Consider the following 72,089-nt stretch of genomic DNA (forward strand, 5'->3'; position numbering starts at 1 on the left):
TTTATTTATTATATTACTTTATTAAATTATATATTATTTTAAAAAAATATTTAATAATATTCTATTATAACACTAGTCTATGAGTTGTAAAAATCTATTTAACACTGGAAAAATTTATATGATGTTTGACGTGATTTATTTTATATTAGTCAAATAACTTATAGACATATAATGAAAGTATGCCTAAATCTCTTACCGCATATTAACTATAATAGGAAAAAGTCTAACAATCAAGAGAAGAGATTGCACGTAATAAATAAAAAGTCGTATTATTTACCTATGTATGTTGTAGTCTTTTACCTATGTAGTATTCTTGTAGAAGTTAGAAAAGAAGTCAACTTTGTTGTTATTAAAACGAAGAAAAAAAAAAGCTACAAAATAAAAATTGAAGATTAAATTAATAAACAAGTATAAGATTGTAAAAGTTGAAGAACAAACATAACCTTATTAAATAACATTAAAACAAGTAATATTGATATTTTAAAAATACAAAAAAAAAACATTACTTATTTGCATAGTTATTAGTTATGTTGTAGATGTGAAAAGTATATAACTTCTTTTTTTTTTTTTTTTTTGTTATTTGAGACTTAATGTTGAAAAAAATTAGAGAGAAAGTTGGAAATAGAAGTTAAGAAAGTTCAATAAAGATGAAAAGTGAAAGAGTGAATAATGTGAAGATTAAGAGTTTTTATTTAGAGAAAACACTTATTATAAATAAATGAAATGATGTGAGAATAATGATAAAATAATTAATATATTTATTTAACGATGGTTATAACTTGTGAAATTTGAAAAGTCTTTATCAATATATATATATATATATATATATATATATATATATATATATATATATATATATTCGGGTATCGAGTTTGGGTATCGGGTACCATTTTTCACTCCCCGACTCCGAACCCGATCATTGGTACCCATGGGTATACAGGTACCCATTGTCATCCTTAGTTATGCCAGAATTCATCGTTAGTTGTTGGGAAGTGTGGATAGAGATAGTAAGTTCGGTTGGTCTGATTCGTTGGGCTCCTATCCCATTTATCTTTTGGTGGACCATTTGGCTTGAAATGAACTGTAGAACGTTTAGTGATCGTTATCGAGCGTTTAATTCATAATTCTATTATCATAATAATCGAGGATGTTTCATTGGGTAATGATGCGGTGCGAGTTGAAGAGGCGTTTATGCGAAAGTTGCAGCATCCGAAAATATCTCGCAAGTGTCAGATTTCGACGATTGCCTAGTGTTTTTCGGGCGGAAACGTTTAGGGGCTTAAAATCGCATTTTTTATTAGTTTTGGGTGTTTTTTGCAATTTATTAAAAGTTGTTTATTTCTTTTGCAAGCTAGGGTTTGAGTATTTAAAGGATCTTAAAACACTTTGTTAGGGGAAGATTATTAATTAGAAAACGAGGTTTCCTCAATATCTATCAACTTTCGGTATTCGTAAGAATCAACGAATCTTGATAAAGGTTCATCCTAGCCACGCACGCTGCATCAGTTGGTATCAGTTTCCAGTCGACCCTGAGGTATGCCGCCCCGAAGACAGCCGCGCAACCCTACCCCTGGTGCTGATGATGGTGACCTTGCTGAGTTGCGACGTGAAAACGCTGAGTTTCGCCGTGATAACGACGATTTGAGGCGGCAGGTTGAATGGTTGACGCAACGGATGGATGCATCTATGCACATGCACCACCCTGAAGATGATGTTACGATGACAGATGAAAACCCTCTCGGTGGTCTTCGGAATCGATCCCCTGAACGCCCAATCATCGCTGGGAGCAGGCTTTCAGGGTGGACATCCCTAAGTTCGATGGTAGTCTATCACCGGAAGAGTTTATTGATTGGCTTTCTCAGGTTGAAGAGATTCTGGATTTCAAGGAAGTTCCTGCAGATCGTCGTGTACCCCTTGTTACGATCCGCTTACATGGTCGTGCACAAGCATGGTGGCAGCAGTTGAAACAGACACGTGTTTGTCATGGTAAGGCAAAGCTCACGAATTGGGACAAATTCAGGAAGCATATTAGGGCTGCGTTTCTACCATATAATTACGAACGTAACCTGTACCAGCGGTTCCAGAATCTTCGTCAGGGTTCTCGTTCCGTGGATGACTATTCCACTGAGTTTTACACCTTTGTGGCTCGTGTTGACCTGTCTGAGTCCCCTCTCCAGTTGGTTTCTCGCTATATTGGTGGCCTTCGCCTCCAGTTGCAGGATATTTTGAATATGTTTGATCCCTTGACTGTTTCTGAGGCACATCAGCGTGCTTCACAGGCTGAGAAACAGCTAGCCAGGCGCGGTTCGGGTAGCTTTGGAAAACAGGTTGTCCCCACTAGTGGCATTGGTTCTTCTTCCCAGTCGGCCCATCCCACCCCAGCCCCCCCTCGCGGCACTACAGCCCCCCCGCAGGGACGTCCCGGTGGCTTGCGTTGTTTCAATTGTGGTGAAGTTGGCCATCGCCAAGCAGAGTGTCGCAACCCAAAGTCCACCAATCGTGGTCTTTTTACTGAGGTGGATGATCCTGACTCTGCTCTTCCTTCAGATTCAGCCCCAGTGTATGATGTTTATGATGATGAGGCAGCGGAGGAGTATGTTTCTGGTGATGTTGGCCCCCTTTTGGTGATTCGTCGATCATGTTTAACCCCTCGTGCTCCTGACAACGAGTGGTTACGCAATAATCTGTTCCATTCCACTTGTACCATCGGTGGCAAAGTTTGCACCTTCATCATTGATGCTGGGAGTTGTGAGAATGTGATTTCTGAGGTTGCAGTTTCGAAGCTGGGTCTGTCCACTGAACCTCGTCCCAAGCCTTATCGCTTGTCCTGGCTGAGTCAAGGTACGGATGTTACAGTTTCGAAGCGCGTACTTGTTAATTTTTCCATTGGTTCCCATTATCGTGATGCTGTATATTGTGATGTGGTTCCTATGGATGCTTGTCACCTTTTACTTGGTCGCCCTTGGCAGTTTGATCATTCTGTTATACATGATGGGCGTGCTAATACCTACACGTTCTTATTTCATGGTACCAAGATTGTGTTGATGCCAAATCAGCCCAAGAAGGGTGCTGCCCCCACTCATCATGTGTCCCCCCCTGCCACCTTGTTGTCTCGGGGTCCTTTTCAAACCGCCATGGTCGAATCAGGCATGGTGTTTGCTCTATTTTGTTCGCTGATTACCTGTGGTGCTAGTTCTGAGGTGCCTATTCCAGTGCAGCCGCTGTTACAGGAGTTTGCAGATGTTTTTCCTGAGAATCTGCCTTGTGCCTTGCCTCCTTTGCGTGATATCCAGCATCACATTGACTTGGTTCCAGGTGCTGCCCTACCCAACCGTCCTCATTACCGCATGAGTCCCAAAGAACATGAAGAGTTGCGTAGACAGGTGGAGGACTTGCTGGCTAAGGGACACATTCGAGAGAGCCTTAGTCCCTGTGCTGTCCCGGCCCTTCTTACCCCAAAAAAGGATGGGTCTTGGCGTATGTGCATTGATAGTCGTGCTATCAACAAGATTACAGTGCGTTATCGGTTTCCTATTCCCCGGTTGGATGACTTGTTGGATCAGTTGGGTGGTGCTTCTGTGTTTAGCAAACTGGATCTCAAGAGTGGATACCATCAGATTCGTATTCGCATGGGTGATGAGTGGAAGACTGACTTTAAGACTCGTGAGGGCTTATATGAGTGGCTGGTTATGCCGTTTGGTCTGTCGAATGCTCCTAGCACCTTTATGCGTGTGATGAACCAGGCTCTTCGCCCTTTCATTGGGAAGTTTGTAGTCGTTTACTTCGACGACATCTTGATTTACAGTGACAGCGAGGTAGCACACCTCTCCCATCTTCGTGAGGTGTTATCTGTTCTCCGGCGTGACAAGTTCTATGCTGCTTCCTCGAAGTGCACATTTCTTACTGATTCTACCCAGTTCCTCGGTTATGTGGTGTCTCGGGAGGGCCTGAAAGTGGACCCGAGTAAGGTACTGGCTGTCAATCAGTGGCCCCGCCCCTCTTCGATCACTGAAGTTCGCAGTTTTCATGGCTTGGCTTCCTTCTATCGGCGTTTTATTCCTCACTTCAGTAGTGTTACGACTCCTATCACTGATTGTATGAAGGGGGTTAAGTTCTTCTGGACGGATGATGCCGAGGCTGCCTTTGTTGAGATCAAGCACCGACTCACTTCAGCCCCTATTTTGGTTCTTCCTGATTTTTCCCAGCCATTTGAACTACATTGTGATGCTTCGAAATTGGGTATTGGGGCTGTACTTAGCCAATCTGGGCGTCCTGTTGCTTATTTTAGTGAGAAACTGTCTAGCGCTAAACTTCGTTTCAGTACCTATGATATTGAGTTCTATGCTATTGTCCAGGCAGTCAAACACTGGCGTCATTATTTATTTCAGCGGGAGTTTGTCTTATATACAGATCATGATTCCCTCAAGCATCTTGGTGGTCAGGACAAGATTTCTCATCGTCATGCTTCGTGGGTCTCTTATTTACAGCAGTTTACTTTTGTGATTAAACACAAGGCTGGTGTGTCTAATCACGTGGCTGATGCTTTGAGTCGTCGTCATGGGCTGTTGGCGGAGATGCGTGTCCATGTACCCGGCTTTGATTCGTTTGTGGACCTCTATCGTGATGATCCTTTCTTTTCTCAGGTCCTCATTCGCATCCAACAGGGGGATTCGAGGGACTTTGTCTTGGAGGATGGGTTCCTTTTCCGCGGTGTGCAGCTGTGCATTCCAGATTGCAGCCTGCGTTTGAGGATGATTCAGGAACTCCACAAAGAAGGCCATGTTGGGCGTGATCGTACCTTCCAGCTTCTTGCAGCTTCTTATTTCTGGCCTTCGATGCGCAAAGAGGTGGGGCGTTTTGTTGCTCGTTGTCGTGTTTGTCAGTTGGCTAAGGGCGCTTCGACTAATGCCGGGTTATACTTGCCTCTGCCTATTCCCACTCAACCATGGTCTGATGTCAGTATGGATTTTGTCCTTGGGCTGCCACGTACCCAGCGTGGTTCTGATTCGATTTTTGTGGTGGTTGACCGATTCTCGAAGATGGTTCATTTCATTCCCTGCAAGAAAACCTCTGATGCTGTGGCTGTTGCACAGCTTTATTTCAGGGATGTGTATCGCCTTCATGGACTTCCTGCCTCCATAGTTTCTGATCGGGACACTCGCTTTGTGAGTCACTTTTGGAGGAGTCTTTGGCGTTTGGTTAATACTCAGCTGAATTTTAGCAGTGCCTATCACCCGCAAACTGATGGCCAAACTGAAGTTGTTAATAGGTCTTTGGGGAACCTTCTGCGCAGTTTAATTGGGGATCATCCTAAGGCTTGGGATCTGAAGCTGCCTCAGGCCGAGTTTGCTCACAATCATGCTGTTAATCGTTCCACTGGTTTCAGTCCTTTCCATGTGATTTACGGGCTGTCTCCGCGTGCTCCTCTTGATTTGTTAGCGCTGCCCAGCAAGGTGCGTCCTCATTCCACTGCTGCGGATTTTGTTGGTCAGTTGGCTCAGGTTCATCAGACCACTCATGACCGCTTGGTTGCTGCTACTGCCAAGTACAAGGAGAAGGCTGATTCGAGAAGGCGTGCTGTTGATTTTGAAGTTGGTGACTTTGTGTGGGCTATTCTGACTAAGGATCGTTTTCCAGCTCATGAATATAGCAAGCTTGCTGCTAAGAAGATTGGTCCTGTTGAGATTGTGGAGAAGATCAACCCCAATGCTTATCGTTTACGCCTTCCCAGCCATGTGCGTACCTCTGATGTGTTCAATGTGAAGCATCTTGTTCCTTTTGTGGGTGAGTCTTCTTCTGATGAGGATGATGCGGTTCCAGATTCGAGGACGAATCTTTTCTACCCTGGGGGGAATGATGCGGTGCGAGTTGAAGAGGCGTTTATGCGAAAGTTGCAGCATCCGAAAATATCTCGCAAGTGTCAGATTTCGACGATTGCCTAGTGTTTTTCGGGCGGAAACGTTTAGGGGCTTAAAATCGCATTTTTTATTAGTTTTGGGTGTTTTTTGCAATTTATTAAAAGTTGTTTATTTCTTTTGCAAGCTAGGGTTTGAGTATTTAAAGGATCTTAAAACACTTTGTTAGGGGAAGATTATTAATTAGAAAACGAGGTTTCCTCAATATCTATCAACTTTCGGTATTCGTAAGAATCAACGAATCTTGATAAAGGTTCATCCTAGCCACGCACGCTGCATCAGGTAAACTAGTTGAGGTTCTTAGGGAAACTCATTGATCTTATTCAAAATCTCTGTGCTCATTAAAACTTGTTGTTTTTGTTTGATCATTGGTGAATTATTATTTTGTGTTGTGCTTTTCTTTAATATTTTTCTTTCAATTTTTGTGGTTAAAACTTAAACGACTCTCATTTGTATTTGTATCATTTTACATGAATGATCATAAATATTATTTAATTATTCTTTATTTTATACCATGAGGATTAATTAAGTAATTAAGTATCTATTTACAGGGAGTGCCTTCAATGTAGAACCCTCTATAGTATGATGTAAAAGGAGCCTTAGACCAATCTACAGTTCCAGCCCATGATACATTCCAAACTGTCGCCTCCACATGCAAAGGCCTCGATTTGTAATTCACGGGGTAATTGAATGTCCTTACCGTCTTATAATCCACCTTGAACCTGTCATTTGACATCAATTAAAGATCAATTATTTTTTCAATAATGTTTAAGGGTAATTAATTAAAGAACTTTCAAGATTTACTTAGTATTCCAATTAATTTCATAAGTGTGAAAGTCTGCAGAGGGTTTACACCCAAGATTAACAAACTCCTCTCTATGTAGTAAAAGAATCAATATTATCATTTTGCTACTATTGCCCTTTGAAATAATGCTGGTTTTAAATGATTTTATGATGTTAGTTATTTTTTTTAAAATTAAAAAAATGAAAATAGTCTTAAAGGTTACAAAGTTGGACTTCTTTGCCATGATCAGTGACATTCAAATGATCAAATCCCCAAAAGGGCTGATAATATTTGTCAAATACTTCATGCTCATGTTAGTGTTTGATTTTAATGTCTTATATATCAATGATACTCGATTTTAACTAGCTTTTGGTTTTGAAACAATTCGACAAACCATACAAAATGAGTAGTTTATATCAATCATCTTAACTATGGCCTAAACAAGATCATCAATATTATGTTCATCTTAACTATGGCCTAAAGAAGAATTTGTGTAATTCCTTAGTTACAGATTTATAGCATATTTCAAGTTCATAAACTTGACCAAATCAGAATCTTCAGCCTTCCGATAACAGCCTTGTGAATTCAGTCCTTCGGACTTGTATTTCACGTCTGGCTTTACTTAGGGCATCGACCATCCTCGCCGCCTCTTCCAAAAGTATGTTATTATCCCAACTCTCTAAGACCATCTCATATTCCTTGTCCATTTGTGTAATCATCGTCTTTCTTGCCTTTGTAACCTCACCCAATTCCACCACAGCCGGGATTAGAGCTGCCTCAGCCTCAACCAACTGTTGCTCCAATCTCGATACCTTTTTCTTCTCCAATTCAATCTCCTCCTGCAGCAGCTCCTTTTTCTGCTTCTCCGAGTTCTTCTTCTTCCGCCCCTTCTTTGAAACATCCTCCAATAACTTCTGCTCTGCCTCGGATTCTATTAGCTTTGATGCCGATATTTCTGCTTTAATCTCTTCCTTCACCATCTCAAGACCTTTCACAGTTTTCTCAGCCTTACCCAATTCATCGTTCATTGATGACAATTCTAAATCCCTCCTTCTCAACCTGATTTCTGTGAAATATCTTAATATCTGAATCTTCTCATGTATACTCAATGTTGTGTTTGTGGAGGGATGCTTTCTTATCGCTTCTGCCAACTTCTTGCTTGCCCATCTTATGCTTTCAATCGACTTTTGCGAACCAGCAATAATCGCATCCCTTGTTTCCTCAGAAACAACAGAATCATCAAGAATATTCAAACTATTAAGCTCAAGATTCAAGAAATCACCATCATCATTGTCAACCTTAAGATTCAAATCATCAGTCAAGTTAATAGCTCGATTCAAATTCAAATCAGCGATGAGAATACACTGAAGTGCAGTTATTCTATTCATATTGGGCCTATATTTTTGCAAAATATAAAACATAAAGTGCATATTGAACTCCACTACCGATTCAAGATCCTTAAACGGGTGAGGTCGATCTTGATCTTGTTCATCCGATTCATCAACGTCGTCGTCTTTTCCGGCTAAAAAATTGGAAGAATTAAGAACAATGCTACTCAAACAGTCAGCCTCACCAACACAATACCCTCTTTCAATTAACCCATTTAAGGCGGCATCTTCATCATATCCCTCGCCAATAAGCCTAGCCAGAGCTTCAAAATAAATATTCTCCAATTTCTTCCTGATAATTGTCTCCACCTGTTCTTCTTCGGTACATTTTGTCCAGTCGAGGTTAGGGTTAGAGCTGCCTGGGTCATTCTTGAATCCAAAATTTGACGGTCTCCTATTTTTGCGCGGCTTTCCTTTCTTTGGCATTGCTTTGTGAGAATGTGGAATACAATCAAAATCCAGTAATGAAAAAACAGAGTAATGAAAAAACAGAGCAATGAAAAGATAGAGAAGATGGTCAATTTATACATAGCCAACTGACATCTCAACAAACCTAATTATTTTATAATTGCAATAAATTTATTTTAGAACAATTATTTATTGATTAATATAAAATAGATTACTTTTATGTCAATTTGGACAAGTTATTAGATTATGTAAGAACAAAGTATTGTTCAATAAAGTATCAAGAACCGTTAATTAAAATTCTTTAAATTCTTGCTTGACTTTTCTATTCTTCTTAACAATTTTATTATAAAACTGATATAAAGAGTATCACACTATAATCTATATATATATAATTATAATGATGCTTAATTTTTAAAGTGATGCGGTGCGAGTCGAAGAGGCGTTTATGCGAAAGTTGCAGCATCCGAAAATATCTCGCAAGTGTCAGATTTCGACGATTGCCTAGTGTTTTTCGGGCGGAAACGTTTAGGGGCTCAAAATCGCATTTTTATTAGTTTCGGGTGTTTTTTGCAATTTATTAAAAGTTGTTTATTTCTTTTGCAAGCTAGGGTTTGAGTATTTAAATAATCTTAAAACACTTTGTTAGGGGAAGATTATTAATCAGAAAACGAGGTTTCCTCAATATCTATCAACTTTCGGTATTCGTAAGAATCAACGAATCTTGATAAAGGTTCATCCTAGCCACGCACGCTGCATCAGTTGGTATCAGTTTCCAGTCGACCCTGAGGTATGCCGCCCCGAAGACAGCCGCGCAACCCTACCCCTGGTGCTGATGATGGTGACCTTGCTGAGTTGCGACGTGAAAACGCTGAGTTTCGCCGTGATAACGACGATTTGAGGCGGCAGGTTGAATGGTTTACGCAACGGATGGATGCATCTATGCACATGCACCACCCTGAAGATGATGTTACGATGACAGATGAAAACCCTCTCGGTGGTCTTCGGAATCGATCCCCTGAACGCCCCAATCATCGCTGGGAGCAGGCTTTCAGGGTGGACATCCCTAAGTTCGATGGTAGTCTATCACCGGAAGAGTTTATTGATTGGCTTTCTCAGGTTGAAGAGATTCTGGATTTCAAGGAAGTTCCTGCAGATCGTCGTGTACCTACATGGTCGTGCACAAGCATGGTGGCAGCAGTTGAAACAGACACGTGTTCGTCATGGTAAGGCAAAGCTCACGAATTGGGACAAATTCAGGAAGCATATTAGGGCTGCGTTTCTACCATATAATTACGAACGTAACCTGTACCAGCGGTTCCAGAATCTTCGTCAGGGTTCTCGTTCCGTGGATGACTATTCCACTGAGTTTTACACCTTTGTGGCTCGTGTTGACCTGTCTGAGTCCCCTCTCCAATTGGTTTCTCGCTATATTGGTGGCCTTCGCCTCCAGTTGCAGGATATTTTGAATATGTTTGATCCCTTGACTGTTTCTGAGGCACATCAGCGTGCTTCACAGGCTGAGAAACAGCTAGCCAGGCGCGGTTCGGGTAGCTTTGGAAAACAGGTTGTCCCCACTAGTGGCATTGGTTCTTCTTCCCAGCCGGCCCATCCCACCCCAGCCCCCCCTCACAGCACTACAGCCCCCCCGCAGGGACGTCCCGGTGGCTTGCGTTGTTTCAATTGTGGTGAAGTTGGCCATCGCCAAGCAGAGTGTCGCAACCCAAAGTCCACCAATCGTGGTCTTTTTACTGAGGTGGATGATCCTGACTCTGCTCTTCCTTCAGATTCAGCCCCAGTGTATGATGTTTATGATGATGAGGCAGCGGAGGAGTATGTTTCTGGTGATGTTGGCCCCCTTTTGGTGATTCGTCGATCATGTTTAACCCCTCGTGCTCCTGACAACGAGTGGTTACGCAATAATCTGTTCCATTCCACTTGTACCATCGGTGGCAAAGTTTGCACCTTCATCATTGATGCTGGGAGTTGTGAGAATGTGATTTCTGAGGTTGCAGTTTCGAAGCTGGGTCTGTCCACTGAACCTCACCCCAAGCCTTATCGCCTGTCCTGGCTGAGTCAAGGTACGGATGTTACAGTTTCCAAGCGCGTACTTGTTAATTTTTCCATTGGTTCCCATTATCGTGATGCTGTATATTGTGATGTGGTTCCTATGGATGCTTGTCACCTTTTACTTGGTCGCCCTTGGCAGTTTGATCATTCCGTTATACATGATGGGCGTGCTAATACCTACACGTTCTTATTTCATGGTACCAAGATTGTGTTGATGCCAAATCAGCCCAAGAAGGGTGCTGCCCCCACTCATCATGCATCCCCCCCTACCACCTTGTTGTCTCGGGGTCCTTTTCAGACCGCCATGGTCGAATAGGGCATGGTGTTTGCTCTATTTTGTTCGCTGATTACCTGTGGTGCTAGTTCTGAGGTGCCTATTCCAGTGCAGCCGCTGTTACAGGAGTTTGCAGATGTTTTTCCTGAGAATCTGCCTTGTGCCTTGCCTCCTTTGCGTGATATCCAGCATCACATTAACTTGGTTCCAGGTGCTGCCCTACCCAACCATCCTCATTACCGCATGAGTCCCAAAGAACATGAAGAGTTGCGTAGACAGGTGGAGGACTTGCTGGCTAAGGGACACATTCGAGAGAGCCTTAGTCCCTGTGCTGTCCCGGCCCTTCTTACCCCAAAAAAGGATGGGTCTTGGCGTATGTGCATTGATAGTCGTGCTATCAACAAGATTACAGTGCGTTATCGGTTTCCTATTCCCCGGTTGGATGACTTGTTGGATCAGTTGGGTGGTGCTTCTGTGTTTAGCAAACTGGATCTCAAGAGTGGATACCATCAGATTCGTATTCGCATGGGTGATGAGTGGAAGACTGACTTTAAGACTCGTGAGGGCTTATATGAGTGGCTGGTTATGCCGTGTGGTCTGTCGAATGCTCCTAGCACCTTTATGCGTATGATGAACCAGGCTCTTCGCCCTTTCATTGGGAAGTTTGCTCACAATCATGCTGTTAATCGCTCCACTGGTTTCAGTCCTTTCCATGTGATTTACGGACTGTCTCCGCGTGCTCCTCTTGATTTGTTAGCGCTGCCCAGCAAGGTGCGTCCTCATTCCACTGCTGCGGATTTTGTTGGTCAGTTGGCTCAGGTTCATCAGACCACTCATGACCGCTTGGTTGCTGCTACTGCCAAGTACAAGGAGAATGCTGATTCGAGAAGGCGTGTTGTTGATTTTGAAGTTGGTGACTTTGTGTGGGCTATTCTGACTAAGGATCGTTTTCCAGCTCATGAATATAGCAAGCTTGCTGCTAAGAAGATTGGTCCTGTTGAGATTGTGGAGAAGATCAACCCCAATGCTTATCGTTTACGCCTTCCCAGCCATGTGCGTACCTCTGATGTGTTCAATGTGAAGTCTTGTTCCTTTTGTGGGTGAGTCTTCTTCTGATGAGGATGATGCGGTTCCAGATTCGAGGACGAATCTTTTCTACCCTAGGGGGAATGATGCGGTGCGAGTCGAAGAGGCGTTTATGCGAAAGTTGCAGCATCCGAAAATATCTCGCAAGTGTCAGATTTCGACGATTGCCTAGTGTTTTTCGGGCGGAAACGTTTAGGGGCTCAAAATCGCATTTTTATTAGTTTCGGGTGTTTTTTGCAATTTATTAAAAGTTGTTTATTTCTTTTGCAAGCTAGGGTTTGAGTAATTAAAGAATCTTAAAACACTTTGTTAGGGGAAGATTATTAATCAGAAAACGAGGTTTCCTCAATATCTATCAACTTTCGGTATTCGTAAGAATCAACGAATCTTGATAAAGGTTCATCCTAGCCACGCACGCTGCATCATAAAGTGTCCGGATTGCCGGGTCGAGATTGTGGGTTGACCCGTTTTTAAATTTAAAACGTATGTTTCGAACTTACAACCTAACAAAACAAGTACAACTCTTTAACCAACTAGGCTACAAAGACTTTATATTTTAAATTCAACACCAAATTTGATAAATGCGGGACATTTTAATATTAATATAAGTTCAACTTTTTAACTAATTAATATATAATGATGTTGAGTAAATAGATAATTGGGCCGGATTGTGAGTTGACCCACCCATAAACTTAAAACGGTTAAAAATAAAATTAAAAATATTATCCGTAATTTTTTTTCACTGTTTTTTATATTATTACTCGTGCAAATGCACGGGCTAAATGCTAGTTTTAATAATAAAATTTAAAATAATTACCAAAGAGAATCTTAATTATATTTTCTTTGCTTTGTCATTGTGTCTCGATTTTATTGTTGAGTTAATATTAGTTCAATAATGTTAACTAGAATAGTTGTATTGCTTTGCAAAAATTAATCAAATTAATTACGAAACATTGATATGTTATATTATAATTTAAAAAATGTATTTTCAATTTAAAATTAATAATTAAGATCACATGTTTAAAAAAATATTTAATAACTATTTAATTAAATTAACAAATATTATATAATAAAATTGATAATAAAACAGAAAAATAAATCACAAAATTGAATAATTATAGTATATAAATAAATATTTTATCTTATTTTAGATTAATTTATAATATTAATTTTTTAATATTCTAAGTAACCATTTAAACATCATACTTGAATTGGTCATTTTTTTTATACAATGCTCAAGTTTTGGTTGTTGATTCTTTGAAAATCTTGTTATTGTAATGTTTAAGTCCCTGAATCTCTTTAACTTATTGATATTGTTCTTTTAAGGTTCTTGGTATAAAAAAAGATTGATTAGATTCAAATCTTACTTTATTAAGATGGTACCGTTTAATCGAAGAATTTATTAGGAATCTTATAAGATTCATTCGTCCTTTTTCTCTAACTCCCCAAAAAGACATTATATAAACTGGGTTACCAATTATCCTAAAATTTAGATTCATTTCTTGTCGCAAATATTTTTTAACACTAATATTTTGAGTTTTGATACATTGCTAGCATTCCAACAACAAAATTTATATAGTGTGAGCCTATATCAAATTTCCAACAATAATAACATAAGGAATGAGTTCCATTTCATTGTGTTTTCAACTCATTCTAGCACAATGATTAAGACTAAATTTATTATCTTTTATATGTATTAAGAAAACACAGGCAATGCATTTTTCCATCCTAAATTTCTATAGAATTTGTTTGTTTGGCTTGTACAACAGAACTAAGAGTTTATAATCTACATTAAAAAAAAATAAACTAAATTCATAATAGTTTGATCCGATTTTATTTTTTTTATGGATGTCACCTTTTATTTTAGTCAATTTGTTCTAAATTCACTACATTACTCATGACAGTTAATCCAGATGTGGGTGACAGAAACATAAACACTAACTTATTCATCATACATTTTTTTTTTAAAATGAAATTCGTTTATGCACAATGAAACAAAACATAACATTAGAAAAATAAAAATTAAAAGAAAAGAAAACATAGTAAGACTTGACATAGAACAAAGTAAATAATCTCTCCAACACACCCTACATGCTTTTAAGAACGAATTCCGATGAGTACAATAGTTGAATACGCCATGAATATTCAGTTTTCAAATTTCTTTCCAGTTTAATCTTGGGTTTGATTGTATAGATGGTTCATGTTAGTGTTTGATATTCAAGTTCAATGCTACACTAAGATTTTAACTAGTTTTGAAACCTTATTTAATTCAACCAAGATACAAAATGAGTAGTTTGAATATTATGTTGATCCAACTTTAGCCAAAACAAAAGCAAAGGTAGAATTTACAATATCAATCTTACTCAGATCGTTCATGAATAGATTTGTCTAATTCCTTAATCGAATTGTCTAATTCCGCATCTGACTCTTGTTTCCAATTATCTAGGCAAGCTATGGCCATGAGATAATCCTTGTCAATTTCTGTAATGGTAGCCTTCCTTTTCTTTGTAAACTCATCCAATTCAACCTCGGCCTGGATTATAGCTGCCTCATTCTCAGCCAATTGTTGCTCTAACACCTCCCATTTCGATATCATCTTCTTCTTCAATTCCATCTCCTCTAGCAGCTTCACTGTCTCTTTCTCCATGTTCGTCATCCGCCACTTCTTTGAACCTTTCAAACATTTCTGCTTTGTCTCCGATTCTATTAACTTTAATGCCGATATTTCTGCTTCAATCTTTTCCTTCTCAATCTCAAGACTTTTTATAGCTTTCTCCGCATTAGCCAATCCATTGGCTAAAGATAATAATTCAGATTGCTTCTTCAAAAACATGTCTTTTGTGAATTGTCGAAATAGCTGAAAATCATTCGTTTTGGAGGAGGTTTGTTTTCTTTTCGCTTCTCCCGCCTTCTTAACTGCCCATCTTATCCTTTCTTCAAGCAGCGGCTTAAGATCATCAATGGGCTTCTGCAAATTAGCAATCATTGCATCCTTCATATCCTCAGAAACAGAGTCATCAAGAACATTCAAATTATCAAGCATTTCTCTGATTTCAAGAGCCAAGAACCCATCTTTATCACCATCTTCATCGTCAAGATTCAAACCATTAAGCATTTCTCCTATGTCAAAAGTCCCATCATAGATATCCATCATAATGGCTCGATTCAAATCCAAATCAGTCGTAAGAATACGCCGACGGATAGATATTCTATTCATATTAGGCCTATATTTTTGCAAAATATACACCATAAACTGCAGATTGAACTCCACTAGAAATTTAAGATTCTGGAACGGTTGAGGTCGATCTTGTTCTTCCGATTCAACAGCATCTTTGCCGGTTAAAAATTGCAAAGAATTTTGAACAACATTAGTCAAACAGTCATCGTGATCACCGACACAATATCCCCTTTCCAATAACCCATTCAAAGCGACATCTTCATCGTATCCCTCGCGAATAAGCCTAGCCAGAGCTTGAAGATAAAGATCGTACAATATCTTCCGGAGTAGTTTCTCTAACCGTTCTTCTTCGGTACATGTTTTCCAGTCGAGGGATTCGACGTTAGGGTTAGAAGTTGAGTTCTTGCCTGAAGAATTTGACGCTCCAAGTTTGATCGGCCCGGAATCCACCGCCGCGAGTTGGACTGATGGTCTTCTATTTTTATGCCTTCCTTTTTTTGCCATTATTATTATGATAGGTTGTGCAAAGACTATGATAATATAATATCTTATAGTAAATATAATAATTAAATTTATCGAATATATTGTTTTAATGAATAAAGTTAGAGATCCAATTTAGGCCATCAAAATAGAGAGAAAGGTCATAACATAGGCTATTATTATTATTTTCGGATTGGTATAGATTACATGAGGACATTAATTAAAAAAAAACTACTTTTTTTAAATATTCATATAAATTATAATTATAAAATTTGTTTCAACACAAAACAAATTGATATAAAAAAATACAACAACGTTATTTAATAGGTTATAGAGTGTGTAAGTCCTCGAAAAGAACGATTAACTCTCCCGACCGACTCTACCGTTTTTTCGGAACGAATCTATAAATCGTTATAATAATAATATTATGAATGTGTTACGACTTAATCTGTAACTCGGGTTAGAGTTCTTGACTCAAGGATCGAATGTGAAATCTTTGATCAAAGTGCAGCAGAAGAGTTATGAAAAGAAGATTTCAAGATTATAGGAGAAGAAGAATCAAAGATGAGAAAATTATATTGTTGGTATATACATAACCGTTCAAGACAAATAGTCAAATTAGAAAATACAATTGAGATTAAGAACCTTCACAAACATTTTCCATATATTCATGCCCCACTGGGAGAGTGGGTTCAACATATACATAGCAGCTGAATTCCCTTAGAATATTCAGTTACAACGGTTATAACAACTATTAGAGAATTAACTAAAATTGATTTTGTGAATAATAGAAAAGTGAATCAAAACAGAATTTTAGAACTGGAAACAGAAATCTCACAATAGCCAAGTGCTCTATTGGACCTTAGAGGGTGTTAGGTATGTTCGGAGACCGTAACAGAATTATACGTATCGAACGATTATAATCATTGAAAATTCGACGATTTTTCTCAAACCAGACTGTCTACCAGAAAATGATTGGGATGGTAACCAAATATGTAAGAATGTAATATCAACATAATCAATCCAAACTCTCCATCAACTATCCAAAGACTCGGACATCACCTAATGATTCTAGTAATACTTCACAAAAAATTTCAGATATTAGTCTCCCCTCGACAATACAAAAATAAGTGAGTTAACGATTCAACCTCTTCGTGACACATACGACAACGATTTGTCGTAATCCAATTTTTTTCCATTAATATATATCATCCGTAAAAATTCCACATTGAATAACGCTTCATCCAAAAAACGAGATTTTTGATGGAATCTTTGACTCTCAAAGTTTCTCCCAACAAAAATCATATGTAATCATCTTAACGAACAAATGGTAGCAATGTCCTAAATGAAAACCATCAATCTCTTGTCAACACATAACATCTTGTTCAAACGAAAACACTTTTTTGCATCCTATCAAAAATAAACTCTATTATGGGAAGAACTCTCCCTAATGTTTAATCTACTTTTAGAATCTAGTTAAGAAAATCACTAGACCGATGATCAGACATATATGTAACTGTGACATTTCTACATATAACAATGAAAGCAACCTCATTATACGTCACATCTAAAATTATGACACTACACCAAATAACGTTTCAAAAACTGATCGAAGATTAATCACCACAATGAATATGGACTGATCACGAAAACTTTTTACATAAAATAATTTTTTTCAAATGTTATACCCGCTGAATCATTAAACATTTTTGTGAATCAACCAAATCATCATATTTAAATTTGATAATCGATGTTCAAAGACTATTCAGTTATGTTGTAAATCTACTATATCATTTCAATAGAAGAGTCTTATTAAATGAAACAAGATATCGACATTTAATTTATCTCAATTATCTAAATGAAAAAAAATGAATTAGAAGATCTTTAAACCTAATTTTTTAATAATTACAAACTTTTAAACAAATTATGTTTATATTATCTATTAACTAATATAAAATGGATTAATTCTATCAATGATACTCATTTTAACTAGCTTTTGATTTTGACACCTGAGAGTAATTTGACAAACCATACAAAATGAGTAGTTTATAACTATCATCTTTAACTTTGGCCTAAACAAAATCATCAATATTATGTTCATCTTAACTTTGGCCTAAAGAAGAACTTGTGTAATTCCTTAGTCACATTTTTATAGCATTTCCAGTTTATAAACTTGACCAAATCAGAATTTTGAGTCTTTAGATAACATCCTTATGAATTCAGTCCTTGTGTCTTGTACTTCATATCTGGCTTTAATTAGGGCATATGTCAACCTCCCCACCTGTTCCAGAAGCATATCATTATCCCAACTTTCTAAGACCAGCTCATGTTCCTTGTCCACTTGTGCAATGATCGCTTTTCTTGTCTCTATTACCTCTCCCAATTTCACCACAGCTGGGATTAGAGCTGCCTCTGTCTCAACCAAATCTTGGTTCCATTTCGATATCTTTTTCTTCTCCAATTCAATCTCCTCCTGCAACTCCTCTTTCTGTTTCTCCGAGTTCTTCTTCTTCCCCTTCTTTGAAACTTCCAATAACTTCTGCCTTGCCTCCGATACTAATAGCTTTGATGCCGATATTTCTGCTTTAATCTCTTCCTTCTCCATCTCAAGAAGTTTAACAGTTTTCTCAGCATCAGTCAATTCATTGTTTACTGATGCTAATTCAGAATCCCTCTTTGTTACCTTGCTGTCTTTGAGAATTTTTAATAGCTCAATCTCCTCCACTAGAGTCATTCTTGTGGAGGGTTGTTTTCTTCTCGCTTCTGCCACCTTCTTACTTGCCCATCTTATCCTTTCTTCAAGCTGCGGCTTAAGATCATCAATCGGCTTTTGCAAACCAGCAATCATCGCATCCTTCATATCCTCAGAAATAGATTCATCAAGAAAATTCAAATTATTAAACAGTTCTCTGATTTCAAGATCCAAGAACCTATCTTTCTCTCTATTATCACCATCGTCACCCTCAAGATTCAAATCATCACCAGCCTTGTCTTTTATTTCAAAAGGGGTATCGCTGATTTTCATGATAATGGCTCGATTCAAATTCAAATCAGTCATAAGAATACATCGAAGTATAGACATCCTATTCAAATTGGGCCTATACTTTTGCAAAATATACAACATAAAGAATAGATTGAACTCCACTAGCAATTCAAGATTCTGGAACGGTTTAGGTTGATCTTGTTGTTCCGATTCAACGTCATCTTTTCCTGTTAAAAATTCCAAACAATTTTGAACAACGTTACTCAAACAGTCTGCCTCACCGACACAATACCCTCTTTCCAATAACCCTTTTAAGGCGACATCTTCATCATATCCCTTGCCAACAAGCCTAGAAAGAGCTTCGCCAAAAAGATGGTCCAATTTCTTCCGGATAATTATCTCTAACTGTTCTTCTTTGGTACATGTTTCCCAGTCGTTAGGATTAGAGGTTGTTCCAAGTTTTATCGGCCCGGAATCCGCCGCGACTTGGACTGTCGGTCTTCTATTTTTGTGCTTTCCTTTTTTTGGCATTGATTTGTGAGAGAAGAAGAAATGTGGAAGACAATCAAAATGGAGTTGCAGAGTATGTGATGAATTGAAAGTTTAGCAATGAAAAGATAGAGAAGAGGTTATTTATACATAATAAAATAGAAGCCAACTGACATCTCAAATGCAATAAATTTATTTTAGAACAATTAGTATAATGATTATTTATTTATTGATTAATATAAAATATATTAATTTTATGTCAATTAAAAAAAATCATTAGATTATGTAAGAACAAAGTAATTGTTCAATAAAAGTAATTGTTCAATAAAGGTATAATTCCATTGCTTAAAATTAATTTTCCTTCTTATAATAGTTTTTTTAAACAAATCATGTGAGACTTTAAATTCATGCTAAGACTATAATTTTAATAATAAAATTTAAATTAATTTGATGAGAATATAAAAAAAATCTTGGACCAAAGAAAATCGTAATTCCATTCTATTTTTGTCGTGTGTCTCGCTCGATTATGGATGACAACGGCTACAATATCCGTCGGTAGTGAAATACCTGTTTCTGTTCTCGAATCCAATTTTTATTTTACTACACGACACCGAACCCAACAAATATATCTATTTCTATTCCCTAATTTGTCAAGTACCCGATCCCCAACCAGTACCGATTAAAGTATGAATTTATATATTTTATTGAAAATAAGTTGTGAATTTATATATTTTATTGAAAATAAGTTACAAAATAAATATCGAAGAATAACTAAATAATAATCAACTTTGAAACTAGTAATATCGAAATTTAAAAACAAAACTAAAAACAACACTTATCTTATATAAATGAATGTTCAAAAGAAAAGAAAATTAAGGATGGAAGATGAAGAGTGATTAAAGATAAATAATATTTTGTTAGTTGAAGATAAAGAGGGAAGAAGAAGAAATAACTTTTTTAAGTATAGAAAAAAAAGTTGGTTTGAAGTATGAAGTATGAAGTATGGGTAAAGATTGAAATAAATGATGCAATTATTATGATGAATGCACTAATGATGATGTGAAATGTCGAATTAATATTTAACAAAATATATATATATATATATACTTTTTAGTATTAGTTTATTCGGGTATCAGAGTTCGGGTTTGAGTTTTTCATACTCATCATCCTCGAACCCGGTTCAGTATCTTTTTCATTATTTATCTTTGACTCCGACCCAAAACCTGATTTAAAATACTCGAATCCGATCATCGAGTACCCACTAATATTGGGCATACGAGTATCCATTATCATATATATAATCTCAATTTAGGTTTCGTCTTCCAACATTTATTTCTACAGAGGTTATGCTTGAGTAAGTATTATTTCAATCATATTAATTGAGTGGTTTGAAATAATGTCATTTTTATTAGAAATTTTATAAATAAATATTAATTAGTTTAAACTTCATAATTGTTTTATTTTAGGCAGCAAACTAGCATAACCATATCGTAATATTTTCTTCATTTAAGACCTTTTAAGTTAGAATCGAACTATATATATTATATCTTAATTTTATAAATAATTTAAACATTCATAAATGATATTTACTAATACCTTTAACATGCTTTTAAATCAATATTTAATATCCATGTATATATAATGAGTTACAACATTATTCAACTATTAGAAACAAATAGAGTACATTAATGATCATAGACATATTTTAATTATTCTTTATTTCTTATTCTTGGGATTAAATAGATTAATTAATTATCTATTTACAGGGAGTGCCTTCAATGTAGAACCCTCGATATGATGATGTAAAAGGAGCCTTAGACCAATCTACAGTTCCAGCCCATGATACATTCCAAACTGTCGCCTCCACATGCATAGGCCTCGTAATGTAATTCACGGGGTACTTGAATGTCCTTACCGTTTTATTATCCACTTTGAACCTGTAATTTGACGACATCAATACAAGATCAATTATATTTTCAATAAAGTTTAAGGGCGCGCAATTAAACAACTTACAAGATTTGCTTAGGATTCCAATTAAGTTCATAAGTGTGAAAATCTGCAGAAGGATTAAACCCTAGTTTAACAAACTCCTCTCTATGACCTTCATCATTCGCGAACACATTTGTTTGCAATGTCCCGTTTGTCCCTAGGAATTCGAAATCAATCTCGTCGTGTTTTGGGTTAGCCCAGTTGCTAGAAATCAGCTGAATATAATTATCATCACAACAAAAGTATTAAAAATGTGACAAAGAAGAGAAACTCAAATATTTTAAAATAAATAAATATGACATGAATTACATAAAAAGATGTAATAACTCCTCCAGTTAACTTCTCCGATATCTTTATTTGCATTCTAAATATCCCAGAACAATATTCTTGTTTAGATTTAAATCCACTGCCTACAAATCCATCACAACAAATATAAAAAGTCAATAATTTGATATATTTTTGTTCAAACTCAATTCCAACTCCGATATGGGTATTTCCAAACAAAGTCGATCTCCTAAATTTGAAGTTAGTTTAAAAAAATAGTTAAGAAATAAAAGAATCAATATTATCAGTTTGCTACTATTGCCCTTTGAAATAATGTTGGTTTTAAATGATTTCATTTATTTTTAAAAAATGAAAATAATCTTAATTAAAATTATTTTATACCAGAAGAGGTATCAATACGAAGTTGGACTTCTTTGCCTTGATCAGTGATATTCAAATGATCAAATCCCCATAAGGGCTGATAATATTTGTCAAATAATTCATCGCTCATAACCACAACTGCACCCAAAAACATAATAATCAGACTTTCTCTTATTATACCCATCTTGAGTTCTTGATCACTTGTTTGTATTCTTAATTTGTTGGTTTATTAATTGTAGAAATATTACATATTTATACATATTTTTATATCCATAATTACTTGAGATATTAATGCATATTTATTTATTTATTCAGTAAAAGAAAATTATGGGTTTAAATTATAAAAGTATATTGATATTTTTTCTTTTAGATTAATTTGATGCCTTACTTTTAAAATTAATTAAGATTTACTATTTATATGTAGGTTACACAATCTTTTGTTAAGTTGTTAATTAAGTTTAAATTCTGGCTTGTTTTTTTTTAAAAAAAAAGAATGCAACAATTAAAATATTTGGTCTACAAGACAATTGACTCTTGACATTTGAAGTATTTTAATGGGTTTTTGGAAAAAAAAATTATTTTTTACAAATTTATAATCTCACTGACTAAATATAATAACTACATCCTAATCTCTTTTAGTTTGGATGCATTTTAAATATCTGATTGGATTCTCTATGGAAGTTGTAATTATATATATATGCTAATCTTTTTTAATTTAGTACATTGTCATAAAAACTAAGAAAAAGGAAAAAAAATGTGGAACTTTTTAAGCCAAGCGAATCTATTGTCACAAATACAAATAAAATGAGAAACACACTAAAAATTAATCAAAGTCTTTAGCTAACCTCTAATAGAGAATTGCTACTATATATGATATGACATGTACCCAATTTACTCAAATACACCTAGCTAGACATGATATACAAGATAGAACTCACCATTAAAATTGGAAATGGGCTAAAAAATTTTTTTTCTGACCAATCAAAATATATTTAGTATAAGATATAATTTATTATAAATAGGGACAGATTTAAAAATTAGAATTAGAATTATAGTGGCTTGACTAAAAAAAATAAGAGAAATTATGAATGAAATACATGGATCAATTTGAGAAACAAATAATAAATGAAATTAAAAAATTAAAAGATTATGTATATGTTAACAAAAATATTGGTTTTATAAATATATATATTTTAAAGTGAACCTCTATCTAATGGTAAATTCTTACGATGATAATTTGAAATTGTCTTGCGAAAATTGAACATAATTATCCTGTTTGGGACGGTTTTTCCTCGAAATCGAATGGGGATGAGACGAGAATAATATTTGTATCCCTGTCCCGTCCCGTCCCAATTTCACCTCGATTCTGTCCCGAACACCATAAATATAAGTAAATATATTAAATTATCATTATATTTATTTATTTACTATATTTTATAAGAGTAAGTAAGGTTATTTCTTTATAATAATATAAAATTTTAATATATTATAATATATATTATATTTAAAAAATCGTTTATATAATTTTATTGTATAATTTTTATTTATTTAAAAAAAAATTATTAACGGTGCCCCGCGAGATTCCCCGAAACCGAAAAAAACCGAACGGGGCAGAGATAATATTAAAAAAAATCTTGAAATTAAAACGGGGCGGGGATGATAAATATATTGCTCGCCCCGAACCGCACTATTGTCATCCTTACTTAGTAAATCATTATCAACTAACTTACTAAAATGTATTGATCCAAAAAAGTAAATTATTCTCGTAACATGCATTCACACCTAATTTTGAGTTTAATTGAATTATTGAAATCATTCAAATTAAAAAAATATTATTTCTCCTTTACTCATTGATCATATTGCTTAATTTATTAACTAAAATACTAAAAAAAAAATATTTTTATTTTATTATTATATATTAAAACATTTCAAGTTTTTTTATCACAAAAAAATTCATCTCCTCAAAGTCATAACAATCATTCTTTCTAAATAACCAATTCAAACAAAAACCTATGTTTTCACTTAATTTGTTAGATCAGTAGATTGGTAGTATTATAAAATATTTGAACAACAGTATTCAACATTTGAAGTTGAAATAATATTGTTTAATCATTAATTATTATTATTTGTAGTTACAAATTTTTAAACATAATTTGGAGTTAAATATTTTGAAAATTATTAGATGTTATGAATTGAATCAAGTATAGTTAATAATATAATATTTGTGATAATTGAAATTTATACTTTTATCTTAATTTTTAAATTAAATTAATATGAAAATAATAAAAATGAAATTTGAAAATATTATCGGTGCACAATTATTTTTTATCGGTTCAAGATTACGCGTATTTGTACGAACGCACGTTTATGTGTCGGCCAAATTTCATACCAACACAATTTTTACGCGCTAAGTATAATAACATAAATTATTTTAAAACTTTTTACAAATGTTTTTTTTTTGTGTGTAGTGGAGATTCAAACACATATGTTAGGTGGTGGGAGAAAATATATCTTAAACTTTACCATAGAAAAATTAATTTTTTTTTAAATATAATGTATCATATAATTATAATTTATGTTTTTTTATATATATAATTAACATCTTACTTAAATATATATTATCATATTAATATAAGCAAAGTTCACTAAAATTTTATATTTAAAGAAAATAAAGATGATGAATAAATAAATCTCAGTAACAAATATCTAACTGAATTTTTTTTATTAAGTTTATGTTAATGGAAAAATGCCATAAATTCTAGTATTACAGCAAATTTTAAACACACAGTATAACTTTTTATTAATCATTTCTAAAGAAAGACTTGAGGTAAAAAATCAAGTGGTATTGAACATGTAAATACCACTTTCAATACCATCTCAATGTGAATGGATCAATGGAAGAAAATCCCAAAATTTCCTATAATTGGTACTTACTAATCTCTTAACACACTTTTGGATTTCAATATCCATATTATATAGTGAGTTACAACATTATTCAATTATTAGAAATAAATAGTAATTAAATCAATGATGGTAAACAAAATTTAATGAGTCTTTATTTGTTGCAGGGGGTGCCTTGAATGTAGAACCCTCGATATGACGATGTAAAAGGAGCCTTAGACCAATCTACAGCCCCAGCCCATGATCCATTCCAAACGGTCCCCTCCACATGCAAAGGTCTCGAAATGTAATTCGGAGGGTAAATGAACGTTCTTACCGTCTTATTATCAATTTTGAACCTGTAGTTTGACATCAATACAAGATCAATTATCATATTTTCAATAATTAATGTTTAAGGGCGCGCAATTAAATTAAGAACTTACAAGATTTGCTGAGGATTCCAATTAATCTCGTAAGTATGAAACGCTGCAGAGGGATTAAACCATAGGTTAACCAACTCCTCTCTATGACCTGGATCGTTTACGAACACATTTGTCTGAAACTTCCCTTTTGTCCCTATAAATTCAAAGTCAATCTCGTCGTGTTTTGGTTCATTCTTGTTGCTAGAAATTAGCTGGATATTGTCATCACAATAAAATGTTAAAAGATTGACAAAGAAGAGAAACCCATCAATTTAATTTCTTTAAATTAAATAGAATTATAAGACACTACTTACATAAAAAGATGTAACAATTCCTCCTGTTAATTTTTCTGATATCTTTATTTGCATTCTGAATATCCCAGAACAATATTCTTGTTTAGATTTAAATCCAGCTCCTACAATTCATCACAACAAATATCACATTTCAAACTGAAGTGCAATTGAGTTCATTTGAAAGATTTTTTTATTATTATATATATATATGATTCAAACCCTGGTCCACATTCAGATCCAACTCCGACATAGATATTTTCAAACAAAGTCGAATAGAGCCGATCGAATATCCCTTAAATTTGAAATTGGTGAGGAAATACCTAATTTATTTAAAAGAATCAAGATTATCATTTTGTTACTACTACCCTTTGAAATAATGGTTTTATGATGTTAATTAATTTTTTAAAAGTAAAATAAAATTGAAAATAGTCATAATAATTAAAAAAAATTCATACCAGAAGTGGCATCAATAAGAATTTGGACTTCTTTGCCTTGATCAGTGACACTCAAATGATCAAATCCCCAAAAGGGTTCATAATATTTGTCAAATACTTCATCGCTCATAACCACAACCACTCCCAAAACCATAATAATCAGACTTTCTCTTATTAAACCCATCTTGAGTTCTTGATCACTTATTTAAATTCTTAATTTGTTGGTTAATTAATCGTAGAAACATTACATATTTATACATATTTTTTATATCCATAAATAGTTAAGTGATTAGTGCATATTTATTTATTCATTCCGAAACAACTAAAACATTTGATATATAAGATAGCACTAATTAATATTTGAGTTATTTTAGTGTGTTTTAAAAGAAAAAGAAGTTAATATTTTTTATTTATTTTCAAAATTTATAATCTCAATAACTGTATATAATAACTATAGACTAATCTCTTATAAAAAGAAGTAAAATACTGTAAGAGACATTGTTAATGTACCTATCAGTCCATTTATTTCAAATACTGAGATTTTTAGTTAAATCTATTATATTTTTAAATATATAAAATTGTAGCTTAGTGATTTAAAATAAATTTAGAGTTTTTATTTGGTTATTGGTTCAAATCTCACATATATTTTTTATCAACTTTTTAATCTAGACATAAGGCAACAAAATATATCTACAATTGCAATGTACCCCATTTATCCAACCACACCTAGACATGATATACAAGATAGAACTCATAATTAATCCATACTGGGCTAAATTTATTCTAAAAATAAATCCTCTTAATTATTTTCTAGCAAAATGTGACCCATCAAATTGTGTTATTGTAGAAGGTTGACCAATCAATGTTTATATTACTCCACACAATTAATATTATTCTCATATCATGTATACACAGTTCATTTTGAGTTTAATATTAAGTTGAAAATACAATTAATATTATCTATACACAATTAATTTTGAGTTTTTATTAATTTTGAGTTTAATAAAAATAGTTCTATATTATTAGTAATCTATTAATAAGTCTTTACGTTAACGATGTTCACAATATATTTATTCTTATTATGTAACATGTATTAATGAATCCTTTGTCATTTCAATGTATAAGGTTTTTTCACTAGAAAGATTCGCAAATGCGGATTTCATTCCGGTTCGTAGTTACAAGCAAATATTTTATCTTTACCTTAATTCTATAAGGTGTGTTTGATGAGGAGGAATTGAAATTGACATTGGTATTGAAATTCTAATTCCAATTCCATGAGAGTTGACATTGAAATTCTTATGTTATGTTTGGAAAAATTATATAATTATAATTCAATTCCAATTCCTATGTTTGGGAAAATGATAGAATTGTAATTCAATTCTAATTCCTATGTTTGTAAAATAAAATATCGGTTCAAAATATTAACTTTTTAAATATGTTTTCATGTTTTTGGCACGTTTAATACGTTTTTGACATGTTTAACACGTTTTTGACATTTTTAACATATTTTTACACGTTTTTGGCACGTTCAAACACGTTTTTGACATGTTTAACAAATTTTCACACTTAAAACACATTTTCACATGTTTAACATGTTTTTCACGTTTTTGGTATGCTTAACACGTTTTTGACATTTTTAATACGTTTAACATGTTTTTCACACGTTTTAACAAATTTAACACGTTTTCACGTTTTTGGCACGTTTTTAACATGTTTAATACGTTTTTCATACGTTTAACACGTTTTTGGCATGTCTAACACGTTTTACATATTTTTGACACGTTTAACATATTTTTTCATGTTTTGGCACATTTAACACATTTTTCACACGTTTAACACGTTTTCACACGTTTAACACGTTTTCACACGATAAACATGTTTTTCACGTTTTAACACATTTTTCACGTTTTCACACGTTTTTCACACGTTTTAACACGTTTTAACAAGTTTAACACGTTTTTCACGTTTTCACACGTTTTTCACACATTTTAACAAGTTTAACACGTTTTCACACGTTTTTCACGTTTTTCGCACACTTTAACAAGTTTAACATGTTTTCACGTTTTTGGCACGTTTTTAACATGTTTAATACGTTTTTCACACGTTTAACATGTTTTTCACGTTTAACACGTTTTTGGCATGTATAACACGTTTTACATATTTTGACACGTTTAATACATTTTTTCACATTTTGGCACATTTAACACGTTTTTCACACGTTAAACACGTTTTTCACACGTTTTTCACATTTAACACATTTTTCACAATGTAAAATGTAAAAATGTAAAAACGTGTTAAACGTATCAAAAATGTGTTAAACGTGCCAAATAAGTGCAAAACTTGTTAAACGTTCCAAAACGTGAAAAACGTGTTAAATGTGTTAAAAATATGTCAAACGTTTCAAAAATGTAAAAAACATGTGAAACGTGTCAACAACGTGTTAAATGTGTTTAATGTGTTAAAAACATCTTAAACGTGTTAAAAACATGAAAGCATGTCAAAAAAGTGCTAAACGTTCCAAACATGTGAAAAACATGTTGTACGTGCCAAAACGTAAAAAATGTGTTAAACGTGTCAAAAATGAGGTAAATGTGTCAAAAACATAAAAAAAAATGTGTTAAAGGTGTCAAAAACATGAAAATATGTTAAACGTGTCAAAAACGTAAAAGAACGTGTTTAATGGTCAAAAACGTGTTAAAAGTGTCAAAATGAGGTAAATGTTTCAAAATCATAAAAAAAATGTGTTAAATGTGTCAAAAACGTAAACAATTGTGTTAAATGTGTAAAAAACGGAAAAAAAAACGTGTTAAATGTGTCAAAAACGTGAAAACGTGATAAACGTGTCAAAAACGTGTAAAAACGTGAAAAACTTGTTAAACGTGCCAAAATGTGTCAAAATATAATAACATGAAAACGTGTCAAAAACGTGTTAAACGTTCTAAGCATGTGAAAAACTTTTTAAACGTGCCAAAACGTGAAAAACATATTAAACGTGTTAAACGTGTCAAAATGTGGTAAACATGTCAAAAACGTAAACAAATGTGTTAAATGTGTCAAAAATGTGAAAACGTGTAAAAAACGTAAAAAAAAACATGTTAAATGTATCAAAAACGTGAAAACATGTTAAACGTGTCAAAAACGTGTTAAATATGTGAAAAACTTGTTAAACGTACCAAAACGTGCAAAATGTGCCAAAAAGTAAAAAACGTGTTAAACGTGTTAAACAGGTCAATAACGTGAAAATCATATTAAACGTGTCAAAAACGTGTTAAACGTGTCCAGGACATGTTAAACGTGTCAAGGACGTGAAAAACGTGTTAAATGTGTCAAAAACGTGTTAAACGTGTCAAGAACGTGAAAACGTGTTAAGAACGTGAAAATGTGTTAAACGTGTTAAATGTGCCAAAAACATATTAAACGTGTCAAAAACGTGTTAAATGTGTTAAACGTGTTAAACGTGTCAAAAACGTGTTAAACGTGTTAAAAACGTGAAAACCATGTTAAACGTGTCAATAACGTGTTAAACGTGCCAAGAACGTGTTAAACGTGTCAAGGACGTGAAAAACGTGTTAAACATGTCAAGGACGTGAAAAAAGTGTTAAATGTGTCAAAACGTGTTAAACGTGTCAAAAACGTGTTAAACGTGCCAAAAACGTGTTAAACGTGTTAAAAACGTGTTAAACGTGTTTAAAACATGAAAATCATTTTAAAAGTATCAAGGACGTGTTAAACGTGTCAAGGACGTGAAAACGTGTTAAATGTGTCAAAAACGTGTTAAACGTGTTAAATAACGTGTTAAACGTGCCAAAAACGTGTTAAAAACGTGTTAAATGTGTTTAAAAACGTGAAAACCATGTTAAACGTGTCAATAACGTGTTAAACGTGTCAAGAACGTGTTAAACGTGTCAAGGACGTGAAAAACGTGTTAAATGTGTCAAAACGTGTTAAACGTGTCAAAAACGTGTTAAACGTGCCAAAAACGTGTTAAAAACGTGTTAAATGTGTTTAAAACATGAAAATCATTTTAAAAGTATCAAGGACGTGTTAAACGTGTCAAGGACGTGAAAACGTGTTAAATGTGTCAAAAACGTGTTAAACGTGTCAAGGACGTGAAAAAACGTGTTAAATGTGTCAAAAACGTGTTAAACGTGTCAAAAACGTGTTAATTGTGCCAAAAACGTGTTAAATGTGCCAAAAACGTGTTAAACGTGCCAAAAACGTGTTAAACGTGTCAAAAACGTGTTAAACTTGTTAAAAACGTGAAAATCATGTTAAATGTGTTAAACGTGTCAAGGACGTGAAAAACGTGTTAAACGTGTCAAGGACGTGAAAAACGTGTTAAATATGTCAAAACATGTTAAACGTGTCAAAAACGTGTTAAACGTGCCAAAAACGTGTTAAACATGTCAAAAACGTGTTAAACATGTTAAAAACGTAAAAATCGTGTTAAACATGTTAAAAATGTGTTAACCGTGTCAAGGACGTGTTAAACGTGTCAAGGACGTGGAAAACTTGTTAAATGTGTTATAAACGTGTTAAACGTGTCAAGGACGTGTAAAACGTATTATATGTGTCAAAACGTGTTAAACGTGTCAAAAACGTATTAAACGTGCCAAAAACGTGTTAAACGTGTCAAAAACGTGTTAAACATGTTAAAAACATGAAAATCATGATAAACGTGTCAAGGGCGTGTTAAACGTGTCAAGGACGTGTTAAACGTGTAAAGGACATGAAAACGTGTTAAATGTGTCAAAAACGTGTTAAACGTGCCAAAAATGTGTTAAACGTGTTAAAAACATGTTTAACGTGTTAAAAACGTGAAAATCATGTTAAACGTGTCAATGACGTAAAAAACGTGTTAAATGTGTCAAAAACGTGTTAAACGTGCCAAAATATGAAAATATGTTAAACGTGTGAAAAACGTGTTTAATATGTGAAAAACATGTTAAACATGTCAAAAACATGAAAAACGTGTTAAACATGTCAAAAAAACATGAAAAACGTGTTAATTTGGAATTACAATTCCGACCTAAAAAGATTGGAATTAAGAACTATCAAATTACACTATATTGAATTTCATTGGAATTCTAATTCCAATTCTTAATATTAAAGTGTTTAACAAACATAAGAATTGGAATTGGACCCTCCAATTCCAATTCAAATTCCAATTCCAATGCAAATTTCAGGGTTATCAATCACACCCTAAATGATACTCTAATTTTACATCCAAGTCACTTAAGTTTAGATTTAGCTCCCTTCTATATAGTTCAGGATTAAATTTAACGTAAATTTAAATTTTGTGGCCTCTAAAATTATAAATATTTTTTTTTTTAATTTTTTAACAGAAAAAAATTAATAAATGAGATAAAAAAATCTAAGATAAAAAAAAATATATTGTATAATATATATTTAATATACAATGACAAAAATAAAAAAATAAAATTAATAATAATAAAATATTAAGAGCCCAAGATAGGGCTATGAAATTGCATATGTTATCTTTACTTTATAAAAATAGGTTATTTGAAAGGAAGAAAAAAAAGTTCACAAAGATGTAGTCAATATTAATTCAATATTGCCATTCTTTATTAGAAGAATTTAAACTTCATAATACATAGTAATCCCTTAAATGAAAATTGGATTTGAATAGATTAATACTTGATATCCATATATTGTGAGTTACCACATTATTCAACTAAGAAATTATTGGTACATCAATGATCATAGACATAATTTAATTATTCTTATTGGGATTATTAATTAGATGAATTAATTTCTATTTGCAGGGAGTGCCATCAATGTAGAATCCTCGATAGTATGATGTAAAAGGAGCCTTAGACCAATCCACGGTTCCAGCCCATGATACATTCCAAATGGTCGCCTCGACATGCAAAGGCCTCGGAATGTAGCTCCCGGGGTAATTGAATGTCCTTACCGTCATTTCATCCACTTTGAACCTGTAAATTTACATCAATTAATTAAAGATCAATTATATTTCCAATAATGTTTAAGGGTAACTAATTAATTAAAGAACTTACAAGATTTGCTTAGCATTCCAATTAAGTTCATAAGTGTGAAAGTCTTGAGAGGGGTCAAACCATAGTTTAATCAACTCCTCTCTATGACCTTCATCATTTACGAACACATTTGTCTGCAAGGTCCCGTTTGTCCCTAGGAATTCAAAGTCAATTTCATCGTGATTTCCGATAGCCTCTCCTCCAGATATTAGCTGAATATTGTCATCACAAATTGTGATTAACAATTCACAATACTAATAATAATTGTTAAAAGAGAGAAATAGTATAAAAAAAAAAGATATTACTTACATAAAAAGAAGTAATAACTCCTCCTGTTAACTTGTATGATATCTTTATTTGCATTCTAAATATCCCGGAACAATATTCTTGTTTTGATTTAAATCCAGACCCTACATTAATAATATTTAATATAAAATAAAAAAAAGGAAATATAGGAATCAATTGAACAATACAAATAGAAACTCCCCACACATGCTTGTTTGTTTTTGATGTTAGCTAGTTAAGAAAATCCTTTGGAATCAAGATTATCATTTGGTGATTAGTCATGAAATTATCAATGTCTTTATTATATTACCATTTGGAATAATGTTGGTTTTAAATGATTTTATGGTGTTAATTAGTATTATTATTTTTTTAAAATAAATTTGAAATTAAATAGTCATAATAATTAAAATTGTTCATATATACCACCAGAAGAGGAATCAATAAGAAGTTGGACTTCTTTGCCTTGACCAGTGACAGTGAAATGATCAGGACCCCATAAGGGTTGATAATATGTATCAAATGGTACTGCATCGCTTATAGTTATAGCCACTACGGCCACGAAAATCATAAGAATCAGACTTTCTCTCACAATACCCATCTTCATTTCTTTTCTTGATCTTCTACAAACATTACATATTTATACATATTTTTATATCCATATCTTCTTTTTTTTAAATACTACATGTAGGTTAAAAAATGATAAGAATCGTTTAAGTATAATGACAAAGTATGATATGAAAATAAAAATAAAAACCACGTTACTCAATAGATTATCGAGCTCGTTGGTACTCGAGAAAAACAATTAACTTCTGATCAACTCTATCGACTTTCCAGAACGAATCTTAGAAAATATCGTAATAATTATACTATGAATGATAATGCATCGGACGACTACGATCAATAAAAGTTCGAAGATTTCTATTAAAATCAGATGATACAATCGAAAATAATTGGAATAGTAACTCAAATATGTATGCCTAACATATCATTCACATCAATCCTAACAATGTATTGATAAATTGGTATCTTAGACTTTCTTAGAAATTAGTAAGGCTAACAGGTGCCTTATACATTCAATTAAGTTTTAAATATCTCCATGATCTTATTTTAAATTGATATTTATATATTTATTTTTGTTTGAAATTGCTTATGTTACATATTTATTTTATTTGAAATTGATCCTTACTACATTTATTTTTGTTTAAATGTAAACCATAAATATCTAAAATCATTTAAAATGTTATAAATCCGTTAATTTGTATTTAAAGTGACACAAATTTCTCTTATGAGTGGTATATCCATTTTTTTTCTAAATCCTATTGCGGTCAAAATTTTCGCTTCATCTTGAGATGATTTTTCAACTCAATTCTCAAACGACGACGCATCTATTATGTTTCATTTTCAGACAACGGTGTTACAAACTAAGAAGACAACAAGGTTGTTACTCACCAGTCTCATCTTTTTTTTTATAGATATTGTGTTTTGGCCCCAAAATCATCTAAAATGTTAGAATATAAGATAAAATATATGTAAGATATTATCACAATATTATATAAATTGTGATAATATCATTATTATATTATATTATATTATTAGTTTCCTTATAAGCTCAATATATTGTCTATATAATAGACCTAACTTATGTAATTAATATATCATTCTAATACAATCTTTTTTCTTATTCTAACATGGTATCAATCTAGTCTTCCGCTGCCTCCATCAATGGTTATTTTAGCCATTGATGGAGGGCTCTATTAAATCTCTAATAATTATTATTATATTTTTTAATAATAGTTTTTTTTTCAAATAATTTTGTTGTTCTTATTTTTCTCCGACAATCATATTCTCTGAGTTTATTTTCAGTTGTTGTTTTATCCCAGTAGTTAATGCCATATTTTTTGGTATTAATCCAATCATATATGCTCATTTACTGGTTATTTAGTCAACACACTACCATTCTCTCGTTAAAATGAGTTTTACAGGTGTTGTTTTACTCCAATACTCTATTCCCATGGGATTCTACATACCTTCTTCGCTGGTTTTCTTTAATGCAACACACTGCCATCTCGTCATTGAATGAATTTCGAGACTCGCGAATAACTTTGGAGTTTATTCGGTTGTTGTTTCACCCTAGAATTCTATTTCAATGGGATTCTACATATTCGTTGGTTTATCCGTCAACACACTGCCATCCTTTAACTGGATGGAGCTCACGAGTTTTTGAAGCTTGAAGAATCCAACATCAACATTTCATTATCTCGTCTTCAACCTCAAACTGTTCAAACGTTTTCCATCTTGAGTTTGAGGAGGGGTGTTAGAATATAAGATAAAATATATGTAAGATACTATCACAATATTATATAAATTGTGATAATATCATTAGTATATTATATTATATTAATATTATATTATATTATTAGTTTCCTTATAAGCTCAATATAATGTCTATATAATAGACATAATCTATGTAATTCAATATATCATTCTAATACAATCTTTCTTCTTATTCTAACATAAACGATAAAGAATATTGATTTTGAAGGAGAGAAAGATGTACGATAGTTATATAGTTAAAATGTAAATAATACGATAGACATTACAAGATATAAAATATGACATCGTAATACAAAATTTGTAAGGTTGAATCGGTCGGCTAGACAGGACTTACACCAAATTAAATGACGATTATCCCCTTAGTGAGAATAAATTGAGAGTGAGAATAAATATAATTTTATTTGAAGACGAAATCAGTTTATTTGTCAAAATAATAAATGTAGTAAGGATAAATTTCAAACAGAATAAATGTAAAAAGAGTAATTTCAAACAAAAATAAATATATAAGGATCAATTTAAAACAATATTATGTATAAAAAAATATTTAAAACTTAGTTAAATGTATAGAGAACACTATACCTATTAGCCAAATTAATAACTAGTCAAATATTTAAAAGCTAACTTGCACACTAAAGTAATTATCCTTAAAAAAAAACGGTTGCGATCAAAATTGAACCAATTGAGGTGCATCCTAGAAACACACCGCCGAAAAGTATGACAATAGTAGTAATACAAGGAAAACATACTACCATGGAAATCACTTATGAGTGGAAGCCAGACATATGCTTTTTCTGCAATACTTTCCAACATGCAAGTCCAAAATGTGATTTGGCTAAGGAATAATATCAGAAAATTCATAAAGGTTAAAAAGTAAAGATGCATGAAAATGAAACAGAGGTGTCTATAATCAAAGAGAAAAATGTGTTTAAAGAACATAAAATAAAAGATAAAGAAAATTATGTACAATAAGAAAGTAGTACGAAGAAGGTGGTGGAACCTCAACCTAATCATGTTGAAGAGATAGTTGAGGAATCGCAATCAAATCAAGTTGAAGTGCTTGTTGATGAAAACAGAGAGGAAGATATTAGACTAATCAAGATGAATAAGAGAATCCAAAGTTGTTGAGGATTCCAAAGCTGAAGAAAATGAAGACAATAATCTAGAATTCAAGTTAAGAACAACAAGGTGAAGAACCCGGAAATCTTGAAAAATAATTATTTCTATCAAATCAAAACAGGTTCATATAAAGAAAGAAATCAAAATGAGAACAAACACTATTCATCAACTTTTTCAGTTCATCTCCCTTTCATTACAAGAGAAATGAGAAGAGAAAGGACAATGGGAAGAGAAAGACAGCATGTTGATACAACAGGTTAGTATAAAATTAAAATCATGATTGAGATAATTAAGATTTAATATAGTTTATAATCTTTGTTTGTAATCTCTGCTTAATTGCTATTAATCAAGTTCTTTATGGTCGTTTGGTTATCCTCCTTTAATCATAATTAGGGTCGTCTAACTTTGATCTTTGACCTTTAATCCTACTTTTGGAATTTTAATAAAATAATTTTAACCATTTTTAAAATTAAAAAAAGAATTGAATAAATCCAAAAATCAACTAAAATATTAAGTTTCAAAATAAAATTCTCTTTAAATTTAAGGGTCTAAATCTTTTTATTTTAAAATTTTTGCTCTAGATAAATGTATTTTAGTGTTTACTAGTTTTAATAATGAAATGTTTTGAAAGTGCTTTTATTTACTAAATATAAACTAAAGTATATTTAATATTTAAAGCTAAATTCACCAACTTTCTTTAAGATTTTTATTTTTTTATACATTTAAAGTAGTCATGGTAGGTATTGATGGTGGTATAGTCCTGTAGATTATGGAGGTTCCTAATTAAAATATTTGTGCAATAACTAAAGAAATATTATGTAATCACAAACATAAAAGTAGGCCATAATATCGAATTTATGAGAGTGCAAATGTTATATTATATATAATTCAAAATAATATGATCTAACAAGAAATCAAATTTATGACTTAAAAGTGTATTTGTCAAATATAAATTGGAGTTACATTGAGAATGGTATTTTTAATTTTATAAAAATTATAAATTAGGAATAACCCAACCAAACTAATTAAAGTGAGTATAAAGTCATTTCCTCTCTACTGCCTTATTAACAAAGAAATAAACATAATTGACATATTAATCAATTAAAATAATCATTCCATATTAAACATGTCCTTAGTTTTAATTTCTAATATAAGTTGTGATTTAATTAAGATAAATCTAACCCATTGATATTAGAATCATAGTGTCCTAATTTAATTTTGCAATGATATATATCATTTGGGGTAGATATATGTATGGATTTATTGATAATTTTAAACTATATTTTTGAGTATATATATATATATATATATATATATATATATATATATATATATATATATATATATATATATATATATATATATATATATATTGGTTTTAATAATTTCGAATCATATTATTAAGAATATATATTTGTTTTAAATAATTTCAAATAATTTTCTAGAGAATATATATAATTATATATTTTAGATATCTTTCTATATAGTTATTCAATAATATATATATATATATATATATTTATAAACTAAGAAAAGTTTTTATTAATATTAATAAAATTATATTAAGGTTATTAATAAATTTAATTAAGAATAACACGATTATATTACTTTATTTAAATATTACTGTGATATATAAATTATATATTATTGATTTGAGATATATATAATATATATTACTTTAAATTTAAATTAATGATATTCTTGTTCATTAATTGAATTGTGTTGACTGATATAAATATTCAATAAAGTGACTATGTTCTATGTCAGTTGAAATTGATTTAAGAAAATTTTGAATGTTAATATTATGTAATTCATGTGATTATATTATTTATTTAAAATATTAATAATTAATTGACCTAATTATATAATTAGGCGTAATGTACTAACTAGTTCACTTATAGGTATAAACTAATAAAAAGATTATGTAAACCTACATACGGTCAAAAATGAGATATATACTATCAAAAATAGGCTCATTTAACATCTTAGTAAATAAAGTTAATTATTTGTTTAATTTATAAATTTATTAATTAAATATTAATATATTTTCTTTCTTTTTCATTTTCATTAATTAAATCATTTAAAATCACTTCAATCCTAAATTTTTTATTATTTTTATATTAGTTTCTCTTTCTTTTATTTTATCTTTTATTTTATTTTTCTTAGTCTTTAAATTCTTATTTTTGAATTTTTTTTAGCAATTTATTTATTAATTTTGTTCTACTTTAGTATTTTTGTGAAGAATTTATTTCTTATTTAATTTAATTTTAACAAAAATGAAAGTAATAATTTTTTATTTAATTTTTGATTCATGGCTTATAGTAGTAATAATGAATATTGTTTTGTTGATTATTAGACTTTTTGTTGTTGGATGAATTGATTGATATTATTATTCAATTCTTGATTATTAATTATTTTATTTTTGTGTTGAAGGATTTTTGTTGTTGAAAGAATAAGTCACTATTATATCTAAGTATTTGAACAAATAATTTTAAAATAATTAATAATCAATGTTAATATAAGAAAAAAATATTAAAAAAAAATATATAAAATTAAAATAATTATTAAAGAATAATAAAAAATTTGTAAAAAAGATAAAAGTAGAGAGTTGATTAATTAATGTGAAAGAAGGAGAGAGAAAATATATTAATATTTAATTAATAAATATATAAATTAAAAAATAACTTTGTTTATAAACATATGTTAAATGAGTCTGTTTATATATTTAAATAATTTTTTATTAGTACATATGAAATAATTATACAAGTAAATAAGTGAGCTTTTTTCGTAATTATAAAGTTGTGAATAATTAATTATTTAAAAATAAATTTTTTCTTTGACATGTCTTATACTCTTATTATAAATGGTTATCATTACAATAAAATACTATTATTGTTAATATTACTGTCCAAAAACTTGATATTAATATTGTGTTAAGTGTTTGAGATGAGATAAATTATTATTTGAATTTAGTTATTTCTTAAAATTATAAATTTGAACATGTTATTAATATAATTTATTACTTGAATTCATTTGTTGCTACTGTTAATACTAATTTAGTTCCGATCCTTGATGGATGCAATTTTAAGTACCGAAAGAGAACATTCTTATTGTTCATTGGATGCATTAATATAGACTTATCGTTTAAAATGGATGAGCTTACTCTTATTACAGATGATAGTAACTCTCATGATATGAAGATCTATGAGAGGTGGGACTGTTCAATCGCTTTAGTCTTATGTTCATAAAACAAGCATATTGAGGCTTTTAGGGGTACGGTATCGGATGAGATCAACAATGCCAAAGATTTCCTTACAAAAATCGAAAAGTATTTTGAGAAAAATGTGATAAAGAAAAAATTATAACACTTTTTTAAGAGACTAATTTCAATGATGTTTAAAGGCAAGGAAAATATAAAGAAGTACATTATGGAAATGTTTCACGTTACTTTTGAAAATCATTCAAACTCGAGATGTCTGAAATCTTACTCGTGCACTTTGTGCTAATATCTCTTTATATTCAATTCAGTCAATTTCAGGTTAGTTACAAATGTGAAAAGGAGAAATAGTTTATGAGCTTATTTAATTTAATAAACAAGAGTAGGAGAGTTTAAGGAAAAATAAGACTGAACGTGCTCACTTAGAAAACACCTCTAAAGAAAATGGTATAAAGAGGAGAAATGAAGTTGTTATAGATAAGATACCGCGTTTTCCATCAGATGTCGGATTTATTATTTTTCCTCATCGAAATGGATTATAACAATTTCAAATTAATGTTTTTACTATAATACTTAAATTGAAATCGATAAATTTTTTATATTAACCATCACAATTAACCGGGAAATTGACCTAAATGTCATGCTCATACAAAATAGTAGTACGAAATTAGCTATTCAAAAATGAATCTACTAAAGGTTTAGGCAAGGAAAATTCTATTCAAATATAGAGCCTAAATTTTATTAATTACTCGGATCATAATTTATCTTTTGAAATAGGTTAATACGAGAATTTGTGACAATGAAATTACCAATATACCGTCCTATACATATACATAGTTATATAAACCCTACTTGTAACCTTACATCGTGACAAAGAAATTAACAATATACCCTTCTGAATACAAGGTTATATAAACCATCTTCTCAACATTAAGTACATCATGATACTGAAATTATCATTTTGTTATTACTGTCCATGGAAATAATGTTAGTTTTAAATGATTTTATGATGTTAATTTTTTTTTAATTAAAAAAAAAGTAAAAATAGTCTTAATTAAAATTATTTATACCAGAAGAGGTATCAATACGAAGTTGGACTTCTTTTCCTTGATCAGTTACACAAAAATGATCAAATCCCAGAAAGCAAGAGATAATATTGGTAAAAAAACAAAACACTTTTTTAATTAAGAAATGAGCAAAACGAATGAAATTGAGATGAAAGACAAGTTTTAGCGTGAAAAAGCATGTCTTCAAATCGAGTGTAAAAACCACGAGACATAAACCGACTATTTAACAATCAACTATTATCAACAAGGTTACAAGTAAGTGTTCAATTTAAATATAATCAAATTAGAGTCTCAATTGCATCACAATTACACAACAATTTTGGCAATAACAACAAAGAACAAGAAAGAACAACCAATCATATCAATTCTGCAATTTTGTTTTCTGTTGGACTGACTTAAAAACCTCGGAATATAGATCTTCACCATTTAGAATGTAGCCCTATAAATAACCAACAAGTTGTCAACGTTTGAAATCGATCAAACGGTGTAAACACCGGTAAATAGTAATTTTCTCCGGCTGCTACCCCAAATTTATTTTGTCTCTGCTCTCTCTCGTTGTTATGTAAAATTAGTGTCGACTCCGAGGATTGTACTGCCTCGGCCTTAGAGTAGAAAAATGTGAAAAGAATTTGGTTGCCCTAATTTTATGTTTTAAATATTTAAAAATTTGTTTTTGGTGAGATTTGAACTATAATTAAATAAAATAATTTTATTTTACATCCTAAACCATTATGTTACTTTTATATTAAAACTTAACAAATTTAACTAAATAAACTACTTTTTTTTATTAAATGGGCTCCTCCAGCCAATGGTTTGTTGGACTTATTATAGGATTGACCCCGTGTAAAATCTGTTGAAAACCTAAATGTAAAATAAACGTAAGCCAAGCCTAAATAAAGTTCACGCCTAAATAAAGTTCACGCCAAGTTGAGTCTCTCAAGCAGCTAGATGTACAAAATTCTAACCAAAAAAAATTAAATTGTTCATAGCTCATAACCACACCGGCACCCAAAAAACCATAAGAATCAAACTTTCTCTTACTATACCCATCTTGAGTTCTTGATCAGTACTTGTTTATATTCTTAATTTGTTGGTTAATTAATTGTAGAAACATTACATATTTATACATATTTTAATATCCACAATTACTTGAGTGATTAACGCATAATTATTTATTTATTTATTTATTCAGTAAAAGAAAATTATGAGTTTTTAACTAGTTAAGTAGTTACGCCCAAATCATTTCTCCTCCAAGTCTCTGAGAGTTTAGATTTAGCTCTCCTTCTAATTCTACAAGTGCTCTTCTATTTTTACCTATTTATGGTTCATCATAATATTGGAAATCAATTTCCTATTTATCATGTCTTATTTCAAAATTAGTAAGTTCATGGTCAACATGATGAATATGAAATACTCATTATTGTCTATTTATATTCCTGAATACACCATTTATATTTACTTTATTTTTGTAGAACATACTTATTTTCTAATGGAAGATATATTTGTTATAATATTAAAGTAATATTACTCTTCAATTGTCTAAATTGGATATACTGGCCTGCCCTAGGTAAGCCCAGCAAGCCCTTGGCTAGGGCAGCCCACTCCTAGTCCGGATAGCCCAATTATTAAAATTAGTAAGATATTTTTATTAAATTTGTTATAATTTTAAATAAAATAGTGTTGTAGCTTGGTGTTGGTGGTGAAAGATAAATATTTAAAATATTTAGTTGATGGTGGGTTCAAATCTCAATACAAACTTGTTTTTAAAATAGACTTAAGGGTACAATATTCTCAATCTTTATTACCCGAGTTTTAATCTATTTTTAAAATAGACTTAAGGGTACAATATTTTCGATCTTTATTACCCAAGGCTGGGGCAGCCCAAATCTTAGAGCCGGCACTGGATATACTTGGATTTAATCCAAATAACCAGTAATCATCACTAATAAACCAGATCATCTTTATTTTATTTTTTATAACAATTTATTTGAAGAATTGAAAAAAAAACAAATGTTTATAAGAATAGGTCATTTGAAAGAAAAATTAAAGTTCACCATTAGGATGTAGTAATTATTAATTAAATAATGTAATTCTTTATTAGAAGAATTTAAACTTCATAATTATATATAGTAATCCCTTAACAGAAAATTGGATTTGAATCCATTAATATTTATTATTTGATATATATATATATATATATATATATATATATATATATATATATATATATATATTGAGTTACCACATTATTCAACTCAAAAATTATTAGTACATCAATGATCATAGGCATAATTTAATTAGTCTTATTGAGATTAGTAATTAGATGAATTAGTTACTATTTGCAGGAAGTTCCATTAATGTAGAACCCTCTATAGTATGACGTAAAAGGAGCCTTAGACCAATCTACAGTTCCAGCCCATGATACATTCCAAACTGTCGCCTCCACATGCAAAGGCCTCGATTTGTAATTCACGGGGTAATTGAATGTCCTTACCGTCTTATAATCCACCTTGAACCTGTCATTTGACATCAATTAAAGATCAATTATTTTTTCAATAATGTTTAAGGGTAATTAATTAAAGAACTTACACTATTTTCTTAGCACTCCAATTAAGTTCATAAGTGTGAAAGTCTGCAGAAGGATTAAACCCTAGTTTAACCAACTCCTCTCTATGACCTTCATCATTTGCGAACACATTTGTTTGCAAGGTCCCGTTTGTCCCTAAGAATTCAAAGTCAATCTCATCGTGATTTCCGTTAGCCCCTCCTCCAGATATTAGCTGAATATTGTCGTCACAACAGCAATAATAATAATTGTTAAAAAGAGACAAAGAACATAAAATAAAAATAACATATAGGACATTACTTACATAAAAAGAAGTAATAACTCCTCCGGTTATCTTCTCCGATATCTTGATTTGCATTCTGAATACCCCGGAACAATATTCTTGTTTTGATTTAAATCCAGACCCTACATTAATAATTCATCACATCAAATATAACAACTTATAATCAATGTCTTTATTCTATTACCCTTTGGAATAATGTATTTTGTAGAAAGAAAAGTAAATGAAAATAGTGATAATTAAAATTATTCATACCGGAAGAGGTATCAATAACAAGTTGCACTCCTTTTCCTTGATCAGTGACATTCATATGATCAGCTCCCCATAAGGGTTGATAATATTTGTCAAATACTTCATCGCTCGTAGCCACAACGACCACGAAAACCAGAAGAATCAGACTCGCTCTCGCTATACCCATCTTCAGTTCTTGATCACTTATTTATATTTGTAATTTGTTGGTTAATTAATTCTACAAACATTGCATATTTATACATATTTTAGTATCCATAATTTCTTAGTGATTAGTACATAATTTTTTTGAAGATATAAAAGGTAATTAAAGTGACATTATAGAGTTTATAAGCATGATGTAAAATCTGATCCCTTGTTTGATAAGCTTATAATTAATTTAAAGTTTTTCTTATTCTTCCTTTTTGAAAAGGATGGCTTTTCTTTTTAATTTAATTTAAAAAATAGAATCCCACTTGACTAAATATAATAAATACATACTAATCTCTTTAAATTTGAACCTAGAATGATATGCAATGTTACTTTTGTGATTTACTAGAGGATGTGATTTTTCTGCAATTTTGGATTGACATTCTTAGCCATGCACTTGGCCAAGTATCATAGAAAGTTAATGGTGGAAATTTTAGGACAAAAGGTATACAAATAAGGTAGAAAATATATGTTTTCATAAAATAGTTTTTTTATAAAAAAATAGCTTCACTAAGAGAAATAGACAACCAAGATCATAACAATTTAACGGCATAAAGATTTATATGTCATATATAATTTTCCTGATTATTCTTAATTACTGATTACTAAAATACTCACTTTTAATATTTCTTATCATTGAAATAATTATCGTCTCATTTCAATTCAGTAATCTTATTCACATCTCCCATTTCTCTTATAATCTCTATGTTTCGGTCGTTAATCATCGTCATCATATATCTAACTCCGCATCCGACATTTAGCTCCCTCATTCTTTGACACCTTTTATTGAATTTTTTGACAAAATTTTTGTGACTGCAATAAATTAAACAAGTACGTACAATTATCTTAAATGAGGTTATTATATTCAATTCAGACCTCAAACCTAGAATTTCGGACCTCGGAGAGGCTCTAGATATCCGCATACAGTGAAGAGGTATTTAAGTGTAATTTGTTTATGAGTATCAAATTCTTTTTATTCAATCATTTTCAAAACACAATTAAAAATTAAATAATCATTTGTAAAATGCATTGATAAATTGGTATGTTAGTCTTCCTTAAAAATTAGTAACTAGTCAAATACTTTGACACTAGCTAGCCATTATTCTTAAAAAACTGTAATGATCAAAATTGAACAATTGTTGTAATTTGTGATCCAAAATTAACTAATTAAAATATTATATTACAAAATAAAATCTCTACAAATTTAAGGATTTAAATATTTTATTATTCAAAATTATTTTTTCTCCGCTAAGATCGTGCTATATTTTATCTATATTTTGTGCTAAAATTAATGACTTATGTAATAAAATTAATGTCATCGACGAGGCAAGGAGATTTGTGATCTCTCCGCTAAGGAGGCTAGTTCTCAAATTTAAATGGTTAGTAAGTTGTTCGATATATGTAAGGAATAATAAATTGGAACACGCTAGTGAAGTAGAGCTACATGGTTAAGAGTCTAATGCGCAAGCAATAAATAATGTGCTTAATTTGATCTTAATCTAGGGGAAGTTCATGATAATGAATAGAAATCTTTGTGAGTATTGTAAACTATAAGAGTTTGTTTGAAGAGTCATTTAAGGTAAATGATATTACTTTTGATTCAATTAATACAACACAAAAAGAGATGCTTGTTTTTCGACAGTGGGGGTTGAGGAGGTTATTAAGGGGTGCGAAAATGATAAAGTGTTGGGATGCGACAAGTTATTTTGACTTTTTTTAAGAAGGCGTGGTATTTCCTTAAAATTGTAATTATGAAATTAATTGAACATTTTTATCGTTTTTCATCATTTTACAAGAGTTAGAACTCTATTTTGATATGTCTCGTTCGTAAAGCTCTAGGGACTATTAATGTGAATAATTTTAAGTTTACCAGTCTCATTTTGTCTTTCTATAAAATTGTCGCAAAATATTTAGCCAACAAGTTGCGGAGGGTGTTAAAAATGGTCATATTTAGTAATCAGATAACATTCATAGAAGATTGTAAAATCTATGATGTCGTATTAATAGTCAATGAGTGAATTGACTCAACTACTTCAAGAGGTGACAAATGGGCTTTTTTAAGTTAGACATATAAAAAAGCTTATGATCACGTCAAATTTGGAGTTTTTGTTTGATGTAATTGACAGAATGGGTGCAAAATGGATAAACTATATTATATTTTTATCTCTCGACGATTAAGTTTTCTGTCTTTGTTAATGGGAATTCTTATGGGTTTTTCAAGAGCTCCCAAGGGATTAGACAGGGTGATCCACTCTCTCGTTTCTTGTTCGTCACTATTATGAAACCCTCTAAAAATGATAGCTTTCGTAAAAACTCAGGACTCCATGGAGTAAGTTGTGGGTCAAGAATATATATCATTTTATTGTATCACATTTTTCACTGATGACCCGCTCTACATGGCTCAGGCTACCTACACGAATTTTAAACATATTTTGGATTTTTATGGTTATTCGGTGCATGTTTCGGTCTTTGAATTAATCTTAATAAGTCATACATTTTTTATTATATTTGGTTTCAAATAGAAGTAGGATTAAGTTGATAAATGTGTTGAGATTTAGAATTGATGATCTTTCGTTAATCTATCTTGGTTTTATGGTTATTCGGTGCATGTTTCGGTCTTTAAATTAATCTTAATAAGTCATACATTTTTTCTTATATTTTGTTTCAAATAGAAGTCGGATTAAGTTAATAAATGTGTTGAGATTTAGAATTGATGATCTTTCGTTAATCTATCTTGGTATTCCATTGGCATTCAGTGATAAATTACGATTCAATGTCTCTTAGGACTTGATTATCACTAAAATGGAATGTAAGTTGTCTAGATGGAAAAATAAAATAATCTCTAAAGGAGGTCAGTTAATTCTCAATAAGAGTGTGTTGTCATCTATGCCTACGTATATGATATGACATGTACCCAATTTACTCAAATACACATGATATACAAGATAGAACTCACCATTAATATTGGAAATGGGCTAAATTTATTCTATTCTTTTTTTTCTATTATTTTCTAGCAACAAGTGACCGATCAAAATATATTTAGTATAAGATATAATTTATTATAAATAGGGACAAATTTAAAAATTAAAATTAGAATTATAGTGGCTAGACAAAATTTGGAGTGACTTACAAAAATGAAGAGAAAATATATATATATATGAGAAACAAATAATAAATTAGATTAAAAAATTAAAAGATTATGTCCAATGTAAAAAAAAAAAAAAAAAAAAAAAATATTATTTTTATAAATATATATATTTTAAAGTGAACCAATGTCTAATTGTAAATCCTTACTACTAAAGACAACATCAAATTTCACTGCGAAAACTGAACCGAATTGTCTTGTTTGAGACGGTTTTTTCTTGAAACCGAATGGAGATGGGACGAGAATGGTATTTGCGTCCTCACCCCGATTTCACCTCAATTCTGTCTCGAACACCATAAACATAATTAAATATATTAAATTACCAATATATTTATTTATTCACTCTATTTTATAAGAGTAATAAAGTTATTTATTTATAATAATATAAAATTTTAATATATTATAATATATATTATATTAAAAAAATCATTTATATAATTTTATTGTATAATTTTTATTTATTTTTAAAAAAAAAATTATTAATAGTGCCCCGCGGGATTCCCCGAAACTGAAAAAAACCGAACGAAACAGGGATGATATTAAGAAAATTCCTAACATTAAAACGAGACAGGGATAATAAATGGATTTCTCGCCCCGGAGTCATTCCTACTTTACTGTTGTAAATCATTATCAACAAACTTACTAAAATGTGTTGATCCAAAAAAGTAAATTATTCTCCTAACATGCATACACACCTAATTTTGGGTTTAATTGAGTTATTCAAATAATTCAATTTTAAAAATATATTATTTCTCTTTTACACCTTAATTATATCATTCAATTTATTAACTAAAATACTAAAATTTTCTTTATTTTTATTTTATTATTATATATTAAAACATTTCAAATTTTTTTATCACAAAAAAATTCAACTCCTCAAAATCATAAAAATCATTCTTTCTAAATAACCAATTCAAACAAAAACCTATGTTTTCACTTAATTTTTTAGATCAGTTGATTGGTAGTATTATAAAATATTTGAACAACAGTATTCAACATTTGAAGTTGAAATTATATTGTTCAATCACTAATTATTATTATTTGTAGTTACAAATTTCTAAACATAATTTGGAGTTAAATATTTTGAAAATTATTAGATGTTATGAATTGAATCAAGTATAGTTAATAGTATAATATTTGTGATAATTGAAATTTATACTTTTATCTTAATTTTTAAATATTTTAAAATTAAAATAATATAAAAATAATAAAAATGAAATTTGAAAATATTATCTGTGCACAATTATTTTTTATCAGTTCAAGATTACGCGTATTCGTACGAACGCACGTTTATGTGTCGGCCAAATTTCATACCGACACAATTTTTACGCGCTAAGTATAATAACATAAATTATTTTATAACTTTTTACAAATGTTTTTTTTTTTGTGTAGTGGAGATTCAAACACATATGTTAGGTGGTGGGAGAAAATATATCTTAAGATTTACCATAGAAAAATTAAAAAAATTAAATATAATGTATCATATAATTATAATTTATGTTTTTTTTATATAATTAACATCTTACTTAAATATATATTATCATATTAATATAAGCAAAGTTCACTAAAATTTTATATTTAAAGAAAATAAAGATGATGAATAAATAAGTCTCAGTAACAAATATCTAACTGAATTTTTTTATTAAGTTTATGTTAATGGAAAAATGCCATAAATTCAATTTGTCACAAATAGTATTACAGCAAATTTTAAACACATAGTATAACTTTTTATTAATCATTTCTAAAGAAAGACTTGAGGTAAAAAATCAAGTGGTATTGAACATGTAAATACCACTTTCAATACCATCTCAATGTGAATGGATCAATGGAAGAAAATCCCAAAAATTCCTATAATTGGTACTTACTAATCTCTTAACACACTTTTGGATTTCAATATCCATATTATATAGTGAGTTACAACATTATTCAATTATTAGAAATAAATAGTAAATCAATGATGGTAAACAAAATTTAATGAGTCTTTATTTGTTGCAGGGGGTGCCTTGAATGTAGAACCCTCGATATGATGATGTAAAAGGAGCCTTAGACCAATCTACAGGCCCAGCCCATGATCCATTCCAAACGGTCGCCTCCACATGCAAAGGTCTCGAAATGTAATTCGGAGGGTAAATGAACGTTCTTACCGTCTTATTATCAACTTTGAACCTGTAGTTTGACATCAATACAAGATCAATCATCATATTTTCAATAATTAATGTTTAAGGGCGCGCAATTAAATTAAGAACTTACAAGATTTGCTGAGGATTCCAATTAATCTCGTAAGTATGAAACGCTGCAGAGGGATTAAACCATAGGTTAACCAACTCCTCTCTATGACCTGGATCGTTTACGAACACATTTGTCTGAAACTTCCCTTTTGTCCCTATAAATTCAAAGTCAATCTCGTCGTGTTTTGGTTCATTCTTGTTGCTAGAAATTAGCTGGATATTGTCATCACAATAAAATGTTAAAAGATTGACAAAGAAGAGAAACCCATCAATTTTCTTTAAATTAAATAGAATAAGACACTACTTACATAAAAAGATGTAACAATTCCTGCTGTTAATTTTTCTGATATCTTTATTTGCATTCTGAATATCCCAGAACAATATTCTTGTTTAGATTTAAATCCAGCTCCTACAATAATTCATCACAACAAATATCACATTTCAAACTGAAGTGCAATTGAGTTAATTTGAAAGATTTTTTTTATTAAATATATATAATTCAAAATATTATTTTGTTTAAATCAACATTCAAATGAGATACTTAATAAAAAAAACTTTCAAATAAATATATATATATGATTCAAACCCAGATCCACATTCAGATCCAACTCCGACATAGATATTTTCAAACAAAATCGAATAGAGCCGAATATCCCTTAAATTTGAAATTGATGAGGAAATACCTAATTTATTTAAAAGAATCAAGATTATCATTTTGTTACTACTACCCTTTGAAATAATGGTTTTATGATGTTAATTAATTTTTTAAAAGTAAAATAAAATTGAAAATAGTCATAATAATTAAAAAAAAAAATTCATACCAGAAGTGGCATCAATAAGAATTTGGACTTCTTTGCCTTGATCAGTGACACTCAAATGATCAAATCCCCAAAAGGGTTGATAATATTTGTCAAATACTTCATCGCTCATAACCACAACCACTCCCAAAACCATAATAATAATAATAAGAATCAGACTTTCTCTTATTAAACCCATCTTGAGTTCTTGATCACTTATTTAAATTCTTAATTTGTTGGTTAATTAATCGTAGAAACATTACATATTTATACATATTTTAATATCCATAAATAGTTAAGTGATTAGTGCATATTTATTTATTCATTCCGCGACAACTAAAACATTTGATATATAAGATAAGACTAATTAATATTTGGTTATTTTAGTGTGTTTTAAAAGAAAAAGAAGTTAATCCTTTTTATTTATTTACAAAATTTATAATCTCAATAACTGTATATAATAACTATAGACTAATCTCTTCTAAAAAGAAGTAAAATACTGTAAGAGACATTGTTAATGTACCTAATTATCAGTCCATTTATTTCAAATACTAAGATTTTTAGTTAAATCTATTATATTTTTAAATATATAAGATTGTAGCTTAGTGATTTAAAATAAATTTAGAGTTTTTATTTGGTTATTGGTTCAAATCTCACATATATTTTTTATCAACTTTTTAATCTAGACATAAGGCAACAAAATATATCTACAATTGCAATGTACCCCATTTATTCAACCACACCTAGACATGATATACAAGATAGAACTCATAATTAATCCATACTGGGCTAAATTTATTCTAAAAATAAATCCTCTTAATTATTTTCTAGCAAAATGTGACCCATCAAATTGTGTTATTGTAGAAGGTTGGCCAATCAATGTTTATATTACTCCACACAATTAATATTATTCTCATATCATGTATACACAGTTCATTTTGAGTTTAATATTAAGTTGAAAATACAATTAATTTTGAGTTTAATAAAAATAGTTCTATATTATTAGTAATCTATTAATAAGTCTTTACGTTAATGATGTTCACAATATATTTATTCTTATTGTGTAACATGTATTAATGAATCATTTGTCATTTCAATGTATAAGGTTTTTTCACTAGAAAGATTCGCAAATGCGGATTTCATTCCGGTTTGTAGTTACAAGCAAATATTTTATCTTTACCTTAATTCTATAAGGTGTGTTTGATGAGGAGGAATTGAAATTGACATTGGTATTGAAATTCTAATTCCAATTCCATGAGAGTTGACATTGAAATTCTTATGTTATGTTTGGAAAAATTATAGAATTATAATTAAATTCCAATTCCTATGTTTGAGAAAATGATAGAATTGTAATTCGATTCTAATTCCTATGTTTGTAAAATAAAATATCGGTTCAAAATATTAACTTTTTAAATATGTTTTCATGTTTTTGGCACATTTAATACGTTTTTGACATTTTTAACACGTTTTTGACATTTTTAACACATTTTTACACGTTTTTGGCACGTTCAAACACGTTTAACAAATTTTCACACTTAAAACATATTTTCACACGTTTAACATGTTTTTCACGTTTTTGGTATGCTTAACACGTTTTTGACATTTTTAATACGTTTAACATGTTTTTCACACGTTTTAACAAGTTTAACACGTTTTTCACGTTTTTGGCACGTTTTTAACATGTTTAATACGTTTTTCATACGTTTAACACGTTTTTGGCATGTCTAACACGTTTTACACATTTTTCACACATTTAACACGTTTACACACGATAAACATGTTTTTCACGTTTTAACACATTTTTCACGTTTTCACACGTTTTTCACGTTTTCACACGTTTTCACACGTTTTAACAAGTTTAACACGTTTTCACGTTTTTCGCACACTTTAACAAGTTTAACATGTTTTCACGTTTTTGGCACGTTTTTAACATGTTTAATACGTTTTTCACACGTTTAACATGTTTTTCACGTTTTTCACACGTTTAACACGTTTTTGGCATGTATAACATGTTTTACAAATTTTGACACGTTTAACACATTTTTTCACATTTTGGCACATTTAACACGTTTTTCACACGTTAAACACGTTTTTCACATTTAACGCATTTTTCACACGTTAAACACGTTTTTCACATTTAACGCATTTTTCACACATCTAACATATTTTTCACATTATTGGCACGTTAAACACATTTTTGGCATGTCTAAAACATTTAACACATTTTGACACGTTTAACATGTTTTTTACGTTTTGGCAAGCTTAACATGTTTTTCACGTTTTCACACGTTTTTCATATTTTTCACACATTTACACATGTTTTTCACGTTTTTCACACAATTTTCACGTTATTAACACATTTTTCACGTTTTTGGCACATTTAACACGTTTTTGACATTTTTAATATATTTAACATGTTTTTCACACGTTTTGATTGGTTTAAAACGTGTTAAACATGTCAAAAACATAGAAACGTGTTAAACGTATCAAAAATGTGTTAAACGTGCCAAATAAGTGCAAAACTTGTTAAACGTGCCAAAACGTGAAAAACATGTTAAATGTGTTAAAAATATGTCAAACGTTTCAAAAATGTAAAAAACATGTGAAACGTGTCAACAACGTGTTAAATGTGTTTAATGTGTTAAAAACATCTTAAACGTGTTAAAAACATGAAAGCGTGTCAAAAACGTGTTAAACGTTCCAAACATGTGAAAAACATGTTGAACGTGCCAAAACGTAAAAAATGTGTTAAACGTGTCAAAAATGAGGTAAATGTGTCAAAAACGTAAAAAAATGTGTTAAAGGTGTCAAAAACATGAAAATGTGTTAAACGTGTCAAAAACGTAAAAAAACGTGTTTAATGGTCAAAAACGTCTTAAATGTGTCAAAATGAGGTAAATGTTTCAAAATCATAAAAAAAATGTGTTAAATGTGTCAAAAACGTAAACAATTGTGTTAAATGTGTCAAAAACATAAAAAAAAACGTGTTAAATGTGTCAAAAACGTGAAAACGTGATAAACTTGTCAAAAACGTGTAAAAAATTTGAAAAACTTGTTAAACGTGCCAAAATGTGCCAAAATGTAATAACATGAAAACGTGTCAAAAACGTGTTAAACGTTCTAAGCATGTGAAAAACTTGTTAAACGTGCCAAAACGTGAAAAACATATTAAACGTGTTAAACGTGTCAAAATGTGGTAAACATGTCAAAAACGTAAACAAATGTGTTAAATGTGTCAAAAACGTGAAAACGTGTTAAACGTGTAAAAAACGTAAAAAAACATGTTAAATGTATCAAAAATGTGAAAACATGTTAAACGTGTCAAAAACGTATTAAATATGTGAAAAACTTGTTAAACGTACCAAAACATGCAAAATGTGCCAAAAAGTAAAAAACGTGTTAAACGTGTTAAACATGTCAATAACGTGAAAATCATGTTAAACGTGTCAAAAACGTATTAAATGTGTCCAGGACATGTTAAACGTGTCAAGGACGTGAAAAACGTGTTAAATGTGTCAAAAATGTGTTAAACGTGTCAAGAACGTGAAAACGTGTTAAATGTGTCAAAACGTGTTAAACGTGTTAAATGTGCCAAAAACATGTTAAACGTGTCAAAAACGTGTTAAACGTGTCAAAAACGTGTTAAACGTGTTAAAAACGTGAAAATCATGTTAAACGTGTCAATAACGTGTTAAACGTGTCAAGAACGTGTTAAACGTGTCAAGGACGTGAAAAACGTGTTAAAAATGTCAAGGACGTGAAAAACGTGTTAAATGTGTCAAAACGTGTTAAACGTGTCAAAAACGTGTTAAACGTGCCAAAAACGTGTTTAAAACGTGTTAAACGTGTTTAAAACGTGAAAGTCATGTTAAACGTATCAAGGACGTGTTAAACGTATCAAAGACGTGTTAAACGTGTCAAGGACGTGAAAACGTGTTAAATGTGTCAAAAACGTGTTAAACGTGTCAAAAACGTGTGAATTGTGCCAAAAACGTGTTAAACATGCCAAAAACGTGTTAAACATGCCAAAAACGTGTTAAACGTGTCAAAAACGTGTTAAACTTGTTAAAAACGTGAAAATCATGTTAAACATGTTAAACGTGTCAAGGACGTGAAAAACGTGTTAAATATGTCAAAACATGTTAAACGTGTCAAAAACGTGTTAAATGTGCCAAAAACGTGTTAAACGTGTCAAAAACGTGTTAAACATGTTAAAAACGTAAAAATCGTGTTAAACGTGTTAAAAATGTGTTAACCGTGTCAAGGACGTGTTAAACGTGTCAAGGACGTGAAAAACTTGTTAAATGTGTTATAAACGTGTTAAACGTGTCAAGGACGTGAAAAACGTATTATATGTGTCAAAACGTGTTAAACGTGTCAAAAACGTATTAAACGTGCCAAAAACGTGTTAAACGTGTCAAAAACGTGTTAAACGTGTTAAAAACATGAAAATCATGTTAAACGTGTCAAGGACGTGTTAAACGTGTAAAGGACATGAAAACGTGTTAAATGTGTCAAAAACGTGTTAAACGTGTCAAGGACGTGAAAAATGTGTTAAATGTGTCAAAACGTGTTAAACATGTCAAAAACGTGTTAAACGTGCCAAAAATGTGTTAGACGTGCCAAAAACGTGTTAAACGTGTTAAAATCGTGTTAAAAACATGTTAAACATGTTAAAAACGTGAAAATCATGTTAAACGTGTCAATGACGTAAAAAACGTGTTAAATGTGTCAAAAACGTGTTAAACGTGCCAAAATATGAAAATATGTTAAACGTGTGAAAAACGTGTTAAACGTGTTTAATATGTGAAAAACGTGTTAAACATGTCAAAAACATGAAAAACGTGTTAAACATGTCAAAAACATGAAAAACGTGTTAAACATGTCAAAAAACATGAAAAACGTGTTAATTTGGAATTACAATTCCGACCTAAAAAGATTGGAATTAAGAACTATCAAATTACACTATATTGAATTTCATTGGGATTCTAATTCCAAATCTTAATATTAAAGTGTTTAACAAACATAAGAATTGGAATTGGACCCTCCAATTTCAATTCCAATTCCAATTCCAATTCCAATTCCAATTCCAATTCCAATGCAATTTTCAGGGTTATCAATCACACCCTAAATGATACTCTAATTTTACATCCAAGTCACTTAAGTTTAGATTTAGCTCCTTCTATATAGTTCAGGATTAAATTTAACGTAAATTTAAATTTTGTGGCCTCTAAAATTATAAATAATTTTTTTAAAAATTTTTTAACAGAAAAAATTAATAAATGAGATAAAAAAATCTAAGATAAAAAAAAATATATTGTATAATATATATTTAATATACAAAGACAAAAAGAAAAAAATAAAATTAATAGTAATAAAATATTAAGAGCCCAAGATAGGGCTATGAAATTGCATATGTTATCTTTACTTTATAAAAATAGGTTATTTGAAAGGAAGAAAAAAAAGTTCACAGAGTCAATATTAATTCAATATTGCCATTCTTTATTAGAAGAATTTAAACTTCATAATACATAGTAATCCCTTAAATGAAAATTGGATTTGAATCGATTAATACTTGATATCCATATATTGTGAGTTACCACATTATTCAACTAAGAAATTATTGGTACATCAATGATCATAGACATAATTTATTTATTCTTATTGGGATTATTAATTAGATGGATTAATTTCTATTTGCAGGGAGTGCCATCAATGTAGAATCCTCGATAGTATGATGTAAAAGGAGCCTTAGACCAATCCACGGTTCCAGCCCATGATACATTCCAAATGGTCGCCTCGACATGCAAAGGCCTCGGAATGTAGCTCCCGGGGTAATTGAATGTCCTTACCGTCGTTTCATCCACTTTGAATCTGTAAATTTACATCAATTAATTAAAGATCAGTTATATTTTCAATAATGTTTAAGGGTAACTAATTAATTAAAGAACTTACAAGATTTGCTTAGCATTCCAATTAAGTTCATAAGTGTGAAAGTCTTGAGAGGGGTCAAACCATAGTTTAATCAACTCCTCTCTATGACCTTCATCGTTTACGAACACATTTGTCTGCAAGGTCCCGTTTGTCCCTAGGAATTCAAAGTCAATTTCATCGTGATTTCCGATAGCCTCTCCTCCAGATATTAGCTGAATATTGTCATCACAAATTGTGATTAACAATTCACAATATATACTAATAATAATTGTTAAAAGAGATAAATAGTATAAAAAAAGATATTAATTACTTACATAAAAAGAAGTAATAACTCCTCCTGTTAACTTGTATGATATCTTTATTTGCATTCTAAATATCCCGGAACAATATTCTTGTTTTGATTTAAATCCAGACCCTACATTAATAATTCATCACATCAAATGTAGGAATCAATTAAGAACAATACAAATAGAAACTCCCCATTTGTTTTAGATGTTAGCTAATTAAGAAAACCCTTTGGAATCAAGATTATCATTTGGTGATTAGTCATGAAATTATCAATGTCTTTATTATATTACCATTTGGAATAATGTTGGTTTTAAATGATTTTATGGTGTTAATTATTATTTTTTAAAAAAATAATAGATTTGAAAATAATCATAATAATACCAGAAGAGGAATCCATAAGAAGTTGGACTTCTTTGCCTTGACCAGTGACAGTGAAATGATCAAGACCCCATAAGGGTTGATAATATGTATCAAATGATACTGCATCGCTTATAGTTATAGCCACAACGGCCACGAAAATCATAAGAATCAGACTCTCTCTCACTATACCCATCTTGATTTCTTGATCTTCTACAAACATTACATATTTATACATATTTTTATATCCATATCTTTTTTTTAAATACTAATGGTATTATTAAAAATGATAAGAATTGTTAGAGTAAAACGACAAATCATGACATGAAAATAAAATAAAATCACGTTATTCAATAGGTTATCGAGCTCGTAGATACTCAAGAAAAATAATTAACTTTCCGACTGACTCTATCGACTTTTCAGAACGAATCTTAGAAAATATCATAATAATTATACTATGAATGATAGTGCATCGGACGATTACGATCAATAAAAGTTCGAAGATTTCTATTAAAATCAGATGGTACAATCGAAAATAATTAGAATAGTAACTCAAATATGTATGCCTAACATATCATTCACATCAATCCTAACTTTTCAGCAACTGTCTAAAGACTTGAGCATCACCTAATGAATTATCACAGTAATACTCCATAAAAGACTTCAGATAATAATCGACAAACGACAATGCAACAGTAAGTGAGTTGCCGATTCAACATTCTCGTGACACATACTATAATGAGTTACCATAATATTTCTCAAATACTAATTTAATGAGATTAATTTTGGACAATTTTGAAAGGTCATGGTTGTATCGAATTGAAAACTGAGAGCACTTTGAATGGAAGTAGAGAGTCATTATTGTGGGGTATCATGCTAACTCTCCTTAATTTAAAAAATTATTGTTTCACAATATTTAGGTTTAATTTATTCATGAGTATCTATTTTTTTTTGTTCAATAATTTTTAATCACAATTGACAATAATATAAATATAATATAATCATATGTACAATGTATTGATAAATTGGTATCTTAGACTTTCTTAGAAATTAGTAAGGCTAACAAGTGCCTTATACATTCAATTAAGTTTTAAATATCTCCATGATCTTATTTTAAATTGATGTTTATATATTTATTTTTGTTTGAAATTGCTTATGTTACATATTTATTTTATTTGAAATTGCTCCTTACTACATTTATTTTTGTTTAAATGTAAACCATAAATATCTAAAATCATTTAAAATGTTATAAATCCGTTAATTTGTATTTAAAATGACACAAATTTCTCTTATGAGTGGTATATCCATTTTTTTTCTAAATCCTATTGCGGTCAAAATTTTCACTTCATCTTGAGATGATTTTTACTCAATTCTCAAACGACGACACATCTATTATGTTTCATTTTCAGACAACGGTGTTACAAACTAAGACGACAACAATGTTGTTACTCACCAGTCTCATCTTTTTTTTATAGATATTGTGTTTTGGCCCCCAAATCATCTAAACTGTTAGAATATAAGATAAAATATATGTAAGATATTATCACAATATTATATAAATTGTGATAATATCATTAGTATATTATATTATATTATATTATATTATATTATATTATATTATATTATATTATATTAATATTAATATTATATTAATATTATATTATATTATTAGTTTCCTTATAAACTCAATATAATGTCTATATAATAGACATAACTTATGTAATTAAATGTATCATTCTAATACAATCTTTTTTCTTATTCTAACATGGTATCAATCTAGTCTTCCGCTGCCTCCATCAATGGTTATTTTAGCCATTGATGGAGGGCTCTATTAAATCTCTAATAATTATTATTATATTTTTTAATAATAGTTTTTTTTTCAAATAATTTTGTTGTTCTTATTTTTCTCCGACAATCATATTCTCTGAGTTTATTTTCAGTTGTTGTTTTATCCCAGTAGTTAATGGCATATTTTTTGGTGTTAATCCAATCATATATGCTCATTTACTGGTTATTTAGTCAACACACTACCATTCTCTCGTTAGAATGAGTTTTACAGGTGTTGTTTCACTCCAACATTCTATTCCCATGGGATTCTACATACCTTCTTCGCTGGTTTTCTTTAATGCAACACACTGTCATCTCGTCGTTGAATGAATTTCGAGACTCGCGAATAACTTTGGAGTTTATTCGGTTGTTGTTTCACCCTAGAATTCTATTTTCATGGGATTCTACATATTCGTTGGTTTATCCGTCAACACACTGACATCCTTTAACTTGATGGAGCTCACGAGTTTTTGAAGCTTGAAGAATCCAACATCAACATTTCATCATCTCGTCTTCAACCTCAAACTGTTCAAACGTTTTCCATCTTGAATTTGAGGAGGGATGTTAGAATATAAGATAAAATATATGTAAGATAATATCACAATATTATATAAACTTTGATAATATCATTAGTATATTACTATATTAATATTATATTATATTATATTATTAGTTTCCTTATAAGCTCAATATAATGTCTATATAATAGACATAATCTATGTAATTCAATATATCATTCTAATACAATATTTCTTTTTATTCTAACATAAACGATAAAGAATATTGATTTTGAAGGAGAGAAAGATGTACGATAGTTATATAGTTAAAATGTAAATAATACGATAGACATTACAAGATATAAAATATGACATCGTAATACAAAATTTGTAAGGTTGAATCGGTCGGCTAGACAGGACTTACACCACGATTATCCCCTTAGTGAGAATGAATTGAGAGTGAGAATAAATATAATTTTATTTGAAGACGAAATCAGTTTATTTGTCAAAATAATTAATGTAGTAAGGATAAATTTCAAACAGAATAAATATAAAAAGAGTAATTTCAAACAAAAATAAATATATAAGGATCAATTTAAAACAATATTATGTATAAAAAAATATTTAAAACTTAGTTAAATGTATGAAGAACACTATACCTATTAGCCAAATTAATAACTAGTCAAATATTTAAAAGCTAGCTTGCACACTAAAGTAATTATCCTTAAAAAAAACTGTTGCGATCAAAATTGAACCAATTGAGGTGCATCTTAGAAACACACCGCCGAAAAGTATGACAATAGTAGTAATACAAGGAAAACATACTACCATGGAAATCACTTATGAGTGGAAACCAGACATATGCTCTTTCTGCAATACTTTCCAACATGCAAGTCCAAAATGTGATTTGGCTAAGAAATAATATCAAAAAATTCATAAAGGTTAAAAAGTAAAGATGCATGAAAATGAAACAGAGGTGTCTATAATCAAAGAGCAAAATGTGTTTAAAGAACAGAAAATAAAAGATAAAGAAAATTATGTACAATAAGAAAGTAGTACGAAGAAGGTGGTAGAACCTCAACCTAATCATGTTGAAGAGATAGTTGAGGAATCGCAATCAAATCAAGTTGAAGTGCTTGTTGATGAAAACAGAGAGGAAGATACTTAGACTAATCAAGATGAATAAGAGAATCCAAAGTTGTTGAGGATTCCAAAGCTGAAGGAAATGAAGACAATAATCTAGAATTCAAGTTAAGAACAACAAGGTGAAGAACTCAGAAATCTTGAAAAATATTTATTTCTATCAAATCAAAACAGGTTCATATAAAGAAAGAAATCAAAATGAGAATAAACAGTATTCATCAACTTTTTCAGTTCATCTCCCTTTCATTACAAGAGAAATGAGAAGAGAAAGGACAATGGGAAGAGAAAGACAACAACAGGTTGGTATGAAAATAAAAATCATGATTGGGATAATTAAGATTTAATATAGTTTATAATCTTTGTTTGTAATCTCTGCTTAATTGCTACTAATCAAGTTCTTTAGGGTCGTTTGGTTATCCTCCTTTAATCATAATTAGGGTCGTCTAACTTTGATATTTGACCATTAATCCTACTTTTGGAATTTTAATAAAATAATTTTAACCATTTTTAAAAAAAAAAAAGAATTGAATAAATCCAAAAATCAACTAACTAAAATATTAAGTTTCAAAATAAAATTCTCTTTAAATTTAAGGGTCTAAATCTTTTTATTTTGAAATTTTTGCTCTAGGTAAATGTATTTTAGTGTTTACTAGTTTTAATAATGAAATGTTTTGAAAGTGCTTTTATTTACTAAATATAAACTAAAGTATATTTAATATTTAAAGCTAAATTCACCAACTTTCTTTAAGATTTTTATTTTTTTATACATTTAAAGTAGTCATGGTAGGTATTGATGGTGGTATAGTCCTGTAGATTATGGAGGTTCCTAATTAAAATATTTGTGCAATAACTAAAGAAATATTATGTAATCATAAACATAAAAGTAGGCCATAATATCGAATTTATGAGTTATTACTATAATAAATAATAGTGCAAATGTTATATTTTATATAATTCAAAATAATATGATCTAACATGAAATTAAATTTATGACTTAAAAGTGTATTTGTCAAATATAAATTGGAGTTACATTGAGAATGGTATTTTTAATTTTATAAAAATTATAAATTAGGAATAACCCAACCAAACTAATTAAAGTGAGTATAAAGTCATTTCCTCTCTACTGCCTTATTAACAAAAAAAAAATAAATAAACATAATTGACATATTAATCAATTAAAATAATCATTCCATATTAAACATGTCCTTAGTTTTAATTTCTAATATAAGTTGTGATTTAATTAAGATAAATCTAACCCATTGATATTAGAATCATGGTGTCCTAATTTAATTTTGCAATGATATATATCATTTTGGGTAGATATATGTGTATGAATTTATTGATAATTTTAAACTATATTTTTGAGTATATATATATATATATATATATATATATATATATATATATATTATAAACTAAGAAAAGTTTTTATTAATATTAATAAAATTATGTTAAGGTTATTAATAAATTTAATTAAGAATAACACAATTATATTACTTTATTTAAATATTACTGTGATATATAAATTATATATGATTGATTTGAGATATATACAATATATATTACTTTAAATTTAAATTAATGATATTCTTGTTCATTAATTGAATTGTATTGACTGATATAAATATTCAATAAAGTGACTATGTGTGTTGAAATTGATTTAAGAAAATTTTGAATGTTAATATTTTGTAATTCATGTGATTATATTATTTATTTAAAATATTAATAATTAATTGACCTAATTATATAATTAGGCGTAATGTACTAACTAGTTCACTTATACGTATAAACTAATAAAAGATTATGTAAACCTCCATGCGGTCAAAAATGAGATATATACTATCAAAAATAGGCTCATTTAACATCTTAGTAAATAAAGTTAATTTTTTTTTTAATTTATAAATTTATTAATTAAATATTAATATATTTTCTCTCTTTTTCATTTTCATTAATTAAATCATTTAAATTCATTTCAATTCTAAATTTTTTATTATTTTTATAATAGTTTCTCTTTCTTTTATTTTATTTTATCTTTTATTTTATTTTTCTTAGTCTTTAAATTCTTATTTTTGAATTTTTTTTAGCAATTTATTTATTAATTTTATTCTACTTTAGGTATTTTATTTTTGTGAAGAGTTTATTTCTTATTTAATTTAATTTTAACAAAAATGAAAGTAATAATTTTTTATTTAATTTTTGATTCATGGCTTATAGTAGTAATAATGAATATTGTTTGGTTGATTATTAGACTTTTGTTGTTAGATGAATTGATTGATATTATTATCCAATTCTTGATTATTAATTATTTTATTTTTGTGTTGAAGGATTTTTGTTGTTGAAAGAATAAGTCACTATTATATCTAAGTATTGGGACCAAATAATTTTAAAATAATTAATAATCAATGTTAATATAAGAAAAAAATATTAAAATAATATATAAAATTAAAATAATTATTAAGGAATAATAAAAAATTTGTGAAAAAGATAAAAGTAGAGAGTTGAAATAGTTTATGAGCTTATTTAATTTAATAAACAAGAGTAAGAGAGTTTAAGGAAAAATAAGACTGAACGTGCTCACTTAGAAAACACCTCTAAAGAAAATGGTATAAAGAGGAGAAATGAAGTTGTTATAGATAAGATACCGCGTTTCCTATCAGATGTCGGATTTATTATTTTTCCTCATTGAAATGGATTATAACAATTTCAAATTAATGTTTTTACTATAATACTTAAATTGAAATCGATAAATTTTTATATTAACCATCACAATTAACCGGGAAATTGACCTAAATGTCATGTTAGATATCTTGTCTTGAAATAACAGAAAAATATATATACATACAATGTTACAAATAAATAAAAATAAAATAAGATATACAAAGAACAATATCACCGTATTTGATGGTTGATTCGAGGCATGTGTTAGACACATTTCCCTTAAAACAGTTCCACCGTCTCCCCATGTGCTAGAGCTTATCACAGATGGCTGTCTCCCAGGGTACAACGAATCTAATAGTGATTCAGCACCGAAATCACTACACAACGAACTTGATAAAGTACCTAAACTATCACCGAGTTTCAACGGAAAAATCGAACACAGAACTCGAAGAACACTCACAAAACAAGAAAAAGACTCTTGGAATTCTAGAGTGAGAAAGAATGAAAATGAAGAAGTTGTTTTTGATTAGAGATGAGAGGTCTTATATTGTTGAAAGTTAAACCATTAAATAAAATCATCATTTGATCCAACGGTTGACATTGTCTGCCTCTTCATTACCTTAACGTTTTTCTCTTCATTATAGAGTAATTGTTTGCCAAAACAATTAAGGCATTTACAATTCAATACTAACCTTACATGGTTTTCCAATTTGTTAATAATAATATAAATTATCATAACAAATAATAATAATAATAATAATAATAACAAACTCATGTAAGTTACACTACAAATTAACAACATTTTGTTAATTGGTCATCAAGGCATTTTAGATCAATTAATTTAAATTAATTGATTTAAATTATACATTTGGATCAAATTTCACCCTTTAATTCACGTTTGAATTTCATGTGAATTTGATTTGATTTTATTATCCATATTCTAATTTCCATTCATTAATGGAATTTATAGAACTAGTTTAAAAATTCCAACAATCCCCCACATTAATGGAAATTGAAAGATAACCCGTTGAAGGTTCAACAGTTCAATTCTACATAGGATAGGTAGGTGTAACCCTTTGAACCTTCCCTTGTGAAAGCATATAACTTTACTAGCTGATTAGTAGACTCGATGTCCTTGAACTATTCTGCCTTTTGTGTAAACGATTACACACTTTCACATAGAATTTTCCCTAATACATGTCAAGCTCTCATGGTTGTGTCCATTTTGGCCATGGAACACGCGCCTGGTTCTGTGAGAGGGTCTAGAATTGAGACGTGCAATTCTTTCGAAGCGACCCCACTTCTCCCTCACATAGGTGATTTCTTTGCTCACAAAGAATCATTAAAAGCGATATATTTATCCTCGTCAAAATATTATTGTTTCGTTATAGGATTAATCCTCAACAATAACTTTCCAAGTCAGTACAATTAGGTTGTCACATTGAACCTAGTTCTTGGGATCTTCAGTCTGCATAGGTTGGGTTTTCCTTCATACCAACTTATAGTAGGCTAATGTCTCAAAAGACTTCAAACTACATCTCTATTCAATAATCTGATTAGTGGATCCACAGTGTTATCTTTGACTTACATAGTCAAATTTGATAACTCCATTAGAGAGTATAGTCTAATGACATTATATCTAAGACGTGTATGTCTAGATTTGTCACTGACTCTAAGCTTGTCCAATTTCTAATTACTATCACAATAATTAGAAATTTATGTTGGTACATTCTTAGTTAACCTTGGAACATCTTCTAATAAGAAGCATAGTCATTCGTACATGCTTATCATTTAATTTTTTTTATGAAAATATTGTTTACTTGGCTAACTAGTAGACAAAATATCTTTGAACTATTCTGCCTTCGTGTAAACGATTATATATTTTACATAAAAATATTTTATTTTTCGACATAAGTCAAAAATATAGATTATAACGTTTAATCTATCCATCATAAGTTTCTTAGAAGATTTCCATACGTAGATTGCACTTCTAAGTATAAACATATTCACTTTAAGACGTAAAGTATTTCATTTAATAATATCAATATATCATTTGATAACAACATGATATTTCGTGTAGTGCAATTCAAATCCTTAATGGATTTATTCATTTTTATTGTAATTTTCAACGATAAAAATATCGTACAAAAGACACGTAATGAAATAATTTTCATTATCTTCATGATATATATAATTGTCACATCCACTTTGTAATAAAAGTATGATCAAATTTTTATATCATTATTATAAAATTTGTTATAAGTCATATCATGACTTTATAAACTTTCTTTTTCATTTATTTCATAAAATCCTTTTGAAGACATTGGTTCTTCAAAGTTTTATGAAAATAATGTCAAAATATGACACGTTTCTTGATTTCAAAATCCTCAAATATAAAATATCGATTTGAACACCAACTCAGCAAATATAAACAAGACATTTTCTTGTTATTTTCTTTCTTTTTGTAAAGTTGCGCAACTTTATATTTTATAGAGAACATATTTCTCTAACAATAAATTATATTTTTATTTATCATAATATACACAATTATTTTTGTGTTATAATCAATAAAAATATTTACCCCCACATTCGTGTTGGTACCATTTTTTAAATCACAAACTTATATGATTTAAATCAATGATTTTCTAATCAAGAAATTGTCACACAATTCTTTTACAAATTTCTTTTGTTATACTTATCATACAATGAATAAGATAACTATATCATAAATATTAATTGAATAAAGTATAATTTCTATACAAGAGATTAGAATGTTTATTCATATATAAATTATTCTTCACATAATCTCTACATAAGAAATTAAAATATTTAATCAATTAAAATATTTATTTCAACCCTTAATTTCTATAAAAGAAATTAGAATATTTAATCAAATAAATATTCACCATATCACATGATTTATACAAAAGAAATCATAATGTTTCAAGCATCTTTGACCGAAGTCGCTTAAACATTTATTTCCGGTTGCACGTTTGCATCCCATAATATCGACACGTTTGCCACATTATTCTCAAATCAAACAAGACTTTTCTTGTAATTATTTTATCTCAAAATTATCAAATATATTATATTAAACCAAAATTAATATATCCATGATATTATATATTATTGCTTCTTTCATTTTAGTCACCACGATGAAAAAACAACTATAATATATATATATAGTCAATAACATAGAAACGTAATCAGATAAATAATATGTCGTATATATTAAATATATATACAACTTCATTTATCATTAAAAATACCGTTTAAAAATACATAATAATTAATTAGAATATTAATTATTACACTTAATTAGAATGTTGATCATTTATCTTTAATCAAATATAAAACTAACTAATAATAAAAATAAATATTCATGTCATCAATTATTCGTTTCTTAATTAATTAGATGACCTTTAACATTCTATAACAATTCTTTGTCAATCAAAGAACACATGATTTGTGACAAATTTCAAAATTATCTATTAAAATAAAAATAGATAGAAAATAAATATTAATTTATATATATATAAATTTCTAGATAATCATACTTATTATGAATAACATGAACCATCATATTATTAGCTAATATGCATGATCTATATTAATAATCAATTAGCACATAATCAAATTAAATATAACTACAAATATATTTCATATCTTAATCGAAGCACTTACATTGTCATGTTTTGAACAATAATCGACGTGAAACGACTATGCATGCTCAAAATAAATCTGAGTAGATTATTCTCACCGAGACAAATTTCCATAGTCGTGTCTCTTTAAATGCATGATTAGAATAAGTTCTAAAACAAACAACTTATTTAATCTCAAGAAATTAAAATGTCTCAAAATATTAATGACAACATTATTTTGACAAATTAAATTTCTACATAAGTAATCGTTAGGATACCAATTCATTTCATAATTTCTATATAAGAAATTATAATGATTTCAACATTCATATTATATATATATATATATATATATTATAAAAATCATCATCAACCTATTAATCTCATAATTTTTACACAAGAAAATTATAATGATTTTCACATCAAGACTCAAGTCTGAATTTTATAAAGAAATCATTAACTACACCATTAATCTCCAACATCTTAGAGGAGTATTTCTACCAAGAAATCATTGACTATCTATTCATCTCATAATTTCTACAAGAAATTGGAATGGTTTCAACATCAATACCTTTAACAAGTCTGATTTCTACAAAGAAATCATTGACTATCCTATTCATCTCATAATTTCTACACAAGAAATTCGAATGGTTTCAATATCAATGACGACTAAAGTCATTTTAGCTAGTCCTATTTCTATAAAGAAATCATTGACCACCCCCATTCAACTCATAATTTCTACACAAGAAATTGGAATGGTTTTTAACATCAATGACCAGCTGGATTCGAACACATGACCTCTTTTCCACCACGCATCATTGCGTCTAAACTTTGAACCACTGCGCCAATGCACCCTTTCAATGTTATATTACTGTTTACGATCTTTTGTCTTCTTTTTAGAGAAACTTAATTTTTTCTTCTTTTTGACTTAAACTCTGTCAAACAATGAATATATACACATTTAAAACCATAAATTATTACCATAATAAAATATAATATATAAAACAATGTATAAATAAAGATATCATCTCTCTTTATTTATTAAATCATCCTACCATATTCTTATTAATTATATTGTTTAATTAAAAAGAAGATATATATTATAATTAATTATTTTAAAACTGAAACCATATGTTTCAATTATAATTAATTTTAACACCATAAATTTTATAAAAATTGAAAACTAACATATTAGTTACTTTCTTATTTTCATTCATTATTATTAATAATTTTAATAACCAAACAAATCTTTAAATAAGACTAGAACAAATTAAATTATTGTGTTCTAATTTATTTTCTATATAACATTTGTATAATGAATATACAAATTAATGTTTCTTGAGAAAATTTTCATATCAAAATATATTAGCTTATAAAACTAAGCTTTAAGCATAAGAACACATGTGTTAATAATCAAACATATTTATATGCAATAAAGACTTATCTTTATTTGTTGATTCCTTAAGATGAATCTTTTTCATTTTTTTGAAATGAACATCATCTCTTCCGCAACACCGCGACTCGTATTTCTGAAACATCAAAGACAATAAATATATTCGATGGTGCAAGCTCTTAAATAGCTTAGCACAAAGAAACTGTTTTAAGATTGTTAGATATCTTGTCTTGAAATAACAGAAAAATATATATACATACAATGTTACAAATAAATAAAAATAAAATAAGATATACAAAGAACAATATCACCGTATTTGATGATTGATTCGAGGCATGTGTTAGACACATTTCCCTTAAAACAGTTCCACCGTCTCCCCATGTGCTAGAGCTTATCACAGATGGCTGTCTCCCAGGGTACAACGAATCTAGTAGTGATTCAGCACCGAAATCACTACACAACGAACTTGATAAAGTACCTGAACTATCACCGGGTTTCAACGAAAAAATCGAACACAGAACTCGAAGAACACTCACAAAACAAGAAAAAGACTCTTGGAATTCTAGAGTGAGAAAGAATGAAAATGAAGAAGTTGTTTTTGATTAGAGATGAGAGGTCTTATATTTTTGAAAGTTAAACAATTAAATAAAATCATCATTTAATCCAACGGTTGACATTGTCTGCCTCTTCATTACCTTAACGTTTTTCTCTTCATTATTGAGTAATTGTTTGCCAAAACAATTAAGGCATTTACAATTCAATACTAACATTACATGGTTTTCCAATTTGTTAATAATAATATAAATTATCATAGCAAATAATAATAATAATAATAAGGGCAAATTACATGGGCGGCCCTCGAACTATCTCGATCGCTCACTTTTGGCCCTCAAACTAATTTTTGAAACAAATCGCCCTTCAACTTTTATAAAGGTCACCAGTGGCCCTTCCGTCAACTTTTTAGTTAAACCTAACGGTTTAAGTTTAAAATATTATTTTTTTATATATTATCTTTAATCTTATTTTTATATTTATATATATAATTATTAAATCGCTTATATATAATATTATATATATATTATTATTAAATTTTATATAACTATTAAATCTTTTATATAATAAATAAATAATATATATATTATTTATTTATATATATATATATAATTTATATATATTATCTTTAACTAATTTATATATAATATTTATATAATATATATTTTAAAAAATAATTTAAGTGTTAAAAGTATTTGAGTAGGTAGAAGGTTTCAATTACTTTTAATCTTTCAAATTATTTTGTAAAATATATATTCTATAAATTATATAAATTTATATATATATATATAATTAATTATTAGGGATAATTCATATAATTTATTTTTAAACTTTGTTTTATATATATTAAAAATAATTTATTAAAAGTAATTGTAACCTACTCAAATACTTTTAACAATTAAATTATTTTTTAAAATATATATTATATAAATATTATATATAAATTAATTAAAGATAATATATATAAATTATATATATATATAAAAATAAATAATATATATATTATTTATTTATTATATAAAAGATTTAATAATTATATAAAATTTAATAATAATATATATATATATAATATTATATATAAGCGATTTAATAATTATATATAAATATAAAAATAAGATTAAAGATATTATATAAAAAAATAATATTTTAAACTTAAACCGTTAGGTTTAACTAAAAATTTGACGGAAGGGCCACTGGTGACCTTTATAAAAGTTGAAGGGGCGATTTGTTTCAAAAATTAGTTTGAGGGCCAAAAGTGAGCGATTAAGATAGTTTGAGGGCCGCCCAGGTAATTTGCCCTAATAATAATAATAACAAACTCATGTAAGTTACACTACAAATTAACAACATTTTGTTAATTGGTCATCAAGGCATTTTAGATCAATTAATTTAAATTAATTGATTTAAATTATACATTTGGATCAAATTTCACCTTTTAATTCACGTTTGAATTTCATGTGAATTTGATTTGATTTTATTATCCATATTCTAATTTCCATTCATTAATGGATTTTATAGAACTAGTTTAAAAATTCCAACATGTCATGCCATACAAAATAGTAGTACGAAATTAGCTATTCAAAAATGAATCTACTAAAGGTTTAGGCAAGGAAAATTCTATTCAAATATAGAGCCTAAATTTTATTAATTACTCGGATCATAATTTATCTTATGAAATAGGTTAATACGAGAATTTGTGACAATGAAATTACCAATATACCGTCCTATACATATACATAGTTATATAAACCCTACTTGTAACCTTACATCGTGACAAAGAAATTAACAAGGTTATATAAACCATATTCTCAACATTAAGTACATCATGATAATGAAATTATCATTTTGTTATTACTGTCCATTGAAATAATGTTAGTTTTAAATGATTTTATGATGTTAATTTTTTTTTTAAATAAAAAAAAAAGTAAAAATAGTCTTAATTAAAATTATTTATACCAGAAGAGGTATCAATACGAAGTTGGACTTCTTTTCCTTGATCAGTTACACAAAAATGATCAAATCCCCGAAAGCAAGAGATAATATTGGTAAAAAAAATAAAACACTTTTTTAATTAAGAAATGAGCAAAACTAATGAAATTGAGATGAAATACAAGTTTTAGCGTGAAAAAGCATGTCTTCAAATCGAGTGTATAAACCACGAGACATAAACCGACCATTTAACAATCAACTATTATCAACAAGGTTACAAGTAAGTGTTCAATATAAATATAATCAAATTAGAGTCTCAATTGCATCAAAATTACACAACAATTTTGGCAATAACAACTAAGAACAAGAAAGAACAACCAATCATATCAATTCTGCAATTTTGTTTTCTGTTGGACTGACTTAAAAACCTCGAAATATAGATCTTCACCATTTAAAATGTAGCCCTATAAATAACCAACAAATTGTCAACGTTTGAAATCGATCAAACGGTATAAACACCGATAAATAGTAATTTTCTCCAGCTGCTACTTCAAACCCCGAATTTATTTTGTCTCTTCTCTCTCTCGTTGTTATGTAAAATTAGTATCGACTCCGAGGATTGTACTGTCTCGGCCTTAGAGTAGAAAAATGTGAAAAGAATTTGGTTGCCCTAATTTTATGTTTTAAATGTTTAAAAATTTGTTTTTGGTGAGATTTGAACCTATAATTAAATAAAATAATTGTATTTTACATCCTAAACCATTATGTTACTTTTATATTAGAACTTAACAAATTTAACTAAATAACCTATTTTTTCTTTTTCTTTTTTTTTAAATGGGCTTCTCCAGCCAATGGTTTTTGGGCTTATTATAAGATTGACCCGGTGTAAAATCTATTGAAAACCTAAATGTAAAATAAACCGTAAACCTAAATAAAGTTCATGCCAAGTTAAGTCTCTCTAGCTAGATGGACAAAATTCTAACAAAAAAAAAATAAATAATAATTATTCATAGCTCATAACCACACCGGCACCCTAAAAACCATAAGAATCAAACTTTCTCTTACTCATACCCATCTTGAGTTCTTGATCAGTACTTGTTTATATTCTTAATTTGTTGGTTAATTAATTGTAGAAACATTACATATTTTAATATCCACAATTACTTGAGTGATTAACGCATAATTATTTATTTATTTATTTATTCAGTAAAAGAAAATTAATTATGGGTTTTTAACTAGTTAAGTAGTTACGCCCAAATCATTTCTCCTCCAAGTCTCCGAGAGTTTAGATTTAGCTCTCCTTCTAATTCTACAAGTGCTCTTCTACTTTTACCTATTTATGGTTCAACATAATATTGGAAATATATTTCCTATTTATCATATCTTATTTCAAAATTAGTAAGTTCATCGTCAACATGAATATGAAATACTCATTATTGTCTATTTATATTCCGAATATACTTATTTTCTAATGGAAGATATATTTGTTATAATATTAAAGTAATATTACTCTTCATTTGTCTAAATTGGATATACTTGGATTTAATCCAAATAACCACTAATAAACCAAATCATCTTATAAATTTTATTTTTTATAACAATTTATTTGAAGAATTGAAAAAAAAAAAACAAATGTTTATAAGAATAGGTCATTTGAAAGAAAAAATAAAGTTCACCATTAGAATGTAGTAATTATTAATTAAATATTGCCATTCTTTATTAGAAGAATTAATTTAAACTTCATAATATATAGTAATCCCTTAACAGAAAATTGGATTTGAATCCATTAATATTTATTATTTGATATCCACGTATATATATATATATATATATATATATATATATATATATATATATATATATATATATATATATATATATATATATATATATATAGGCATAATTTAATTAGTCCTATTGAGATTAGTAATTAGATGAATTAATTACTATTTGCAGGAAGTTCCATTAATGTAGAACCCTCTATAGTATGATGTAAAAGGAGCCTTAGACCAATCTACAGTTCCAGCCCATGATACATTCCAAACTGTCGCCTCCACATGCAAAGGCCTCGATTTGTAATTCACGGGGTAATTGAATGTCCTTACCGTCTTGTCATCCACTTTGAACCTGTAATTTAACGACATCAATACAAGATCAATTATATTTTCAATAATGTTTAAGGGCAGTTAATTAATGAACTTACACAATTTTCTTAGCACTCCAATTAAGTTCATAAGTGTGAAAGTCTGCAGAAGGATTAAACCCTAGTTTAACCAACTCCTCTCTATGACCTTCATCATTTGCGAACACATTTGTTTGCAAAGTCCCGTTTGTCCCTAAGAATTCAAAGTCAATCTCATCGTGATTTCCGTTGGCCCCTCCTCCAGATATTAGCTGAATATTGTCGTCACAACGGTAATAATAATAATTGTTAAAAAGAGACAAAGAACATAAAATAAAAATAACATAGGACATTACTTACATAAAAAGAAGTAATAACTCCTCCGGTTATCTTCTCCGATATCTTGATTTGCATTCTGAATACCCCGGAACAATATTCTTGTTTTGATTTAAATCCAGACCCTACATTAATAATTCATCACATCAAATATAACAACTTATAATCAATGTCTTTATTCTATTACCCTTTGGAATAATGTATTTT

General features: G+C 29.6%; 7 protein-coding genes across 7 annotated transcripts in view; all 7 read right to left on the minus strand.

Moving 5' to 3' along the window:
• Nucleotides 1–14,281: 14,281 nt before the first annotated feature.
• LOC124929763 (MND1-interacting protein 1-like) lies at nucleotides 14,282–15,604 on the minus strand. Its single transcript, XM_047470157.1, has one exon. The coding sequence runs from the start codon at nucleotides 15,602–15,604 to the stop codon at nucleotides 14,282–14,284; it is 1,323 nt and encodes a 440-aa protein (XP_047326113.1).
• Nucleotides 15,605–17,762: 2,158 nt separating this feature from the next.
• LOC124929764 (MND1-interacting protein 1-like) lies at nucleotides 17,763–19,094 on the minus strand. The gene has a single exon (XM_047470158.1). The coding sequence runs from the start codon at nucleotides 19,092–19,094 to the stop codon at nucleotides 17,763–17,765; it is 1,332 nt and encodes a 443-aa protein (XP_047326114.1).
• Nucleotides 19,095–31,491: 12,397 nt separating this feature from the next.
• Nucleotides 31,492–32,615, minus strand: LOC124929765 (xyloglucan endotransglucosylase/hydrolase protein 3-like). The gene is made up of 4 exons (XM_047470159.1): nucleotides 32,441–32,615; nucleotides 32,042–32,142; nucleotides 31,754–31,944; nucleotides 31,492–31,672 (listed from the first exon to the last, which is right to left on the minus strand). The coding sequence occupies exons 1-4, from the start codon at nucleotides 32,613–32,615 to the stop codon at nucleotides 31,492–31,494; spliced, it is 648 nt and encodes a 215-aa protein (XP_047326115.1).
• A 9,471-nt stretch (nucleotides 32,616–42,086) lies between these two features.
• On the minus strand, nucleotides 42,087–43,015 carry LOC124929766 (xyloglucan endotransglucosylase/hydrolase protein 3-like). Its single transcript, XM_047470160.1, has 4 exons — nucleotides 42,853–43,015; nucleotides 42,622–42,722; nucleotides 42,341–42,531; nucleotides 42,087–42,267 (listed from the first exon to the last, which is right to left on the minus strand). The coding sequence occupies exons 1-4, from the start codon at nucleotides 43,013–43,015 to the stop codon at nucleotides 42,087–42,089; spliced, it is 636 nt and encodes a 211-aa protein (XP_047326116.1).
• Nucleotides 43,016–48,162: 5,147 nt separating this feature from the next.
• On the minus strand, nucleotides 48,163–49,362 carry LOC124929768 (putative xyloglucan endotransglucosylase/hydrolase protein 1). The gene is made up of 4 exons (XM_047470161.1): nucleotides 49,230–49,362; nucleotides 48,717–48,817; nucleotides 48,431–48,621; nucleotides 48,163–48,346 (listed from the first exon to the last, which is right to left on the minus strand). The coding sequence occupies exons 1-4, from the start codon at nucleotides 49,360–49,362 to the stop codon at nucleotides 48,163–48,165; spliced, it is 609 nt and encodes a 202-aa protein (XP_047326117.1).
• A 5,536-nt stretch (nucleotides 49,363–54,898) lies between these two features.
• On the minus strand, nucleotides 54,899–55,980 carry LOC124929769 (xyloglucan endotransglucosylase/hydrolase protein 3-like). The gene is made up of 4 exons (XM_047470162.1): nucleotides 55,809–55,980; nucleotides 55,454–55,554; nucleotides 55,161–55,351; nucleotides 54,899–55,079 (listed from the first exon to the last, which is right to left on the minus strand). The coding sequence occupies exons 1-4, from the start codon at nucleotides 55,978–55,980 to the stop codon at nucleotides 54,899–54,901; spliced, it is 645 nt and encodes a 214-aa protein (XP_047326118.1).
• Nucleotides 55,981–71,370: 15,390 nt separating this feature from the next.
• LOC124929770 (xyloglucan endotransglucosylase/hydrolase protein 3-like) overlaps nucleotides 71,371–72,089 on the minus strand; it is a 930-nt gene continuing 211 nt past the window's right edge. Inside the window, exons 2-4 of the mRNA XM_047470163.1 lie at nucleotides 71,907–72,007; nucleotides 71,628–71,818; nucleotides 71,371–71,551 (exon numbers count right to left, since the gene is read on the minus strand). Coding sequence (XP_047326119.1) covers nucleotides 71,371–71,551; nucleotides 71,628–71,818; nucleotides 71,907–72,007 — 473 coding nt within the window. The remainder of the gene's footprint in view (nucleotides 71,552–71,627; nucleotides 71,819–71,906; nucleotides 72,008–72,089) is intronic.

The sequence above is a fragment of the Impatiens glandulifera genome, chromosome 3 (assembly GCF_907164915.1).
Source record: "Impatiens glandulifera chromosome 3, dImpGla2.1, whole genome shotgun sequence".
In the NCBI taxonomy this organism is placed as follows: domain Eukaryota; kingdom Viridiplantae; phylum Streptophyta; class Magnoliopsida; order Ericales; family Balsaminaceae; genus Impatiens; species Impatiens glandulifera.

Coding starts and splice junctions, on each gene's coding strand:
- LOC124929769 (XM_047470162.1), bottom strand. CDS start 55,980: ATGGGTATAGTGAGAGAGAGTCTGATTCTTATGATTTTCGTGGCCGTT. Junction 55,352..55,453: donor GAGTTATTACTTCTTTTTAT/GTAAGTAATTAA, acceptor GACAATATTCAG/CTAATATCTGGAGGAGAGGC. Junction 55,080..55,160: donor TGGAATGCTAAGCAAATCTT/GTAAGTTCTTTA, acceptor GTAAATTTACAG/ATTCAAAGTGGATGAAACGA.
- LOC124929764 (XM_047470158.1), bottom strand. CDS start 19,094: ATGCCAAAAAAAGGAAAGCACAAAAATAGAAGACCGACAGTCCAAGTC.
- LOC124929766 (XM_047470160.1), bottom strand. CDS start 43,015: ATGGGTATAGCGAGAGCGAGTCTGATTCTTCTGGTTTTCGTGGTCGTT. Junction 42,723..42,852: donor TGTTATTGATACCTCTTCCG/GTATGAATAATT, acceptor TTATTAATGTAG/GGTCTGGATTTAAATCAAAA. Junction 42,532..42,621: donor GAGTTATTACTTCTTTTTAT/GTAAGTAATGTC, acceptor GACAATATTCAG/CTAATATCTGGAGGAGGGGC.
- LOC124929768 (XM_047470161.1), bottom strand. CDS start 49,362: ATGGTTTTGGGAGTGGTTGTGGTTATGAGCGATGAAGTATTTGACAAA. Junction 48,622..48,716: donor GAATTGTTACATCTTTTTAT/GTAAGTAGTGTC, acceptor GACAATATCCAG/CTAATTTCTAGCAACAAGAA. Junction 48,347..48,430: donor TGGAATCCTCAGCAAATCTT/GTAAGTTCTTAA, acceptor GTCAAACTACAG/GTTCAAAGTTGATAATAAGA.
- LOC124929763 (XM_047470157.1), bottom strand. CDS start 15,604: ATGGCAAAAAAAGGAAGGCATAAAAATAGAAGACCATCAGTCCAACTC.
- LOC124929765 (XM_047470159.1), bottom strand. CDS start 32,615: ATGGGTATTGTGAGAGAAAGTCTGATTCTTATGATTTTCGTGGCCGTA. Junction 31,945..32,041: donor GAGTTATTACTTCTTTTTAT/GTAAGTAATATC, acceptor GACAATATTCAG/CTAATATCTGGAGGAGAGGC. Junction 31,673..31,753: donor TGGAATGCTAAGCAAATCTT/GTAAGTTCTTTA, acceptor GTAAATTTACAG/GTTCAAAGTGGATGAAATGA.